Source organism: Lithobates pipiens, unplaced genomic scaffold (genome assembly GCF_037356315.1).
Source record: "Lithobates pipiens isolate NorthernLeopardFrog02 unplaced genomic scaffold, aLitPip1_a1.2 Scaffold_19, whole genome shotgun sequence".
Lineage (NCBI taxonomy): Eukaryota > Metazoa > Chordata > Amphibia > Anura > Ranidae > Lithobates > Lithobates pipiens.
This window is the reverse complement of record NW_027507764.1, coordinates 594,904,240-594,976,328: the sequence shown is the minus strand read 5'-3', so window position 1 is coordinate 594,976,328 and position 72,089 is coordinate 594,904,240. Positions and strand designations below refer to the sequence as shown.

General features: G+C 49.6%; 1 long non-coding RNA gene across 1 annotated transcript; it reads left to right on the top strand.

Moving 5' to 3' along the window:
- The first annotated feature begins 45,756 nt into the window (after nt 1–45,756).
- Nucleotides 45,757–49,805, top strand: LOC143998426 (uncharacterized). Its single transcript, XR_013277920.1, has 3 exons — nt 45,757–45,868; nt 45,992–46,055; nt 49,498–49,805. It is a non-coding gene; the product is annotated as an uncharacterized LOC143998426 (long non-coding RNA).
- The last annotated feature ends 22,284 nt before the right edge of the window (nt 49,806–72,089 follow it).

Sequence of the window (72,089 nt, the reverse complement as noted above, 5' to 3'; positions counted from 1 at the left end):
TGACAGTCGATGCTGATGGAAGTTTGGTTTTTATCCGAAATACGAAATTCCGTTGAAGAATTTCCTATCCGAAATACGAATTTTCATTAGATGAGGGGCTCCCACCATCCCTGTGTTGTGCTGACTTCCTCCTGGGGATTCGTAAACAAAAGTTCGTATTTCGTACAAAGTTCGGACGCATGGAAATTCGTATTTTGGATCCTCCCGAACATACGAATTTAGGGAAATTCGTACGAATTTGAGATTCGTACGAAACGAATCGCACTTGTCTAGAGAGAATCAACTTCTTTTAGAATCGAAATTGAGTGTAAAGTCTCTAGCAATTTCTATATACGTAGTGCCATCAGAAAGCAATCTCTTTGCTTCACACATGTAGTTGTCTTTGTTTTGTAGCACTATCCCTGTCTTTTGCCCCCATCAAAAATTGCAGTGACTTTATTTCAGGTGGGGAGAGATTATTCGTTTTAGAGAGATTAGATGACTGGCACAGTTTGAGAAAATGTGCATGTACTACTCTGTAAAAGTAAAAACTTTCCAGGTAGGGGCCCTTGGCAAGGGATGGGTTGAAAATAGACTTGGGCCCAAAGGATGTGTGTACTATAGGAGGTGAAGTAGCGTAATGTTGTGTAAAGAGGCTCAATGGGTCTTTGTCAAATATTGAAGTATCCAATGTATTTATAGAATATATATAGTGTCCAAAAGGAGCCGATCGTTGACCGTGAGAGATGGAGATGTAGGGAGTAGGGCAGTGGGCAACAGGTTCTTCTTATCTTTGAGGTAGTAATATCTTTTCAGTGTGAGGTTGCGTATGAATTTGTTGAGGGTTGGGTTGGGTTTATTTACATCAGGGTCCCCATCAAAGTCCCTCTTACACCAGGGTCTCCCTCAGAGTCCCCCCTTACATCAGGGTCCCCATCAAAGTCCCTCTTACACCAGGGTCTCCCTCAGAGTACCCCCTTACACCAGGGTCTCCCTCAGAGTCCCCCCTTACATCAGGGTCCCCATCAAAGTCCCTCTTACACCAGGGTCTCCCTCAGAGTACCCCCTTACACCAGGGTCTCCCTCAGAGTCCCCCCTTACATCAGGGTCCCCATCAAAGTCCCTCTTACACCAGGGTCTCCCTCAGAGTACCCCCTTACAACAGGGTCTCCCTCAGAGTTCCCCCCTTACATCAGGGTCCCCATCAAAGTCCCTCTTACACCAGGGTCTCCCTCAGAGTACCCCCTTACACCAGGGTCTCCCTCAGAGTTCCCCCTTACATCAGGGTCCCCATCAAAGTCCCCCCTTACATCAGAGTCCTTCTGTTACATCAGGGTCCCCATCAGAGTCCCACCTTACATTAGGCTCCTGATTAGAGTCCCCCCCGGAGCAGACAGAATCTGGAGCCACTCTGCATAGTGTTGTGGACATTTTTATTAATGTATATTATCAGATGTCCCCCGCTGTCAGTTTTGCTGTAATACGCTCATGTGAGGGTATTCGCACATACAGACGTTGGTGGAAGACCGTTGGCTGGGGAAACCTTCCCATGGACACGGCAGATCTGTTCACTCTTTCAGGGATGTTCGAATTATGCCTCACCAAGAGACCAGCTACCTCATGGTGATCGCATTAATGCTCCTAGCATGCAGATCTGCATACATGGGAACCATAGCATAACCATACAAAATTATGGCCCACTGAGCCTTGATAGAGCAAGGCTCATGTCAGTGGTAGTGGTGGGAATGTGTACACGATCGTGTTCAGAGCCATGTAAGTAGTGTTCAAATTGTGAGACACTTTGTGTCTCAACAGGAAGCTGCCCGCATGGCTCTGTACGTGACCGTCTGCACACATCACTACTGGAAGTCTATTTGAATATATACATGTGTGTGATTGGTTCTTTAGAAAGAATACAAGTGTCTGATTGGCTGATTCTGAAGCCACCACCTTCCTTTTGTTATTTATGTTTACAGTATAAATAAATGAAAGCAGTAGAGCATTCTATGGAGGATTCTGCTAAGTTCAATGAGATACCAACGTCCGTCTGTGTTACTTGGAGATATACAATCACGCTTTCCCAGCATTATACACGAGAGCTGCGATTGTGATTATCAGCGCACAGAATTATTAGCTTATAGGAGAAGCTTTATTTAATCCACAACAATAGTAACCAACCAGCCTTTAGCTTCAGCTTGTTCAGTTTAGCTTTAAAAATAAAAGCTAGACGTTGATTGGTTGTTCTGGATTCTTTGGCTGCTCCACTCTTAGTAGATTTCCCTCAATGTGTCCATTGCGCCCCCTGGAGGCGGGTACATGGGCCATACTGGAGGCGGGGTCTTGGCATAACGGTCATTACTTCCTATGACCCCGAGCCCTCCCGTCCTGTCATCAGACCCGCCCATGTGTGTGCGGTGATCTCTGTGCCATGCAGGTGACAGGAACATCATTCTATATAAAATAACGATCGACTATATGTATCCCTGGAGGGGGAGGGGATGGAGGTCTTGCTCTAATAAAATGCAGTTTTACTTTGAAAGTGTTGATTCCCATTGTAGAAGAAAAGCCGGTCCTGCCCGGTCCTTGTCATCACCGAATGATAAATCTGTGTTTTATTCTGTAGAAGTCGATGGATTCTGGAGATCTGACAGTCCCAGAAGAACCCAGCGAGAGGAACTTGAAACCACTCCCGTGCTGCGGATGGCCAAGAAGGGAGCCTTGCAAGGTACGGGAATGGAGGGGACACTTTGGGGTCTATTTATAAAAGAATCTCCAGAACTATTCGCCCAGCACTACTCCATGTACATTCGTTGTGTACGAGGGATCCAGCGGGTGTGAGGATGGGGGAAAATCGAATGTTCTTCAGGTGTTTTCTCTTTGGGACGAATGTTATTATGATTATTAATAATATAAGTCAGCGGGCGCCGCCTCTCACCTGCAGATGGAATGAGCGCTAATAGATTATGAAATGTATATAAAAGTATTATGCATGGAATAAAAGTACGGAGAATTCAGTGAAGAAACTGAAGGTGATTTTTCTGGAGAAGAAACACTTTGTGATGATCCAGAAGCAGCAGAAAGAGTGAGAACTCTGGAGCTCCGCCCACTTTTATGCCATAAAGTATTTTGTGGATGGAGGAATCTGTTCCTTTCTTTTTTTTTAATCAGCTGGTCGGCCGATCAAAAAAAAAAAACACGACCGATCTTTGGGCAACTATATTGGATTACAATTAGATAGATGAGCCCCAGGATAATAATCCCATAGACTGGTGATGGTGATAATAATCATATGGAATTATCATCATCAATCCATCAACAGTTGGTTAATTCTCCCAGAACGAATGTACATGAAGTCTCTCAGGACGAATATCTGTACACATTTTCTATAAATAGACCCGTCATGTCTGTGGGGTCGTCTGCCGCCATCTTCTGACAGATCCGTCACTTTACTAATACCGATCATCTCTTCCCTCTCCACAGAACTGTTCAGGAGGGGGTTCAGGAATAGGTTCAGTCGATCCTCTCGCCATTTATCAGGTACTTGGGGGTTCTATGTGTTATTCCCGGAGGGGGGGACATCAGCAAATTCTGCCCCTACCCCGCAGAGGGATATTTCATTGTCTAGTAGACTGACCCCTTCATACATCCCTACCTACTACTTCCTGTACAACACTGAGCGGGGTGTGACCCCTGGCAGGAGATTTCCCTTCACTTCCTGTCCCATATTGTAATATAATTTTCTATCTGATCCTTTTGTGTGCGGACATTTACTGACTCTTGTGGGTGTGAGTCGTCTTCTCCTGGTGTTTAAAGCTGATAATGTGACCCATCCATTGTTAAAAAACAACCACACTAAGCGTGTGTGTCCCGTGTGTCCAGACGGCGGTATTATGTGCAACTCAACCCCCGTACAGAGCAGCAAGTTCTAAACATCGGAGAGCTCTCAGACCACGGTGGATCACTCGCCCTCCAGCTCCTCCATTCAGTAAAACATCTTGGGTTATTTTCAGCAAAGGCAAGGCGTTCTGTGATTGGAGTAGGGGAGATTGTGTTGTGCGTCCACCCCCTCCTCCAATCACAGGGTGCCTTGCATGAAGTTGGGGGTAAGTTTCAATTGCCATACAAATTGATTGTAAGGTTTCTTCCACTGGAGGTATTCGGTGATGTTGGGAGATTGAAGGATTAATCGTGAATGGAAGGGTGAGGCATTTTTTGGGGGGATTTAAATTTGCCCAGATGGCAGCACAGACATCGCTCCCGAGGAAGTCATATTCAAATTCAATGTGTTGAGTCGGGAGGGTTTGTGATGTGATGCGACGGGGTTGCAGGGAAGAATTTTGCTCCGTCTATGGCCGGCCTTACTCTCCTAACTTGTCACCATTAGTGATTGGCCGAACCCCCCCTCCCCCTCCGGTTTGTTTCCCACCAGTACTCCCAAACGGGAAAAAGTTCAGCCCGAGCCGAAAACTCTATTAAAGTCTATGGGACCTGAACATGAAAAATCAAAAGTCCCCATTTTGAAGGCTATATGTAAGTAATTGCTCATAAAAGGGGGATAGGTGCCCGGGTACTGCCCGGGGGGACATGTATCAATGCAAACATTTTTTTAAAAAACAATTGTTTTTTTCAGGAGCAATGATTTTAATAAATAATACAGTAAAACAATGAAAATGAAAAAATCCTTTATGTATAGTGCCTGGAGAGTCCCCCTAGTCTGCCTGTAAAATGGAACATCTCTACCATGTATAGAACCTGCTGCAGCAAAACAGACATTTCTAAAGAAAAATAAAATTTTAATTGACTCGTGGTTGCAAGCCAATACAACAAAAACAAAACAAACAAACAAGCAGTGTGGGGATCCCCCTTCCCAGTTCATGCCAGGTACTTTTGGTCTGGTATGGATTTTAAGGGGAACCTCATACCAACATTAAAAAAAAATGGTGTGGGGTACCCATAAAATCCATACCAGACCAAAAGTGCCTGGCATGAACTGGGAAGGGGGACCCCCACACTGGTTTTTTTTTGTATTGGCTTGCAACCACGAGTCAATTAAAATTTAGTTTTTCTTTAGAAATGTCTGTTTTGCTGCAGCAGGTTCTATACATGGTAGAGATGTTCCACTTTACAGGCAGACTAAGGGGACTCCCCAGGCACTATAGATAAAGGATTTTTTCATTTTCATTGTTTTACTGTATTATTTATTAAAATCATTGCTCCTGAAAAAACAATTGTTTTTAAAAAAAATGTTTGCATTGATACATGTCCCCCCGGGCAGTACCCCATACCAACATTAAAAAAATGGTGTGGGGTACCCCTAAAATCGATACCAGACCCTTATCCGAGGATGCAGGTCAGGTAAGGGAGAGGACGAGCGAGCGTCCCTCCCCCATTCCTGAATCATACTAAGGTTACTTTCACACTGAAGCACTGCTAAAACAGCGCTGAAGCGCCGGTCGTTTTTGCGGCGACATTTTAGCAGTGCTTTTTGGGTGCTAGCGGGCCTTTTTTTAGGTCTTCTGACAACGGGACCTTAAGAAAAATGAACAAAGACCCATTTTGCGCGCGCTTTAAAAAAAGGCTTTTAATGCGCTTCTTGAAGTGTTGCCCATTTATTTCAATGGGCAGGGGCGTTTTGGGAGTGGTATAAATAGCCCCAAAGATGCTGCTTGCAGGACTTTTTCTACGTCCCGCATGCACACCGCCCCAGTGTGAAAGCACACATTGAAGTGAATGGAGAGGCAGTTTTCAGACGCTTTACGGGCGCTATTTCTAGCACTAAGACGCTTGAAAAACACTTTCCGTGTGAAAGGGGTCTTAGACTGCAGCAGACAGAATCCGGAGCCGCTCTGCATAGTAACCAATCAGCCTCTAACTTCAGCTTGTTCAGTTTAGCTTTAAAGATGAAAGCTAGAAGTTGATTGGTTGTTCCATATTTTGGCTGCTCCAGTCTTAGTAGATTTCCCTCAATGCGTCTATTGCGCCCCCTGGAGGCGGGTACATGGGCCATACTGGAGGCGGGGTCTTGGCATACCGGTCATTACTTCCTATGACCCTGAGCCCTCCCATCCTGTCATCAGACCCGCCCATGTGTGTGCGGTGATCACCGTGCCGTGCAGGTGATGGGAACATCATTCTATATAAAATAACGATCGACTATATGTATCCCTGGAGGGGGGGGGAGGGGATGGAGGTCTTGCTCTGTAATAAAATGCAGTTTTACTTTGAAGTGTTGATTCCCATTGTAGAAGAAAAGCCGGTCCTGCCCGGTCCTTGTCATCACCCAATGAGAAATCTGTGTTTTATTCTGTAGAAGAAGTCGATGGATTCCGGAGATCTGACTGTCCCAGAAGAACCCAGCGAGATCCCCATAATGGAGACCACCACAAAACTCCGGTGCTGCGGATGGCCAATAAAGCCCCCTTGCAAGGTACGGGAATGGAGGGGACACTTTGGGGTCTATTTATAAAAGAATCTCCAGAACTATTCGCCCAGCACTACTCCATGTACATTCGTTGTGTACGAGGGATCCAGCGGGTGTGAGGATGGGGGAAAATCGAATGTTCTTCAGGTGTTTTCTCTTTGGGACGAATGTTCTTCTGATTATTAATAATATAAGTCAGCGGGCGCCGCCTCTCACCTGCAGATGGAATGAGCGCTAATAGATTATGAAATGTATATAAAAGTATTATGCATGGAATAAAAGTACGGAGAATTCAGAGAAGAAACTGAAGGTGATTTCTCTGGAGAAGAAACACTTTGTGATGATCCAGAAGCAGCAGAAAGAGTGAGAACTCTGGAGCTCCGCCCACTTTTATTCCAAGTATTTTGTGGACGGCGGAATCTGTTCCTTTCTTTTTTTAATCAGCCGGTTGGCCGATCAAAAAAACCACGACCGATCTTTGGCCATCTTCATTGGATTACAATTAGATAGATGAGCCCCAGGGTAATAATCCCATAGACTGGGGATGATGATAATAATCATATGGAATTATCATCATCAATCCATCAACAGTTGGTTAATTCTCCCAGAACGAATGTACATGAAGTCTCTCAGGACGAATATCTGTACACATTTTCTATAAATAGACCCGTCATGTCTGTGGGGTCGTCTGCCGCCATTTTCTGACAGATTCGTCACTTTACTAATACCGATCATCTCTTCCCTCTCCACAGGTCTGTTCAGGTCCATTTCCCAGGCTTCCATCCCATGACATCACCGCTGATGATGAGGTAATCGGGGGTTCTATGTGTTATTCCCGGTGGGGACATCAGGAAATTCTGCCCCTCCCCCGCAGAGTGATATTTCATTGTCTAGTAGACTGACCCCTTCATACATCCCTACCTACTACTTCCTGTACAACACTGAGGGGGGTGTGACCCCTGGCAGGAGATTTCCCTTCACTTCCTGTCCCATATTCTAGTATTATTTTCTATCTGATCCTTTTGTGTGCGGTCATTTACTGACTCTTGTGGGTGTGAGCCGTCTTCTCCTGGTGTTTAAAGCTGATAATGTGACCCATATATTGTTAAAATACAACCACACTAAGCGAGTGTGTCCCGTGTGTCCAGACGGCGGTATTACAGTGCCTTGCGAAAGTATTCGGCCCCCTTGAACTTTTCAACCTTTTGCCACATTTCAGGTTTCAAACATAAAGATATAAAATGTTAATTTTTTGTGAAGAATCACCAACAAGTGGGACACAATTGTGAAGTGGAACGAAATCTATTGGATATTTTAAACTTTTTTAGCAAATAAAAAAACTGAAAAGTGGTGTGTGCAAAATGATTCGGCCCCTTTACTTTCAGTGCAGCAAACTCACTCCAGAAGTTCAGCGAGGATCTCTGAATGATCCAATGTTGTCCTAAATGACTGATGGTGATAAATAGAATCCACCTGTGTGTAATCAAGTCTCTGTATAAATGCACCTGCTCTGTGATAGTCTCAGGGTTCTGTTGAAAGTGCAGAGAGCATCATGAAGACCAAGGAACACACCAGGCAGGTCCATAATACTGTTGTGGAGAAGTTTAAAGCCGGATTTGGATACAAAAAGATTTCCGAAGCTTTAAACATCCCAAGGAGCACTGTGCAAGCCATCATTTTGAAATGGAAGGAGTATCAGACCACTGCAAATCTACCAAGACCTGGCCGTCCCTCTAAACTTTCAGCTCAGACAAGGAGAAGACTGATCAGAGATGCAGCCAAGAGGCCCATGATCACTCTGGATGAACTGCAGAGGACTACAGCTGAGGTGGGAGAGTCTGTCCATAGGACAACAATCAGTCGTACACTGCACAAATCTGCCCTTTATGGAAGAGTGGCAAGAAGAAAGCCATTTCTCAAAGATATCCATAAAAAGTCTCGTCTAAAGTTTGCCACAAGCCACCTGGGAGACACACCAAACATGTGGAAGAAGGTGCTCTGGTCACATGAAACCAAAATCCAACTTTTTGCCCACAATGCAAAACGATATGTTTGGCGTAAAAGCAACACAGCTCATCACCCTCAACACACCATCCCCACTGTCACACATGGTGGTGGCAGCATCATGGTTTGGGCCTGCTTTTCTTCAGCAGGGACAGGGAAGATGGTTAAAATTGAGGGGAAGATGGATGCAGCCAAATACAGCACCATTCTGGATGAAAACCTGTTGGAGTCTGCAAAAGACCTGAAACTGGGACGGAGATTTATCTTCCAACAAGACAATGATCCCAAACATACAGCAAAATCTACAAAGGAATGGTTCACAAATAAACGTATCCAGGTGTTAGAATGGCCAAGTCAAAGTCCAGACCTGAATCCAATCGAGAATCTGTGGAAAGAGCTGAAAACTGCTGTTCACAAACGCTCTCCATCCAACCTCACTGAGCTCCAGCTGTTTTGCAAGGAAGAATGGGCAAGAATTTCAGTCTCTGGATGTGCAAAACTGATAGAGACACCCCAAGCGACTTGCAGCTGTAATCGCAGCAAAAGGCGGCTCTACAAAGTATTAACACAAGGGGGCCCAATCATTTCGCACGCCCCACTTTACATTTTTTTATTAGTTAAAAAAGTTTTAAAAATCCAATAGATTTCGTTCCACTTCACAATTGTGTCCCACTTGTTGGTGATTCTTCACAAAAAATAAACATTTTATATCTTTATGTTTGAAGCCTGAAATGTGGCAAAAGGTTGAAAAGTTCAAGGGGGCCGAATACTTTCACAAGGCACTGTATGTGCAATTCACCCCCCGTACAGAGCAGCAAGTTCTAAACATCGGAGAGCACTCAGACCACGGTGGATCACTCGCCCTCCAGCTCCTCCATTCAGTAAAACATCTTGGGTTATTTTCAGCAAAGGCAAGGCGTTCTGTGATTGGAGTAGGGGAGATTGTGTTGTGCGTCCACCCCCTCCTCCAATCACAGGGTGCCTTGCATGAAGTTGGGGGTAAGTTGCAATTGCCATACAAATTGGTTGTAAGGTTTCTTCCACTGGAGGTATTCAGTGATGTTGGGAGATTGAAGAATAAATCGTGAATGGAAGGGTGGGGCATTTTTTGGGGGGGATATAAAGTTGCCCAGATGGCAGCACAGACATCGCTCCCGAGGAAGTCATATTCAAATTCAATGTGTTGAGTCAGGAGGGTTTGTGATGTGATGCGACGGGGTTGCGGGGAAGAAGTTTGCTCCGCCTATGGCCGGCCTTACTCTCCTAACTTGTCATCATTAGTGATTGGCCGAACCCCCCCCCCCCTCCCCAGTTCGGTTCTCACCAGAACTCCCAAACGGGAAAAAGTTCAGCCCGAGCCGCAAACCCTATTAAAGTCTATGGGACCTGAACATGAAAAATCAAAAGTCCCCATTTTGAAGGTTATATGTAAGTAATTGCCCATAAAAGGGGGATAGGTGCCCGGGTACTGCCCGGGGGGACATGTATAAATGCAATTTTTTAAAAAAAAACAATTGTCTTTTCAGCAGCAGCGATTTTAATAAATAATACAACAAAACAATGACAATGAAAAAATCCTTTATCTATAGTGCCTGGGGAGTCCCCTTATGCCGCGTACACACGATCAGACTATCCGGCGGACTTGGTCTGGTGGACAAATCGCCGCAAAGTCCGCCGGACTGTCCAAACGAGCGGACCTGCCCACACACGTGACTTTTCCAGCGGACTTTTGAAACGAACGGACTCGCCCACACACACGGAGGAAAGTCCGTTCATTTTGAGCGCGGCTCCAGGTAGCTGGGACCAGCGAAGGCGGTGTCGCTGGCCCTGTCACCTGGTATGGACTTAATGGGTAAGCCCTACGCCGAAAAAACGGTGTGGGGGTCCCCCCCTAGGTCCATATCAGACCCTTATCCGAACACGCAACCTGGCCGTTCAGGAAAGGGGGTGCAAGTGAGCAGCCGCCCTCCTGAGCCGAGCCGTGCTCTCAATATGGGGTAGGGGTACATTGCACCCCATACTCATTCACATAGGGTGGGGGCTGGGATATTAAAGGGGGCTCATGGATTCCGATAAGCCCCCCGCCCGCAGACCCCGACTACCAATGACCAGGGTTGTAGGGAAGAGGCCCTTGTCCTCATCAACATGGGGACAAGGTGCTTTGGGGCGTGGGGGCCGCGGATGCTCAGATTAGGCTTCATGCACACGAGACGCAGGTGCAAACTCTGCTGGACACATGTTTTTAAAAGCTGAAACCGGCGTTTAGAAACGCCCATTTCGCAGCGATTTTTACCGCGATTTAGCGGCGTTTTACTGCGTTTGCGTCTAGAAGCATTTAGTTAAGCTAACATCATAGACCCTCCCCAAGCTCAAAAAACTGTATTATTAACTATTTCAGCCATTTTGTGAGACCAGAGTGAGTAGCAGCAGCTGTGAGAGCAGCAGTGTACTTGTATTTAGCGTGCCACTTGCCACATCACCTGCCACAAGTTATGGATTGTCCACTTGCCACGTCACTTGCCACGTCACCTGCCACATCACTTGCCATGTCACCTGCCACAAGTTGTGGATTGTCCACTTGCCACATCACTTGCCAAGTCACCTGCCACATCACTTGCCACAAGTTGTGGATTGTCCACTTGCCATGTCACTTGCCAAGTCACTTGCCACATCACCTGCCACATCACTTGCCACGTCACCTGTCACAAGTTGTGGATTGTCCACTTGCCACATCACTTACCACATCACCTGCCATAAGTTGTGGATTGTCCACTTGCCACATCACTTGCCACAAGTTGTGGATTGTCCACTTGCCACGTCACTTGCCACGTCACCTGCCACATCACTTGCCACGTCACCTGCCACAAGTTGTGGATTGTCCCCTTGCAGTTGTGGATTGTCCACTTGCCACATCACTTGCCATGTCACTTGCCACATCACCTGCCACGTCACTTGCCACGTCACCTGCCACAAGTTGTGAATTGTCCCCTTGCCACATCACTTGCCACGTCACCTGCCACAAGTTGTGAATTGTCCCCTTGCCACATCACTTGCCACGTCACCTGCCACAAGTTGTGGATTGTCCACTTGCCACGTGACTTGCCACAAGTTACCTGGTTTAGCGGTGTTTTACCGCATTTGCGTCTAGAAGGATTTAGTTAAGCTAACATCATAGACCCTCCCCAAGCTCAAAAAACTGTATTATTAACTATTTCAGCCATTTTGTGAGACCAGAGTGAGTAGCAGCAGCTGTGACAGCAGCAGTGTACTTGTATTTAGCGTGTCACTTGCCACATCACCTGCTACAAGTTATGGATTGTCCACTTGCCACATCACTTGCCACGCCACTTGGCACGTCACTTGCTATGTCACCTGCCACAAGTTGTGGATTGTCCACTTGCCACGTCACCTGCCACATCACTTGCCACAAGTTGTGGATTGTCCACTTGCCACGTCACTTGCCACGTCACCTGCCACGTCACTTGCCACATCACCTGCCACAAGTTGTGGATTGTCCACTTACCACGTCACTTGCCACGTCACCTGCCACATCACTTGCCATGTCACCTGACACAAGTTGTGGATTGTCCACTTGCCACGTCACCTGCCACATCACTTGCCACAAGTTGTGGATTGTCCACTTGCCACGTCACTTGCCACGTCACCTGCCACGTCACTTGCCACATCACCTGCCACAAGTTGTGGATTGTCCACTTACCACGTCACTTGCACGTCACCTGCCACATCACTTGCCACGTCACCTGCCACAAGTTGTGGATTTCCACTTGCCATGTCACTTACCACATCACCTGCCACAAGTTGTGGATTGTCCACTTGACACATCACTTGCCACAAGTTGTGGATTGTCCACTTGCTATGTGACTTGCCACATCACCTGCTACAAGTTGCGGATTGTCCACTTGCCATGTCACTTGCCACGTCACTTGCCACGTCACTTGCCACATGACTTGCCACATCACCTGCCACATCACTTGCCACGTCACCTGTCACAAGCTGTGGATTGTCCACTTGCCACGTCACTTACCACGTCACCTGCCATGTCACTTGCCACAAGTTGTGGATTGTCCACTTGCCACATCACTTGCCACATTACCTGCCATAAGTTGTGGATTGTCCACTTGCCACATCACTTGCCACAAGTTGTGGATTGTCCACTTGCCACATCACTTGCCACGTCACTTGCCACATCACCTGCCACAAGTTGTGGATTGTCCCCTTGCCACGTAACTTGCCACTTCACCTGCCACAAGTTGTGGATTGTCCACTTGCCACGTGACTTGCCACATGACTTGCCACAAGTTGTGGATTGTCCACTTGCCACATCACTTGCCAAGTCACCTGCCATGTCACTTGCCATGTCACCTGCCACAAGTTGTGGATTGTCCACTTTCCATGTCACTTACCATGCCACCTGCCACATCACTTGCCACAAGTTGTGGATTGTCCACTTGCCACATCACTTGCCACATCACCTGCAACAAGTTGTGGATTGTCCACTTGCCACATCACTTGCCACGTCACCCGCCATGTCACTTGCCACAATTTGTGGATTGTCCACTTGTCACGTCACTTGCCATGTCACTTGCCACATCACCTGCCACAAGTTGTGGGTTGTCCACTTGCCACGTCACCTGCCACGTCACCTGCCACGTCACCTGCCACGTCACTTGCCAAGTCACCTGCCATGTCACCTGCCACAAGTTGTGGATTGTCCACTTGCCACATCACCTGCCATGTCACTTGCCACAAGTTGTGGATTTTCCACTTGCCACATCACCTGCCATGTCACTTGCCACGTCACCTGCCACATCACCTGCCACAAGTTGTGGATTGTCCACTTGCCATGTCACCTGCCATGTCACCTGCCATGTCACCTGCCACGTCACCTGCCATGTCACTTGCCATGTCACCTGCCATGTCACTTGCCACAAGTTGTGGATCATCCACTTGCCATGTCACCTGCCACATCACTTGCCAAGTCACCTGCCATGTCACCTGCCACAAGTTGTGAATTGTTCACTTGCCACATCACCTGCCACGTCACTTGCTACGTCACCTGCCACGTCACCTACCACAAGTTGTGGATTGTCCACTTGCCACATCACCTGCCACGTCACTTGCCACATCACCTGCCACAAGTTTTATATTGTCCACTTGCCACTTCACCTGCCACAAGCTGTATATTGTCCACTTGTCACATCACCTGCCACGTCACTTGCTATGTCACCTGCAACATCACCTGCCACAAGTTGTGGATTGTTCACTTGCCATGTCACCTGCCACGTCTCTTGCCACGTCACCTGCCACAACTTGTGGGTTGTCCACTTGACACGTCACCTGCCACGTCACCTGCCACGTCACCTGCCACGTCACCTGCCATGTCACCTGCCATGTCACCTGCCACAGGTTGTGGATTGTCACTTGCCACGTCACCTGCCCCAAGTTGTGGATTGTCCACTTGCCATGTCACTTGCCACATCACCTCCCACAAGTTGTGGATTGTCCACTTGCCACGTCACCTGCCACAAGTTATGGATTGTCCACTTGCCGTGTCACTTGCCATGTCACCTGCCACAAGTTGTGGATTGTCCACTTGCCACGTCACTTGCCATATCACCTGCCATGTCACCTGCCACAACTTGTGGATTGTCCAATTGCTATGTCACTTGCCACATCACCTGCCACAAGTTATGGATTGTCCACTTGCCACGTCACTTGTCACGTCACTTGCCATGTCACCTGCCATGTCACCTGCCACAAGTTGTGGATTGTCCACTTGCCACCTGCCATGTCACTTGCCACAAGTTGTGGATTGCCCACTTGCAATTGCAATTGTTTAAAATATTTTTTTATGGTTTTTCATTTTCCATAATTTTTGAGATTTTTAATGTAAAAAAGGTCACCTTTAAAAACGCTTATAAACGAAAACACGGCAAAATGCGGTACCGGCGTTTTGCCGCGTTTTGCGTTGGCAAGTGACATGGCAGGTGATAAGTGACGTGGCAAGTGGACAATCCACAACTTGTGGCAAGTGACATGGCAGGTGGCAAGTGATGCGGCAAGTGGACAATCCACAACTTGTGGCAAGTGACGTGGCAGGTGAAGTGGCAAGTGACGTGCAAGTGGACAATCCACAACTTGTGGCAAGTGACATGGCAAGTGGACAATCCACAACTTATGGAAGGTGATGTAGCAGGTGATGTGGCAAGTGGACAATCCACAATTCGTGGCAGGTGACGTGGCAAGTGGACAATCCACAACTTGTGGCAGGTGACATGGCAGGTGATGTGGCAAGTGGACAATCCACAACTTGTGGCAAGTGACATGGCAGGTGATAAGTGACGTGGCAAGTGGACAATCCACAACTTGTGGACAGTGACATGGCAGGTGGCAAGTGGTGTGACAAGTGGACAATCCACAACTTGTGGCAAGTGATGTGGCAGGTGACGTGGCAAGTGATGTGGCAAGTGGACAATCCACAACTTGTGGCAGGTGACGTGGCAGGCGAGGTGGCAAGTGACGTGGCAAGTGGACAATCCACAACTTGTGGCAGGTGATGTGGCAAGTGATGTAACAAGTGGACAACCCACAACTTGTGGCAGGTGACATGGCAAGTGGACAATCCGCAAGTTGTGGATTGTCCACTTGCCATGTCACTTGCCACTTCACCCGCAACATCACTTGCCACAAGTTGTGGATTGTCCACTTGCCACATCACTTGCCACGTCACTTGCCACGTCCCCTGCCACACGTTGTGTATTGTCCACTTGCCACGTCACCTACTAGGTCACCTGCCACAAGTTGTGGATTGTCCACTTGCCACATCACTTGCCACGTCACCTGCCACAAGTTGTGCATTGTCCACTTGCCATGTCACTTGCCTCGTCACCTGCCATGTCACTTGCCACAAGTTGTGGATTGTCCACTTGCCACGTCACTTGCCACAAGTTGTGGATTGTCCACTTGCCACATCACCTGCCATGTCACCTGCCATGTCACCTGCCATAAGTTGTGGATCGTCCACTTGCCATGTCACCTGCCATGTCACCTGCCATGTCACCTGCCATGTCACCTGCCACATCACCTGCCACGTCACTTGCCAAGTCACCTGCCATGTCATCTGCCACACGTTGTGTATTGTCCACCTGCCCCGTCACCTGCCACGTCACTTGCTACGTCACCTACCACAAGTTGTGGATTGTCCACTTGCCACGTCACCTGCAACGTCACTTGCCACATCACCTACCACAAGTTCTGGATTGTCCATTTTCCACATTACCTGCCACGTCACTTGCCATGTCACATGCCACAAGTTGTGTATTGTCCACTTGCCACATCACCTGCCATGTCACTTGCTATGTCACCTGCAACATCACCTGCCACAAGTTGTGGATTGTCCACTTGCCACGTCACCTGCCATGTCACTTGCCACATCGCCTGCCACAAGTTGTGGATTGTCCACTTGCCACGTCACCTGCAACGTCACTTGCCACATCACCTGCCACAAGTTTTGGATTGTCCATTTTCCACATCACCTGCCACGTCACTTGCCACGTCACATGCCACAAGTTGTGTATTGTCCACATGACACATCACCTGCCATGTCACTTGCTATGTCACCTGCAACATCACCTACCACAAGTTGTGGATTGTCCACTTGCCACGTCACCTGCCATGTCACTTGCCACATCACCTGCCACAAGTTGTGGATTGTCCACTTGCCACGTCTCTTGCCATGTCTCTTGCCACGTCACCTGCCACAAGTTGTGGGTTGTCCACTTGCCACATCACCTGCCACATCCCCTGCCACATCCCCTGCCACAAGTTGTGGATTGTCCACTTGTCACGTCACCTGCCATGTCACCTGTCACGTCACCTGCCACAAGTTGTGGATTGTCATTTGCCACGTCACTTGCCACGTCACCTGCCACATCACCTGACACAAGTTGTGGATTGTCCACTTGCCACATCACTTGCCACATCACCTGCCACAAGTTGTGGATTGTCCACTTGCCACATCACCTGCCACGTCACCTGCCATGTCACTTGCCACAAGTTATGGATTGTCCACTTGCCACATCACTTGACACGTCACCTGCCACAAGTTGTGGATTGTCCACTTGCCATGTCACCTGCCACAAGTTGTGGATTGTCCAGTTGCCACATCACCTGCCACAAGTTGTGGATTGTCCACGTGCCATGTCACTTGCCACTTCACTTACCACCTGCCATGTCACTTGCCACGTCACCTGCAACATCACCTACCACAAGTTGTGGATTGTCCACTTGCCACGTCACCTGCCATGTCACTTGCCACATCACCTGCCACAAGTTGTGGATTGTCCACTTGCCACGTCTCTTGCCATGTCTCTTGCCACGTCACCTGCCACAAGTTGTGGATTGTCCACTTGCCACGTCACCTGCCACGTCACCTGCCACGTCACCTGCCTCAAGCAGGAGATTTCCCTTCACTTCCTGTCCCAGATCCACAACAGGAAGTCACAGGATGCCGGGAATATTGCGGTTGTCGTAGGACACGCCCTCCCCTTACAAAAGTCTTCTACATACATCACCAATTCGACAATCAATTTATTTCTTTTGTATAATAAATTAATACGTAACCCATCAGCACCCAAACACTTTCCTCTGAGTTGTGACTCTCGCTTGTCATTTTGTATCTCTTTCATATTATTATTTTACAGTGCGATGACGAAAAAAGGAACCCCAGTCACTGTAATGCTGGCCCCACCCCCCTCTCTGATGTCACCATCTTTATATATTCTTTTAATATAATTGTGGGAGGGGGAGGAGCCAGGGGAAAATAACTCCTCCTATTGGGTGGAGGTCCGCTGTAGATAACCTTCTTTTTTTTCTTTTCCTGCCAAGAGTTGAAGCCGTGACTCCGCCCTCTCCAGGCCGCTGCCACCCTCTGATTGGCTCTTCATAAATCCGCAAAGCTCTTCAGGGACCGACATCCGGAAATGAGTTGGCTTATAAAGCTTTACTAATATTTATTTTATTATGTAATAAAATTTGTATCTGATGAATACAGATCGGCGTTCATTGTGTCCTTTATATTGGTCGTGGAATATTTTTAGGCTTCTCTTTATGAGCAGATAATTCTGTGCGCTGATAATAAGCGCGGTCGCAGCTCTCGTGTATAATGCCGGGGGAAGCGCGATTGTATATCTCCAAGTAACACAGACAGACGCTGGGACCACGTTGGGTTTAGTAGAATCCTCCCTAGCGGGATCGGCTCTCTTTATTTATACCGTAAAACACGAATAACAAAAAGAAGGTGGTGGCTTCAGAATCAGCCAATCAGACACTTGTATTCTTTCAAAAGAACCAATCACACACATGTATATACTCAAATAGAATTCCAGTAGTGACGTGTGCAGAGCCATGCGGCCGGCTTCCTGTTGGCGGGCGGCTCTCCTTTCCTCTCCTGTCCTGTGTCATGGCTCTGGCTGCATGGAGTGTCTGCTATCTACTACTCTACTGTGATGGGGGTGCCGCACACCACGGCTGAGCTCCAGGAGGAGGTCACATCACCTGAAGTCTGGTCAAGTAGGTTAGTGCATGTCAGTGTGGGTCAGTGTATGACAGGTATGACAGGTAGGTCAGTGCGCATCAGGTAGATCAGTGTGTGTCACGTAGGTCAGTGTGTGTCAGGTAGGTCAATGCGCATCAGGTAGGTCAGTGTATGTCAGGTAGGTCAGTGTGTGTCAGGTAGGTCAGGGCATGTCAGGTAGGTTAGTGCGCGTCAGGTAGGTCAGCGTGTGTTAGGCAGGTCAGTGTATGTCAGGTAGGTCAGTGTGTGTCATGTAGGTCAGTGTGTGTCAGGTAGGTCAGTGTGTGTCAGGTAGGTCAGTGTATGTCAGGTAGGTCAGTGTGTGTCAGGTAGGTCAGTGTATGTCATGTAGGTCAGTGTGTGTCAGGTAGGTCAGTGTGTGTCAGGTAGGTCAGTGTATGTCAGGTAGGTCAGTGTGTGTCAGGTAGGTCAGTGTATGTCAGGTAGGTCAGTGTGTGTCAGGTAGGTCAGTGTATGTCAGGTAGGTCAGTGTGTGTCAGGTAGGTCAGTGTATGTCAGGTAGGTCAGTGTGCGTCAGGTAAGTCAGTGCGCGTCAAGTAGGTCAGTGCGCATCAGATAGGTCAGTCTATGTCAGGTAGGTCAGTGCGCTTCAGTGACTACCACACATCGCTGACCACCACCATAAAGGGGCACACGTCATGGTCCACCACTATAAAGGAGCACACATAATTGACTACCACCATAAAGGGGCATACTTTATTGGCCACCCCCTAAGAGGGAACACATCACTGACCACCACCACAAATCGGCACACATCATTCACCACCACCATAAAAAGGTGTGTGTCAGGTAGGTCAGTGCACATCAGGTAGGTCAGGGCATGTCAGGTAGGTTAGTGCGTGTCAGGTAGGTCAGTGTATGTCAGGTAGGTCAGTGTGTGTCAGGTAGGTCAGTGTATGTCAGGTAGGTCAGTGCGCTTCAGTGACTACCACACATCACTGACCACCACCATAAAGGGGCACATGTCATTGTCCACCACTATAAAGGAGCACACATAATTGACTACCACCATAAGGGGGCACACATCATTCACCACCGCCATAAAAAGGCAAATTGCATTGACCACCACCATAAAAGGGCACACATCACTGACCACCACCACATAAGGGCACACATCACTGACCACCACCATAAAGGAGCACACATCATTGTCCACCACCATAAGGGGGCACACATTATTAACGACCATCATAAAGGGGCACACATCACTGACCCCCATCATAGGGGACACACATCAGTGATCACTGACCACCCCCATAAAGGGGACACATAACTGACCCCCAGCATAAAAGGGTACTCCGATTTCTGACCACTTATACCTGCAAGCTGTTCTGTGCATTACATAGTCCTGACCCCGGCACTCTGACCCCGGCACTCTGACCCCGGCACTCTGACCCCGGCACTCTGACCCCGGCACTCTGACCCCGGCACTCTGACCCTGGCACTCTGACCCCTGCACTCTGACCCCGGCACTCTTTATGTCACATCCTCAAAATTTTTGTGCATTTGTGTCCTGATATGTTGAGGCCTTGCGTAATGTGAAGGTCATTATGTCAAGTTTTTATTCCAAATTTCACTTTTGTCCTTTTATATAGTAAAAAAAAAAAAAAAAAAAACTCCAATAGCAATTAAATATCACCAAAAGTAAACTCTCTCTGTCGCAATAACAGATATAAAACAAATTTGGGTACAATGATGGATGACAGAGTCATTGTCAGTCCCACTATCACAGTGCTGAAAACTCAAAAAATTTCCTGGACAGGAAGGGGGTGGAGTTGCTGGGGGGGGGGGGGGGCAGGGGGGTGCGGCTGCACACTGTGTGTCCTCTCCAGCTGCCACCTGGGCATTCTGTGGGAAGATGAAGATGAAGAAGAACACCGAAGGAAGACCAGAAGAAAGAAGATGAAAGAAGGATTGCAAAGAAGAATTTATTAAAGGACTTGTCAAAAACTCTCTTGTCTTTTTTAACCTTTTTGTCACTTTTTTTGTGAAATGGCAGGGGTACATTTGTATCCGATTACCAATTCACACGGTAGGAGGGGCAGGATCTGGTGGTCCCCTTGTTAAAGGAGGCTTCCAGATTTCGATAAGCCCCCCGCCCGCAGACCCCCACAACCACCTGGCAAGGGTTGTGGGGATGAGGCCCTTCTCCCCATCAACATGGGGACATGGTGCTTTGAGGGGCTACCTCAAAGCACCCTCCCAATGTTGAGGGCATGTGGCCTGGTACGGTTCAGGGGGGGGAGGCGCTCTCTCGTCCCCCCCCTCTTTTCCTGCAGCCTGCCAGGTTGCGTGCTTGGATAAGGGTCTGGTATGGATTTTTGGGGGGACCCATGCCATTTTTAAAAACAAAATTGGTGCGGGGTTCCCCTTAAAATCCATACTAGACCTGAAGGGCCTGGTATGGAATTTAGGGGGACCCCCCACATATTTTTTTTTTATTTTGGTTCCCCTGTGGGGAAATCTCCATGCTGTTTTTATCAATGAACTTTAATGTGTATTGCGGACCCCACAATTCATTGTAGCCGTGAGTAGTTTTAAATGACTTTTTTCCTTTAGAAATGTCATTTTGCTCTCGTACTGTTCTAAACACGGGAAACATGCGCCCCTTTACAGGCATACTATAGACACCCCCCAGGTACAAAATTTAAAGGAATATTACACTTTTATTGTTTCACTTTAAGCATTATTAAAATCGCTGCTCCTGAAAAAACTGCTGTTTTAAAAAAAAATTTTTTGCATTGATACATGTCCCCTGGGGCAGGACCCGGGTTCCCAAACACTCCCCTGAGGCAGGACCCGGGTCCCCAAACACTCCCCTAGGGGAAGGACCCGGGTCCCCAAACACTCCCCTGGGGCAGGACTTGGGTCCCCAAACACTCCCCTGGGGGAAGGACCCGGGTCCCCAAACACTCCCCTGGGGCAGGACCCAGGTCCCCAAACACTCCCCTGGGGCAGGACCCGGGTCCCCAAAAACTGCCCTGAGGCAGGACCCGGGTCCCCAAACACTCCCCTGGGGGAGGACCTGGGTACCCAAACACTCCCCTGGGGCAGGACCTGGGTCCCCAAACACTCCCCTGGGGGGAGGACCTGGGTCCCCAAACACTCCCCTGGGGCAGGACCCGGGTCCCCAAACACTCCCCTGGGGCAGGACCTGGGTCCCCAAACACTCTCCTGGGGCAGGACCAGAGTCCCCAAACACTCTCCTGAGGCAGGACTTGGGTCCCGAAACACTCCCCTGGGGCAGGACCCGGGTCTCCAAACACTCCCCTGGGGCAGGACTAGGGTCTCCAAACACTCCCCTGGGGCAGGATCCGGGTCCCCAAACACTCCCCTGGGGCAGGACCTGGGTCCCCAAACACTCCCCTGGGGCAGGACTCGGGTCCCCAAACACTCCCCTGGGGCAGGACCCGGATCCCCAAACACTCCCCGGGGGCAGGATCCGGGTACGCAAACACTCCCCTGGGGCAGTACCTGTGTCCCCAAACTCTCCCCTGGGGCAGCGCCCGGGTCCCTACTTTTTATCACAATAACTTGCATATAAGCCTTTAAAATGAGCACTTTTGATTTCTCCCTCAGACTTTTACAGGGTTCACTGTTCGGCGAACTGGTGAACAGCCAATGTTCGATTCCAACTCATAAAGCTCATCCCTGATGCCAAGGATGCCAATGTCTGCTGTCCCCAGGGCAGTGTTTACCGCACCTAGTGACGCCACTGCAGGAAGTGGGTGTATACAGGGTGGTACTTACGTGGCTAAGAGTACTCCAGTGTGATATAATGCTCCTCCTCCTCGTTGCATGTTCTGGTGCCACCATACAGAGGCTTGAAAAAGGGCGGTGGGGGGGGCGCCATCCCCCGAACTGTGTTGCCCAACAACACAAAATGCTCAGAAATGGACCCTGACGTTTCTTTTCCCCAATGGAGCTGAGAAATGAGGAATGGCGCTGTTTACCAGCCGAGGGCAGGTCCTCTTCTCCATACACCCAGAGGATGGGTATTTTCCTCACACACAACCCCAACGCCGACCGTGAAGGGGTGAAGTAGGGAGCATCGCCCTGAGCCTTATGCCGTGTGCCATTACAAGTCCAAAGGGCCTGTAGAGGACCCCTTTGCCATACAGAGAGTTTGATGATGAAAAGCAAGCCTTGTCCGGCACGAGCCGTTCCACCAATCATCGGCTTTGGGTGGAGAACTTTGGTGGCCGTTTCCATTGGGTCATTGTGACCAGGACCTCAATAAAGCAATATTTCATCTCTTCTATTGTGAGCGGAATATTGACTTTTTGATTTGGAGTATACTGTGTGCGTGTGATATAATACACGAGGTCGCTGCGCCCTTTCTGTGCTCGTTATTACAGTGACCGGTTTTGTCTTGGCCTTGCGGACCAGCAACACCTCACATTGCCATCTGTATGAATTTTCAATCTGAAATATTATAATGCACTAGATTTTCAAAAGTATTGGGACGCCTGCCTTTACACACACATGACCTTTAATGGCCTCCCAGTCTTAGTCTGCAGGGTTCAATATTGAGTTGGCCCACCCTTTGCAGCTTATAACAGCTTCACCTCTTCTGGGAAGACCGTCCACAAAGTTTAAGAGGGTGTCTATGGGGATGTTTGACCATTCTTCCAGAAGGGCATTTGTGGAAGGCCTGGCTCGCAGTCTCCACTCTAGGTGTTCTATGGGGGTTGAGGTCAGGACTCTGTACAGCCCAGTCACGTTCCTCCACCCCAAACTCCCTCATCCATGTCTTTATGGACCTTGCTTTGTACACTGGTGGGCAGTCATGTTGGAACAGGAAGGGGGCCGCCCCCCAAACTGTTCCCACAAAGTTGGGAGCATGAAATTGTCCAAAATGTCTTGGTATGCTGGTGCCTTAAGCATTCCCTTCACTGGAACTTCCCTCCACCATATGACTGGCAACAGGGACCTCTGTGCTGTGATTGGCCATATCCGATCAGCAGGTACACTGGCAAAAAAATGATTGGCTGAAACCTGCTGACAAAGTCGTGCTGCGCGAGACCGCCGCACAGATCGGCAAGGGGTGTGCGCGCCTCTGAACCAGGAAGTACGGGCGCACCGCGGGGCCTAGGGGAGCCGCCCACCAGCAGTAAATGTACTGCTGGCGGTCGGCAAGTGGTTGAAGATTAGGCTGATGGGGCTTGTGTCTCCTTCTTCTGATTAACGAAATCCCCCCGAAGCAGCAATCCTCCACTGTCCCTGTCCTTCTCAGCTCCAAAAAGACCCCAGATGGATGGATAGAATCAGACTCACAAACCACGGGCCATTGGCTGCTCTCTTCCTAACCATCTCACAAAGCTCAGCAAGGCTTATAGTGATATCCTTCCAGCTCAGCAAGTAGGCTCCGCCACTACATGTTTCGTCCTGCGTGGTCTTTGTCAGGAGGATATACTTGAGGTGTGAGCGCTGTATTTGTGGGAGATAAATGGTTTTCACTTTTTTAAACATATTGATATCTTAGATGACAGCTATTGGTGCCACTCAGCGCCGGGACCAGGTCATACAGAGCCCGGGGCAAACATGCCCAATTGCCCCCCCCCTCCTCCCAGTACAAATCATCCCACCTGATCCCAGTGTAATCCCCCACCCCCCACCCCACATTCCCTCATTAAAAATCCCCCGCAAGAATAATTTCTCTCTCCTAGCATAAATCCTCTACCCCTCAAATTTCCCCTCTGAGCACAAATTTAAATTTCCCTCCCCAATCCCCCATCCTGGTACAAATTCCTCCAATTGAAGCATTCCCCTTCTAGCACAAATTTCCCCACTCATCACTACTAGCACTACCCCCTCCCCCACCCAAAAGAAAAATCCCCCTCCTAGCACAAACCCTCCATATCCCAGAATCCCCCCTCCTAGCAAAAGCCCTCTTCTTCCACCCCCCCCCCCCAACACAAATCTCCTCAAATCATCACTCCTCAAATTTCCCCTCCTAGAACAATTCTTACCCCCTGCCACCCCCCAAATTCCACCTTCCAACACAAATCTCCCCTCAATCTCCTTGTAGTGTCCCCCACCTCACATGATACCCCAGTGCAGTGGCGGCTGGTGGGCTTTTCTTCTGGATGGATGGCAAACAACCAGCACTATGCCCCCCGGTGGCGCGGCACTGATGCACCCCTCCTGCACCAGGGGTGGCCCCTGGGGCTGGCGGCACTGTCAGTCAGCACCCCCCAACCCCCCCCCCCCCGAGGTCCGGCACCTTCTAGCAGCAGGCTGTGTCCTCCTCTCCTCTTCTGCTGTGTCCTCCTCACCTCCTGTGTCCTCCTCTCCTCTTCTCATCCTCTCCTCTCCTGCTGTGTTCTCACCTCTCTTGCTGTGCCCTCCCTAACCCCCTGTGTCCTCCTCCTTTCCTGTCTCCTCCTCTTCTCCTCTCTCCTCATCCTCACCTCTCTTGCTGTGTCCTCCTCACCTCCTGTGTCCTCCTCTCCTCTAGTGTCCTTCTCTTCTCTCCTCTCCTGCCATGTCCTCCTCTCCTTCTGTGTCCTCCATTCCTCTCCTCCTCCTCTCCTCTCCTGCTGTGTCCTCCTCTAATCTCCTGTGTCCTCCTATCCTGTCCTGCTGTATCCTCCTTTCCTGCTGTGTCCTCCTCACCTCTCCTGCTGTGTCCTCCTTTCCTGCTGTGTCCTCCTCTCCTCTCCTGCTGTGTCCTCCTCTCCTGCTGTGTCCTCCTCTCCTCCTGTGTCCTCCTGTGCCCTCCTCTCCTCCTGTGTCTTCCTCTCCTCTCCTGCTGTGTCTTCCTGTGTCCTCCTCCCCTCTCCTGCTGTGTCCTCCTCTCCTCCTGAGTCTTCCTCTCCTGCTGTGTCCTCCTCTCCTCCTGTGTCCTCCTCTCCTCTCCTGCTGTGTCCTCCTGTGTCCTCCTCTCCTCCTGTGTCCTCCTTTCCTCTCCTGCTGTGTCCTCCTGTGTCCTCTTCATCTCTCCTGCTGTGTCCTCCTCTCCTCCTGTGTCCTCTTCACCTCTCCTGCTGTGTCCTCCTGTGTCCTCTTCACCTCTCCTGCTGTGTCCTCCTCTCCTCCTGTGTCCTCCTCTCCTGCTGTGTCCTCCTGTGTCCTGCTCTCCTCTTGTGTCCTCCTCTCCTCTCCTGCTGTGTCCTCCTGTGTCCTCTTCACCTCTCCTGCTGTGTCCTCCTCTCCTCTCCTGCTGTGTCCTCCTCTCCTCCTGTGTCTTCTTCATCTCTCCTGCTGTGTCCTACTCTCCTCCTGTGTCCTCCTCTCCTGCTGTGTCCTCCTGTGTCCTCCTCTCCTCCTGTGTCCTCCTCTCCTCTCCTGCTGTGTCCTCCTGTGTCCTCTTCACCTCTCCTGCTGTGTCCTCCTCTCCTCCTGTGTCCTCTTCACCTCTCCTGCTGTGTCCTCCTCTCCTCCTGTGTCCTCCTCTCCTGCTGTGTCCTCCTGTGTCCTCCTCTCCTCCTGTGTCCTCCTCTACTCTCCTGCTGTGTCCTCCTGTGTCCTCTTCACCTCTCCTGCTGTGTCCTCCTCTCCTCTCCTGCTGTGTCCTCCTCTCCTGCTGTGTCCTCTTCACCTCTCCTGCTGTGTCCTCCTCTCCTCCTGTGTCCTCCTCTCCTGCTGTGTCCTCCTCTCCTCCTGTGTTCTCCTTTCCTGCTGTGTCCTCCTCTCCTCCTGTGTCCTCCTCTCCTCTCCTCCTGAGTCTTCCTCTCCTCTCATCCTGTGACCTCCTCTCCTCCTGTGTCCACCGTGCAACGGCAGGTCCGGCTCCAGAGTGTCTTCTCTTCCACAGTGCTAGGCATCCAATGGGATCACCTGGTGCTTTAGCCGATCGGTAAACAGGTCTCACTGACCTGTCTCCTGAGTGGCGGGGAGTAATTGTAGTGTCAAAATAGTGAAAATGCATTTGCTATGGTCACACGATTGGGTGGGATCGGGGGGCAGAGAGTGCACCCTATTTTGAAGTCTATTAGAGCCCCCGCCCCAACGCTTCCATAGGAATTCATGTGCCTGGCGTCCTGAAAGGGGCACATGGATAGGGGGAGCGGTGGAGGTGTTGGGGGTGTGGGGTCCTGAAAGGGGCCGGGCACATGGATAAGGAGGGCGGAGGTGTTGGGGGTGTGGGGTCCTGAAAGGGTCCGGGCACATTGATAAGGAGGGCGGAGGTGTTGGGGTTGTGGGGTCCTGAAAGGGGCCGGGCACATTGATAAGGAGGGCGGAGGTGTTGGGGTTGTGGGGTCCTGAAAGGGGCCGGGCACATTGATAAGGAGGGCGGAGGTGTTGGGGGGTGGTGTCTGTGTACCCACAGTGCATGGGCCGCCACTTCCCTAGTACAGCCACCCCTCCTGCCCACCCCTTGCCCTGGCCTTGGTGCCACTTCACCTCTCACCTGGAGCTGTAAAAAAGAGTTACGCTATAACCCCCCCTCCCCCCCCCCGGTCCGGAGGTCTGAGCTCCACTTTATCAAAGCTCTTTGCACCCCCTCCCCCCCATATAATCCAGTAGAAGGTCCATTGAGATCCATATTCCTCCATTGTATCCGGTATTCACAGACATTGTTGGGGGGCCCTGAACCAGGAACCCCAGACAAGCCAGACCTGCAAATGGTCCAGAATGGGGGATGGGCCCAGGGAGCGTCGTACATCGGGGTGTTTCATACATCCAATCTCCATCTTATATAATCCAATAAAATAAAAGTACTCCTAATCATCCATCAATTTCTGCCTCTACCATCCCCCCCCCCCCACCATTGTGATAAAAAAAAAGTATTCTTCACAATGCGGTAATAATTCTTATCAGAGACAAATGTCCATAGAAATAAAACACAAAAGTCAAGGTAGAATAGGGGAGGATTTGGGAAATGGGCGGGGGAGGGGGAGTATTAGGGAAATGGGCGGGGGGAGGGGGAAGGTGGTATATAAGAAGTGCTCTCAGCACTGAGAGGTATACGGAGGGTGGGGGTCACACATTGGACGTCTTTCTGTCTTGTTGCTGTAGTGAGGATCAGGGTGCGGTGCAGTGATGAGGACTCTGCTGATCTTGGGGGGTCTCGTGGTCTGCGTTCTGCTGGTGACCCCATCTAATGGTGACCCAGAGGAGGAAGTGGTGAGTTCCCAGGACAGAGTAAGGGGGGAGGGGCTGTATGTATCAATATGTATCTCTCGTATATATATAATAAATACAATGTTACAGGTTTATATAATATAATGATTCTAAATATCAGAGCCCGGCGGGGGCAGTCAGTGTGTGAATGAGAGACGGCGGATGATGGGAGTGATGGTTCTCCTTCTGAGGAAGTCCATTCAATTCAATCTAAACATAAAAAAAAGTTTTATTTATTAAAAATATTAAACCAGTTACAAATATTAGTCAGTTATATTACTCTATGTATTTAGAAACTTGTGCAGATCTTTGTTTAGCGATGAAATTGGTCCTTGTTTTTTTACAATGACTTTAAAATGCGAAATTCTATACAATGTTCACTATATCCCCCCCCCCCACTGTATGTATTTATACATGGAGATCATATCCCCCCCCCCCCCCACTGTATGTGATCATATCACCCCTTATGTATTTATACATGGAGATCATATCCCCCTTATGTATTTATACATGGACATCATATCCCCCCTTATGTATTTATACATGGAGATCATATCCCTCCTTATGTATTTATACATGGAGATCATATCCCCCTTATGTATTTATACATGGAGATCATATCCCCCTTATGTATTTATACATGGAGATCATATCCCCCTTATGTATTTATACATGGAGATCATATCCCCCCTTATATATTTATACATGGTGATCATATCCCCCCCTTATGTATTTATACATGGAGATCATATCCCCCTTATGTATTTATGCATGGAGATCATATCCCCCCTTATGTATTGATACATGGAGATCGTATCCCCCTTATGTATTTATACATGGAGATCATATCCCCCCTTATGTATTTATACATGGAGATCATATCCCCCTTATGTATTTATACATGGAGATCATATCCCCCTTATGTATTTATACATGGAGATCATATCCCGCCTTATGTATTTATACATGGAGATCATATCCCCCCTTATGTATTTATACATGGAGATCATATCCCCCCTTATATATTTATACATGGAGATCATATCCCCCCTTATGTATTTATACATGGAGATCATATCCCCCCTTATGTATTTATACATGGTGATCATATCCCCCCCTTATGTATTTATACATGGTGATCATATCCCCCCTTATGTATTTATACATGGAGATCATATCCCCCCTTATATATTTATACATGGAGATCATATCCCCCCTTATGTATTTAAACATGGAGATCATATCCCCCCTTATGTATTTATAAATAGAGATCATATCCCCCCTTATGTATTTATACATGGTGATCATACCCCCTTATGTATTTATACATGGTGATCATATCCCCCCTTATGTATTTATACATGGAGATCATATCCCCCCTTATGTATTTATACATGGAGATCATATCCCCCCTTATGTATTTATACATGATGATCATATCCCCCTTATGTATTTATACATGGAGATCATATCCCCCCTTATGTATTTATACATGGTGATCATATCCCCCCCTTATGTATTTATACATGGAGATCATATCCCCCCCTTATGTATTTAAACATGGAGATCATATCCCCCCTTATGTATTTATAAATGGAGATCATATCCCCCCTTATGTATTTATACATGGAGATCATATCCCCCCTTATGTATTTATACATGGAGATCATATCCCCCCTTATGTATTTATACATGGAGATCATACCCCCTTATGTATTTATACATGGTGATCATATCCCCCCCTTATGTATTTATACATGGAGATCATATCCCCCCTTATGTATTTATACATGGAGATCATATCCCCCCTTATGTATTTATACATGGAGATCATATCCCCCCTTATATATTTATACATGGAGATCATATCCCCCCTTATGTATTTAAACATGGAGATCATATCCCCCCTTATATATTTATACATGGAGATCATATCCCCCCTTATGTATTTATACATGGAGATCATATCCCCCCTTATGTATTTATACATGGTGATCATATCCCCCCCTTATGTATTTATACATGGTGATCATATCCCCCCTTATGTATTTATACATGGAGATCATATCCCCCCTTATATATTTATACATGGAGATCATATCCCCCCTTATGTATTTAAACATGGAGATCATATCCCCCCTTATGTATTTATAAATAGAGATCATATCCCCCCTTATGTATTTATACATGGTGATCATACCCCCTTATGTATTTATACATGGTGATCATATCCCCCCTTATGTATTTATACATGGAGATCATATCCCCCCTTATGTATTTATACATGGAGATCATATCCCCCCTTATGTATTTATACATGATGATCATATCCCCCTTATGTATTTATACATGGAGATCATATCCCCCCTTATGTATTTATACATGGTGATCATATCCCCCCCTTATGTATTTATACATGGAGATCATATCCCCCCTTATATATTTATACATGGAGATCATATCCCCCCCTTATGTATTTAAACATGGAGATCATATCCCCCCTTATGTATTTATAAATGGAGATCATATCCCCCCTTATGTATTTATACATGGAGATCATATCCCCCTTATATATTTATACATGGAGATCATATCCCCCCTTATGTATTTATACATGGAGATCATATCCCCCCTTATGTATTTATACATGGAGATCATATCCCCCCTTATGTATTTATACATGGTGATCATATCCCCCCTTATGTATTTATAAATGGAGATCATATCCCCCCTTATGTATTTTTCTTGATCATACATCACGGGACACAGGAGCTTCATTACATAGTGGGTTATATAGGCACCTCTGGTGATTGGACACTGGTTGACCCTAATTAAGGAGAATTCCTCCCCTATATAACCCCTCCCATCCGGGAGGCACCTCAGTTTTTTCGCCAGTGTCTGGTCGATGGTCACGTAAAACTTAGCTCTATGCGGGTCCCGGCGAGGGCCGAAGGGCTACAACAAACCGGATCCATACCTCGGGCCGATATTTGACTCCCAAGATGGTATGGTACCCGGGCCTCGTTTCCCGAAGACACGAGGTTTTGCCTGTAAGTCCTCTCCATTGGAAGACTGGACTCTGGGACAACCAGACTTGGGGTACTGTTGACTCAGGGCGCCCGTAAGTTTCTGGCAGAGTTTTTTACAAGGCCCAGGTAGGAGGATCTTTTCGTAAGAACCCCAGATACGCCTGAAGGTTGGCTAACAATACCCGCCGTGATGGGTGAAGGCTGGAATTGGTCTGAACACAGCAATTCCTGCGGCGGGGAACAGGTATGGGAAGTCATCCTATATATTTAATATATGAATGGATTTCTTCACTGTGAGTAGTTGTATGTCTTACCTGGTTTCCTCCACTAGATGGAGTAAGAGCAGCCTGATGCATACTTACATGCCTTTCAATACTAACACGCTCAGTGAAGTGCCTGGTTCTCCAGCTCTCACGTCTCCTTGCAGTCCCTGCCACAATAAAGGTAAAAAAGGGGTCCCACGCAGATCAGGGGGTCCCAGGTCACTCCTTTTGGGTTCTCCTCCCCCCCCCCGGATCCCGCGGTCCTCGTGCATGCGCGCGGGCGCGTGCACGCGCGCCGGGCGCGCTCCCGGCCTAATGGGGAAAGGGGGGGGGTGTGGTTGCCAGCTGTGCACAATCAGGTGCTCTATGCTGTAATGCAGGCGCCAAAACGGCCGATTTAAAAGCCCAGAGCGTCAGGGGACTGTAAGGTGAGACACAGGAGCTGTGGGCTGTAAGCATCCGTGGGATTGGATCCAGGCAAACCCTAAGACACCTACTCGGCATCATATTGTGCAGTTAAGCTAATATTGATTTATTGTGAGACTTTAAGCACAAACAAGTGATTGCATTTTACATTAGTAACTCTGCTTTGTAGCTCAGTACTATGTCTCCTCGTAAGAGGGTTTCAGGGGCAGGTAACAAAAGCACTGGCAGGTCACCGCCTGGGTCCAGGGGTTCTAAAGGTGCATGCAGATTACCATCCCCCTCTGCAAGAGTGGAGCCTGCATCTCAAGACGAGTCAGTGCCCCTTTCAGGCTTTGCAGCCTCTCCTAATGTCACAGCCCCGGTATATGTCACTGAGGACTCCCTTAGGGCTTCATTGGAGAGTTTTGAAGGGAGGATAATGAATTTTATTTCTGCTTCCCTAAAAGATAGCAGAAAAAGGGGTAGATCCCCTCCCTCTGCTGAAATCCCTCTCTCAGACAGTTGTTCTGAAAATGAGGAGAGATCCCTATCTTTGGATAGGGATCATGAGCAGTCGGATCAGTCAGAGGATGAGGAGTTAGTCCCCTCCTCCCAGGCACTCAGAAAGCAGGTGCAGTATTATACTGAATTGGTGCGTACCACATTCAGAATGCCTGCTACTGAAGTCGCTACATCCTCTGTCTCTTCCCTGGGAGTCAGGAAAGCCCCACAGACTGCCTGTTCCTTTCCAATTCATCCTTTAATGGCTGACTTGATGTATGAGGATTGGGGACATCCCGATAAACTGTTTTCTCCTCCCAAGAGGTTTTCTATGTATTATCCCGTGGAGGAAAGTTTCACCAAGAAATGGGGGGCCCCATCTGTTGATGCGGCTATCTCTTGTGTGAATAAAAACCTAACTTGTCCTTTGGATAATGCGCAGGTATTTAAGGATCCAGCTGACAAAAGGCTGGAAACCTTGTTAAAAGCCTCCTTTTCCATGGCCGGCGCTGTGGTGCAACCTACAGTCGCAGCCGTGGGGTTGTGTCAGTTCCTTAAGGAACAGGTTAAACAGATGTTTGAACTCCTTCCTAATGAGGAAGTAGAGAAATATGCAGAAATGCCTCACATCTTATGTTTCATAATTGATGCGATTTTGGATTCTGTCCAACAAGCATCACGTTTGTCCCTCATGTTGGTACACATGCGTAGGGCTCTATGGCTAAAGAATTGGGCTGCTGAGATGTCATGCAAAAGCATTTGGCTGGGTTCCCGTTTAAAGGGGAACGGTTGTTTGGAGAGGAATTAGATAAATTCGTCCAAAATATTTCGGGAGGTAAATCTACTCTCCTTCCAGTCAAGAAGAGTAAACGTCCTTCATTCAGGCGTACTCTTTCTCCCGAAGCATCAAGCTCTAAACAGTGGCGACGGCCTTCTCAGCCCTCCGCTGCTAGAAAGCCTCAGGGCCGAGCCCAGGGACAGAAAAAGACTTGGGGGCGGAAGCCTGCCAAGCAAACCTCCAAGACCTCCTTGTGAAGGGGCGCCCCCGCTCGGCCGAGTGGGGGGAAGGCTCCTGCAGTTTGCAGGCGCCTGGCGGGAGGAGATTCAGGACAAATGGGTGATCTCTTCAGTATCTCTGGGCTACAGGCTAGAGTTTCAGGAGATTCCACCTTCTCGTTTTCTAAGGTCAAGGATCCCCAGGGATCCGATAAAGCAGAAACCGCTATTTGTGGCCTTAGATCAGTTACTATCCCAGGGTGTGATAGTAGAGGTGAGCCCGAAAGATCAGGGTTCAGGTTTTTATTCGAATCTCTTCACCGTTCCAAAACCAAACTGAAGTGTCAGACCTATCTTGGATCTGAGAGACTTAAACCGGTTTCTACACATCCAGACCTTCCGGATGCAGTCAATACGCACTGTGCTCTCCTCCCTACAAGGAGGAGAATTCATGGCATCAATAGATATCAGAGACGCATATCTTCATGTGCCAATATTTCCCGCACACCAGAAGTTTCTGAGGTTCGCGGTAGAGCAGCGCCATTTTCAATTTGTGGCCCTGCCGTTTGGCCTAGCCACGGCCCCCCGAGTCTTCACGAAGATTCTAGACCCTCTCTTAGCAATCTTAAGAGTTCAGGGCATAGCCGTCATGGCTTACCTAGACGACTTACTTCTCGTAGAGAGAACTGCAACATGCCTAAGTCGCAGCGTCACCAAAACGCTAGAACATCTGGGCCGCCTAGGTTGGATTATAAACCTAGAAAAGTCGTCTTTACAACCGACCACCAGGTTGGATTACCTGGGTCTGATTATCGACACCGCTCAAGGCAGGGTGTTCCTTCCAAAGCCAAAGGCCTTGGCCATTGGAGATCTGGTGCACCTGATTCTGGGCAGAAGATCTTCCTCCATTCGGTTGTGCATGAGACTGTTGGGAAAAATGGTCGCCTCTTTCGAGGCCGTTCCATTCGCCCAGTTCCACTCAAGGCCCTGCAAGGATGCATCCTTGCGATTTGGAACAGGAAGCCCCAATCCCTGGATCTTCCTATGCGTTTATCCCCTCGGGCACGCAAAAGTCTTGTCTGGTGGTTACAGACCGAAAATTTGCTGAAGGGCAAAACCTTTCTTCCCCTCTCGTGGAAGATTGTCACCACGGATGCCAGCCTGACAGGCTGGAGAGCCGTGTTACAGGGAACATGCTCGCAGGGAAAATGGTCTGCGACCGAAAGTCTGCTGCCCATAAATATCTTGGAGATTCGGGCAGTTTACATGGCACTCAGAGAGTGGTCTCACAGACTGCGAGGTTTCCCGGTTCGGATTCAGTCCGACAATGCCACCGCAGTGGCTTATATCAATCACCAGGGCGGTACCAGAAGTCTGGTGGCCCAAAAGGAGGTGAATCGCATACTTGTCTGGGCAGAAGAGCATGTGCCGTGCCTCTCTGCAGTCTTCATCCCAGGAGTGGACAATTGGCAGGCGGATTATTTCAGCCGCCAGCAGTTGTGCCCAGGAGAATGGGCTCTGCACCCCGATGTGTTTCAGGACATATGTCACAAGTGGGGCACTCCAGACGTGGATCTGTTTGCGTCCAGATTCAACAGGAAACTGGACAGCTTTGTATCAAGGACAAGAGATGCACTTGCTCAGGGGTCAGATGCTCTGACGGTTCCCTGGGATCAGTACAATCTGATCTATGCCTTCCCCCCGAGCCCGCTGCTATCGAGGTTCCTGGGAAGGGCCAAGAGGGAGACGAAGCCGGTCCTTCTAGTGGCCTCGGCTTGGCCCAGGCGACCATGGTTCGCAGAAATCATGAAGTTGGCAGTGGGCAGGCCATGGACCCTCCCTCTCCGGCCAGATCTGCTCTCACAGGGCCCAATTTACCATCCTGCTTTACGCAGTCTGAATTTGACGGTCTGGCTGCTGAGACCCACATTTTGAGAGGCCGTGGTCTTTCGGGGCCAGTCCTTTCCACTCTGGTCAATGCCAGAAAACCGGCCTCCAGGCGTATCTATTACATGATCTGGAGGACATATGTTTCCTGGTGTGAACCCAGGAGATGGCATCCTAGAAGGTATGTCATTGGCAGAATCTTGGCCTTTCTCCAGTCAGGCCTTGAAATGAATTTGGCCATAAGCACCATCAAGGTGCAGATTTCGGCCCTATCGGTCTTTTTTCAAAGATCGCTTGCATCGCATTCCCTAGTACGGGCTTTTATCCAGGGGGCTATGCGGATGAGACCGCCAGTCAAACCTCCGGTATGCCCTTGGGATCTGAATTTGGTTCTCTCGGCCTTAGAAGCCCAACCATTTGAACCTTTGCATCTGGCTTCTTTGACTCCCCTGACAAAGAAGCTGGTTTTCCTAGTAGCCATATCCACGGCTAGAAGGGTATCAGAATTGGCAGCTCTTTCCTGTAAAGAGCCCTATTTAATTATCCATAAGGACCGAGTGGTCATGCGTCCCAACAGGTCCTTTCTACCTAAGGTAGTTTCAGGTTTTCACCTGAATCAGGATATAATCCTACCATCCTTTTTTCCAAATCCTCAGTCCACAGAGGAAGAATCCTTACACACTTTAGATGTGGTTAGAGCAATCAGTCTTTATCTTCAAGCAACTGCTCAGATAAGGAAAACTGACTGTTTATTTATTCTGCCAGAAGGCCCTAAAAGGGGGTCAGGCAGCGTCAAAGTCCACTCTCTCAAGGTGGATCAGACAGGTTATTTCTCAGGCCTATGACTTAAAGGGGAAGATTCCTCCTTTTCAGGTGAAAGCGCACTCTACTGGGGCTGTCAGTGCTTCTTGGGCAGTGCATCACCAGGCCTCCCTGGCTCAGATCTGTAAGGCTGCGACTTGGTCATCAGTCCACACATTCACCAGATTCTATCAGGTGGATGTCAGAGGGCAGGAGGATATCGCCTTCGGGCGCAGTGTACTGCAGGCTGCAGTTTAGGTCCTCAGGTCCCTGGCGGTCTATGTTTATGATCTGTGTCTCCCTCCCCTCAACCTGAGCATTGCTTTGGGACATCCCACTATGTAATGAAGCTCCTGTGTCCCGTGATGTATGATCAAGAAAATGGGATTTTTATATACAGCTTACCTGTAAAATCCTTTTCTTGAGAGTACATCACGGGACACAGGGCTCCCGCCCCTCTTGGGTTTTACGTGGTTCTTATTGCTTTGCTACAAAACTGAGGTGCCTCCCGGATGGGAGGGGTTATATAGGGGAGGAATTCTCCTTAATTAGGGTCAACCAGTGTCCAATCACCAGAGGTGCCTATATAACCACTATGTAATGAAGCTCCTGTGTCCCGTGATGTACTCTCAAGAAAAGGATTTTACAGGTAAGCTGTATATAAAAATCCCATTATACATGGTGATCATATCCCCCCTTATGTATTTATACATGGAGATCATATCCCCCCTTATATATTTATACATGGAGATCATATCCCCCCTTATGTATTTAAACATGGAGATCATATCCCCCCTTATGTATTTATAAATGGAGATCATATCCCCCCTTATGTATTTATACATGGAGATCATATCCCCCTTATGTATTTATACATGGAGATCATATCCCCCCTTATGTATTTATACATGGAGATCATATCCCCCCCTTATGTATTTATACATGGAGATCATACCCCCTTATGTATTTATACATGGTGATCATATCCCCCCCTTATGTATTTATACATGGAGATCATATCCCCCCTTATGTATTTATACATGGAGATCATATCCCCCCTTATGTATTTATACATGGAGATCATATCCCCCTTATGTATTTATACATGGAGATCATATCCCCCCCTTATGTATTTATACATGGAGATCATATCCCCCCTTATGTATTTATACATGATGATCATATCCCCCCCTTATGTATTTATACACGATGATCATATCCCCCTGACGTGGACATTTCTCTATACGTTACAAATAATAAGTAATAAAGCTCCCTTTCACCTTTTGGTGTAATGGATTTTAGTACATTCCTATTCCCGTGTAAATCAGACATAACCACCGTCCTCACATCCTCGGCTCCACCGACAGCCAGACTTGTTCCTGCAGAGCCTGTGTTGTCTATTTATAATAGTAATCACAATAGAGATCGATGGCTTTGCAATCGGCCAATCAAGCACAGGCATTCCTTCAAACAGGAGGAGTCATACAAATCTCAGCCAATGCACAATGACTAGGGGAGTGTATGGGCGTGTCTGGACATGGGTATAAGTGAAGGCGGGCCCACATGGTGGCGTACCCAGTCGACCCTGCCCCCCTCTGACACAAAGGGACTTCCAAATGGTTTCCCTGTGGCGTCAGAGGCGGCAGGGCCACCCAGGTATGTAAATGGATGGCCCCGCCCCCTCTGACACCACAAGTAAGTGTTGTAGGGATGAGGATCATATCCCCCTCATGTACTGTACAATATGTGCAAAAATGCAGGATAAACTGGAGTTGAAGGGACCAGATGGGAAGAGGGAACCAGGACTGGGATCAGGTAGAAGGGGAGCAGAAAAGGCAGCAGGGTACAGAATGCAAGGAAAGAGCAAGATCAGGAGCAGAATAAACAGCACAGAGTATCTGGCTCGCAAAGCAAAGCACTGATGCAAAAGGCACTAGTATGGGAGAAACTAAATACCCTCCCAGCAGCCAGCATCGGGTGGACACTGATTACTAGAAACTGCTGGGAGACACCTGCTGGTAGACACCAGAACTGCAACCTCCAGCGCTGGGAAGCACCGTGCTCCAGGTCCTGACAGGTATGTAATATTTTTATATTGTGATCTTCTACATCAGGGGTCTCCAAACGGTGGCCCAGGGGGGGCAGATGCAGGCTCTTTACCTGTCTTTATCTGGCCCTTGGGGCACTATTCATCCCATTGATATGAGGCACTATTCTGCAGACTGAAATCGACCACGGGGCACTATTTCTCCCACTGACACCAAAAATTGGGAACTATTCCTTTCCCACCGGCTACAGTCCGGCCCCTCCTAAAGTCTGAACTGGACAGTAAACTGGCCCTTTGTTTAGAAAGATTGGAGATTCTCCTTTTCCATATGAAACTTCCATCCCTCAATGATACGATTCCTAAAGAAGCCACCAAAATGCCCATGGAGGTACATCAAACCATCAACAAGTTATACAGAAAAAACAAACAAACATACTCTTGACAAAAATATTTCTTGCTGGTTGCCAAGTAGTACATGACTATTGAAAAGAAATTCTATTTAGGATAAGCTCAGACAAAGTGTTGGCTCTACAATCTGTGTGCAGAAAAGCAAGTGATAGAAAAGTTTCTTATTTTGAGTTATTGTGCTGAGATTTATGTGTGTCTGCGGCTCAGTATTGAAGCACATTATGTGGCTGTGAGGACTCTGGCATATGTGTGCAGTGTATAAAGCAAAAAGTTTACGCTTCGATTTAACCATGACCTCTAATGCCGCGTAATTTCCGACAGCAAAAGTCAGACGGGAGCTTTTCATCATCTATTTCGATCGTGTTGTAGGCCCCATCTGACTTTTTACTTAGAAAATTCTGACGGACCTAGAAAGAGAACATGTTCTAAATTTTTTCCGACAGAACCAATTTCTATCGGGGTAAAACCGCTCGTCTGAATGCATTTCCGACGAACCAAAAACGACGCATGTTTTGAAGCAAATACGAGGCGGGAGCTATTGGCTGCTGGCTATTGAACTTCCTTTTTCTAGTCCCAACGTACGTGCTGTACGTCACCGCTAGGGATGAGCTTCGTGTTCGAGTCGAACGTACGTTCGACTCGAACATTTGCTGTTCGTCCGTTCGGCGAAATCCGAACTCTTGGTCCGTTCGCGCCAAAATTCGTGTGGCGCGCACGGCCCACAATGCACTGCCATGGCGCAGTGCATTGCTGGCTCATGATTGGCCAAGCATGCACTGTGACCCCGCATGCTTGGCCAATCGCAGCGCCAGCAGCGAGGAGAGCCATGATTGGCAACTGGCATCCTGCCTGTGGCCAATCATAGCTCAAGCTGTGTAGTGCACGCCCCACACTATATAAGGCCGCCTTTGAGGCGGCCTCGTGTAGTGTGTTGGCATCTGAAGCAGTGGGTGTTCTGTGTACCTTCAACACAGTTACACACCAATCGTTTTTGGCTGATTTCCTATCTTGCTGTTGTGTAGTGGTTGTTGTCTGTGCCCTGACCGCAGTATACACCACTATATTCACTATTCACTTCACTATATTTATATATCTTTAATAATAGAGCTTGCAGTCAGTAGTGTTAGGAGATAGTGCGTGCTGTCTGCGTGCTCTGTACCCAGTACATACCGCTATATCCACCTACATAGCTGTTCTCTATTTGAGCCCACTTGCCATCTGCAGGAGTTATTGAAAGTTGTGTGTGCTTCCAGCACAGCACAGTATACATCTGTATATACCCCTTTATCTCTGCTGTTTTATAAAAAAGGCATCTGCAGGAGTTAGTGGGTGTTGTGTGCCTCCAGCACAATATAAACTACCCAACTACTGTTTTACCCAACTCCCTTCAGGCCATTACCATGTCTGGAAGGCCAGCAAGGAGAGGCAGACAGGCGCGAGCCAATAAAAGAGGGCAAGCAGGCTCTGTGTCTAGAGACAACAGTGCTGGTCGTGGACGCGGTGCATTGTCATCAGCACGTGGCCATGGGACACGCTTGTCCTTCTTTTCGGCAGCTGGACATGTTGAACCGCAACATGCTGAAGACTTGGTAGAGTGGATGACCAAGCCCTCTTCATCCTCCTCATCCTCTCTCACCCAGTCTCAGGGTACTAGCAAAGCAGCTGCCAACGCATCGTCTTCCCTCCTCTCAATGTCATCATCAGTGACTCCTTCCCTAGACCCACCACGTCCTCCTGAGGAGTCTCCTGAACTCTTTGAGCACAGTGTTGGGTACATGCTCCAGGAGGATGCCCAGTGTTTTGTAGGCTCTGATGATGACACTCAGCTAGAGGAAGGCAGTAGCGTGAGCGCAGAGAGAGGGGATGCTAAAGAAGGACAGCAATCTGGCAGTCATGTTCCACAAGCTGCAGCATACTGCCAGGTTTGCTACAGCGATGAAGAGGGAGGGGATGATGAGGGCACTGACTCCACATGGGTGCCTGGAAGGAGAGAGGAGGAGGAGGAGGAGGAGGAGGCACATGTCCAACGAGGCAGGATGCCCTCCGGGGGCCAGCTTAGGGGCAGCACACCGACTGAATCACACCGCAGAGCTCCGCCTGTGCAGGGCACTGCCTCTGCGCGTTATTCTAAAAGTTCTTTGGTGTGGGCCTTTTTTGAGACGAGTGCATCAGATCGCACCGCTGCTATTTGCAACATATGTCTCAAGCGTATCTCACGTGGCCAAAACATCAGCCGCTTGGGCACCACATGCTTGACCAGACATATGTTGACCTGCCATGCAGCTCGTTGGCAAGCGTACCTCAAAGACCCACACCAAAGAACAAAGCGGACCTCTCCTTGCTCCTCATCAGCTGGCATCTCCAACCCCACTAGACCTTCAGTCCTCTCTGAAACCTGCTCTGAGAGGAATGAAGGTGTAGAATGAGGTGTGTCACAGCCAAGTGCTTCCGGGAACTCTGCTAGCGGTACACCCACGTCCGATTATAGCAGGCAAATGTCCCTGCCCCAGCTGCTGGACCGGCGGAAGAAGTTTACTCCCAGCCATCCACATGCCCAGCGGTTGAATGCTAGCTTGGCTAAATTGCTAGCACTTCAACTGCTGCCTTTTCAGTTGGTAGACTCGGCCCCCTTCCGTGAGTTTGTACAATGTGCGGTCCCTCAGTGGCAGGTCCCCAAACGCCACTTTTTCTCACGGAAGGCGATTCCGGCTCTCTACCGGCATGTGGAAGGCAATGTCCTTGCCTCGCTGGACAGGGCGGTCAGCGGTAAGGTGCATATTACCGCTGACTCATGGTCCAGCAGGCATGGACAGGGACGTTACCTGTCTTTCACGGCCCATTGGGTCACTCTTCTGGCTGCTGGGAAGGATGCAGGACAAGGTGCAGTAGTGTTGGAGGTTGTTCCGCCACCACGCCTCCAAAATGCTACTATTGGTTGTGACACACCTCTCTCCTCCACCCCCTTCTCTTCTTCTTCCTCCATGGCCTCTTCCAGTGCTCTGTCCTCAGAACCAGCGGTGCTCCGTAGGCGTTCCAGGGGCTACGCAAGTACGCAGGCAAAACAATGCCATGCCGTGCTTGCGCTGGTTTGTTTGGGGGACAGGAGCCACACTGGGGCGGATGTTTTGTCAGCTCTGCAGGGGCAGGCCGAGAGGTGGATGACGCCACGCCAGCTTAAGCCAGGAATGGTGGTTTGCGACAATGGCACCAACCTCCTCTCCGCCCTCCGACAGGGACAACTGACCCATGTGCCCTGTGTAGCTCACGTCCTTAACCTGGTGGTGCAGCGGTTCTTGGGCAGGTACCCCGGCTTACAGGATGTCCTGAAGCAGGCCAGGAAAGTCTGTGTGCATTTCCGCCGATCATTTAATGCCTGTGCTCTGCTGGCTGAGTTCCAAAAGGAGTTGAACCTGCCCAAGAACCGCCTTATATGTGACATGCCCACCAGATGGAACTCAACATTGGCCATGCTGCAGCGGCTGCACACGCAGCAGAGGGCCATCAATGAGTACCTGTGCGACTACGGCACCAGGACAGGGTCAGGGGAGCTTGGTTTTTTCTCACCACGCCAGTGGGGCATGATCAGGGATGCATGCACTGTCCTGTCACCGTTTGAGGAGGCCACAAGGATGGTGAGCAGTGACAGTGCATGCATCAGTGACACTGTACCTCTTGTCCACCTCTTGGAGCATACGCTGCGTGGAATAATGGACAGGGCACTTGAGGCAGAACAGAGGCAGGAAGAGGAGGACTTCCTTGCCTCTCAAGGCCCCCTTTATCCAGACAGTGTTCCTGCTGTGCCACCCATCACACAGGAAGAGGGTGAGGAGGAGGAAGAGGAGGAGGAGGATGATTGTGTCAGCATGGAGGTGGAGGCTGGCACTCAGCATCAGCATCAGCAGCAGCAGTCTTATAGGGATGATTTACAGTCCCAAGAAACACGTGGACTTGTACGTGGCTGGGAGGAGGTAGCTGCGGATCATGTTGTCCTTAGTGACCCAGAAGACTCCGGACCGAATGCCTCAGCTAACCTACGCTGCATGGCCTCCCTGATCCTGCAAAGCCTGCGGAAGGATCCTCGTATTCTTCGGATCAAGGAGAGGGACCATTACTGGCTGGCCACTCACCTTGATCCACGGTACAAGGGTAAGGTTGCCGACCTTATCTTGCCATCGCAGAGGGAGCAGAGGATGAGACATCTCCGGGAGGCCTTGCAGAAAGGTCTGTGCAACGCGTTCCCAGAGACTGGGAGGTCACAAACTCCTGGTCCTGGACAATGTGTTGCTGAGGCATCGGTCAGAAGGAGCGGTGGAGAAGGTGGCCGTCTGACTGATGCTTTCAGACAATTTTTTAGTCCGCAGCCCCAAGGTTTGATTGGTTCCAGCAACCATCGCCAGCGTCTGATTTACATGGTGCAGGAATACCTAGGGGCAAGGTCAGACTTGGACACCTTTCCCACCGAAAATCCTCTGGCTTACTGGGTCTTGAGGATGGATCACTGGCCAGAGCTTGCACAGTATGAAATTGAGCTACTGGCCTGTCCTGCATCCAGCGTTCTTTCGGAACGCACCTTCAGTGCTGCTGGTGGCTTTGTTACCGATCACAGGGTGCGCCTGTCCACCGAATCAGTTGATCGACTGACCTTCATCAAGATGAATCAGTCTTGGATCACCCACAGCTACCAAGCACCTGAAGCTGATGTAACCGAATATTTTTTTTTGAAATACCACATCCCTTCAAGACTGCCTATGCTGATGCTGAGTGACTGTCCTGTTATGTTGATTGTCTATCCTCTTCCTCCTCCGCTGATATGTTGGAAGAACATTTTTGGTTCTGGGTGGTGCCAGCAGCCTAATTTTTCTGCCCCTGTTTAACAGGGGCGTTTAATTACAATTTTTGATGCAATGCTTTGCAGCAGGGCTCATTCCTGCAATAAAACTAGAGTATATGGCAGAGGTTGCAGTGTGGTGGCACCAGCACCAGTGCCTAAGGCCCAATTTTTCTGCCCCTGTTTAACAGGGGCGTTTTAGTACAATTTTTGATGCAATGCTTTGCAGCAGGGCTAATTCCTACAATAAAACTAGAGTATATGGCAGAGGTTGCAGTGTGGTGGCACCAGCAGCAGTGCCTAAGGCCAAATTTTTCTGCCCCTGTTTAACAGGGACTAGTAATTACAATTCTTGATATAATATTTCACAGCAGGGCCCCTTCCTGTGCCCACCCAGAGTAACGGTGAGGACTTATAGTGTTGTGGCCCCAGCACCACAACCACCAAAGGTCAATTTTTCTACCACTGTTCAACAATGGCATGTAATTACAATTCTTGATATAATCGCTCACAGCAGGGCGCTCCAGCGCCCACCAAGAGTCACTTTGAGGGCTTACAATGTTGTGGCAAAACCAACACCTTGTTCCGCCATTTCTGCAGAGCATATAGGGCAGGCCCCTACTTTCAAACATCCAACTTACAAACATCTCCTACTTGCAAACGGAAGGAGACAACAGCAAGTGAGATGAAAAAAGATGGACGACAAAACAAATTATACAGGGGTGATAACCCTTCCCTATGTTTTCCAAAAAGCTTAAAAATAGTTTTTTTGACTGGAGCTACACTTTAAAAATGTACCAGTTGAAAATTACAAACAGATTCAACTTAACACAACAAACCTACACAGTCCCTGTCTTGTTTGCACCGCCTGTATACTGCTGTTCTGAGTATATAGGGCCTGGGGGCCACACGCATTTCCTTTTTTTAATATGGGTACGGGGTTCCCCTTAATATGCGTACAAGACCCAAAGGGGCTGGTAATGGGCAGGGGGGCTACCCATGCCATGTTTCTCAATGATTTTCAACCATATTGCAGGAACCAGATATAACATTAAAACCGCAAGCAGTTTGAAATGGTGTTATTTCTGTTACATTTCATTTTGTGCAGGGACTGTTCTAAACACGGGAAACACGTGGCACTTCACAGGCATACTACAAGCACCCCCCAGGCACCATATTTAAAGGAATAGTTCACTTTTTTTTTCACTTTAATCGTCATTAAAATCAGTGCTCCCGCCAAAACGGCCGTTTTTAAAACTTTTTTTTGCATTGACCCATGTCCCCTGAGGCAGGAGTCATGTCCCCAAACCCTTTTTAGGACACTATCTTGCATATTAGCTGTTAAAATTAGCACTTTCCATTTCGAACGTTCGAGTCCCATAGACTTCAATGGGGTTCTAACGTTTGTAACGAACGTGGGGTCCGTTCGAAAGCTCTGGTGCGAACCGAACCGGGGGGTGTTCGGCTCATCCCTAGTCACCGCGTTCTTGACGGTCGGACTTTGGTGTGACCACGTGTATGCAAGACAGCTTGAGCGGAATTCCGTCGGAGAAACCTTCAGAACTTTTTCCGACGGAAACGCGGCATTAGTCCCTCCCACTGCTAGTGCAATGTAGCCACGCCCACCATTTTCCACAGCATTTCACTTCTCTGGGTGTCCAAGGGTGACCCCAAATTTTTCTCCATCCTAGCAACGACTTTGCTTACCTCAAAACAACTGTATGAATGGACCCTAACCCTTTCCTGGCTTCATCCAAAACCAAAAGTCTAAACATAGATATAACGGTGGGGTGCCATTTTACTTCAGAGATCCCCATTGTCTCCCGCCGGCCCATCTCTCTGACCTATGCAGTCCCGTCCTCACTTCTGTGTGTGGCAATTACTGTGCTAGGGAGTCCAGGTAGGAAACAAAACCAGGCATGTACTGGCCATCGGGACTACCGGGAGTTTCCCGGTAGGCCGATGGCTCAGTGGGCCACTCTAAAGTAAGGGGGCTGCTGATGGGACACTCTGATGTAAGGGGGCTGCTGATGGGACACTCTGATGTAAGGGGGGTGGTGATGGAAAACTCTGATGTAAGGGGCTGCTGATGGGACACTCTGATGTAAGGGAGGTGCTGATGGGACACTTTGATGTAAGGGGGTGCTGATGGGACACTCTAATATAAGGGGGTGCTGATAGAACACTCTGATGTAAGAGGGCTGCTGATGGGACACTCTGATGTAAGGGGCTGCTGATGGGACACTCTGATGTAAGGGAGCTGGTGATGGGACACTCTGATGTAAGGGAGCTGGTGATGGGACACTCTGATGTAAGGGGGTTGGTGATGGGACACTCTGATGTAAGGGGGCTGGCGATGGAACACTCTGATGTAAGGGGGTTGGTGATGGGACACTCTGATGTAAGGGGGCTGCTGATTAGACACTCTGATGTAAGGGGGTGCTGATGGGACACTCTGATGTAAGGGGGCTGGTAATGGGACACTCTGATGTAAGGGGGCTGGTGATGGGACACTCTGATGTAAGGGGGCTGGTGATGGGACACTCTGATGTAAGGGGGTGGTGATGGGACACTCTGATGTAAGGGGGTGCTGATGGGACACTCTGATGTAAGGGGGTTGGTGATGGGACACTCTGATGTAAGGGGGTTGGTGATGGGACACTCTGATGTTAGGGGGCTGGTGATGGGACACTCTGATGTAAGGGGGTTGGTGATGGGACACTCTGATGTAAGGGGCTGCTGATGGGACACTCTGATGTAAGGGGGTGCTGATGGGACACTCTGATGTAAGGGGGTTGGTGATGGGACACTCTGATGTAAGGGGGTGCTGATGGGACACTCTGATGTAAGGGGCTGGTGATGGGACACTCTGATGTAAGGGGGCTGGTGATGGGACACTCTGATGTAAGGGGGTGCTGATGGGACACTCTGATGTAAGGGGGTGCTGATGGGACACTCTGATGTAAGGGGGCTGGTGATGGGACACTCTGATGTAAGGGGGCTGGTGATGGGACACTCTGATGTAAGGGGCTGGTGATGGGACACTCTGATGTAAGGGGGTTGGTGATGGGACACTCTGATGTAAGGGGCTGGTGATGGGACACTCTGATGTTAGGGGGCTGGTGATGGGACACTCTGATGTAAGGGGATGCTGATGGGACACTCAAAATGTAAGTGGGCCGGTTTGGATGAAGTCCAGGGCCAAATTTCGGTCCCAGTCCAGCCCTGAACAAAACCATAATTTGAACTAAATTATTATAGGAAGGACCTTCAAAAAGTTTTCACACTTTTATATATATATAAAATACAGTTAAAAAAAAGGTGTGGAAAGGTTTGAAGAACCCTTGTATATATTATATATACTGTATATGGCCGTGGAAGCTGTAGGGGGAGGGTTTGTTGGAAGAGCAAATACATTTTTTTATATAAAACTGGAGTTGTGTTTCCCGTTGTGAGTTGTTATGTATCATCGCCGGTAAACAATTCTGTGTTCGATTCTGTAGAAGCGGGGGGCATCTGGACACCGAAGTCTGCCGCTCCGAAGACTTGCTAAGAGGGAAAGCCTCGACAAACCTTGTTGCCCATGCTGGGGCAGATGGCCAAAGGGCTGCAAGGTATGGTATTGGAGCTTACACTTTATTTGTGTCTTATAGCTGCAAAGTCTGAAGGCCAACTTCCGACAGGTCGACTTAATCCAACCGAATCATCTATAAACCCGATCTCTTCTCTCTCCTCAGAGCTGCCCTTCCATATGTCCTTGAATAATAGCCCATCAGCCACGAAGACGTCACATATCAATAGGTAATCCGGATATCACAAATATATTCTTATTCCCAGGAAATCAGGACGTTTTTACCAATGCTCCACCTCACAATGCTCCATATTTTGGTGGACGCCAGACTGTTAGACCCCCCTAACCGCAGATAAACGCTTCTTTGTCTGATTGGTGAACCTCGGCTTGCCCAAGGGCTCTCACTTTGGGATAGTTTTTCCATATATTACCAGCTGATGGATATTTCCGATCCTGGCACATTCTGCCTGAATTCCTGGTTTTAGCCGGCTCTTCTATTCCCTCTCAACACTGTCTGTGCCGGTGCTGGGCCAAGTGGTAGGCATAAGATGTGGCCACCTTGGGCATTTCAGTAAGCACAAAAATGGCAGGACCTTTGTACACCCCCCATAACGGCTCATGGGGGGGGCACTTCTGCCTTTTTGCCCTGAGTGCTAAAGGACCTTGGAATTGATTCACACCCTTCACCATGCAGCCCTCTCCGCTACTGCCTTCCCACTACCCGTGGATGATTTTCCGCAGTTCATCAAAGAACTGTCACGTGGAGAAACATATTGAGCACTGAGGTCCTCCGTGATACACGGTGGGTCCCTCAGGTAGCACAAGTCACAGCCAACTAGCTTGCCAAACCCCTGCCGGTCTCCTAGTTGTTGCCAGCTACTATATCGCCAATCTTCCAGTCTGCAGCTACCAACCAGCACTGTACAGCCTTTGGCGCAACCGGTTGAGATGCTCAGAGTTCTCTGCAAAGAGAAGCTACACTTACCAACCAGAGAGATGGAGCTGTGAAAGCTCTTGGGAGCCCAGAGGACCACAAGAAGGGCCAGTGCAATGGACCTGCCTTGTTCAGGGCTCCTCTATGACTTGCACTGCCCTTATGGCTGCTACTGTAGGGTGGGGCATATATTTGACCCATTGTAATTCCCTCTTAGGCCACTAGATGTCCCCATAGTCATAAGTCAGAGGAGGCTCAGAAACTATTAGGGTAAATGCCAGCCTGCCCCATGAAAGACGGGGGGCACCATGGGAAGTCCACCTTAGATATAGTGCTGACGAGAAGATGCTAGAAAGATTTGTAATTGACAAAGTGTTCCCGAGTTTTCTCTGCAGGTGGACCAAACTGGAAGAACGTGAAGGCAATATATTCTTTGTATCTGCAAAAGGGAACAGTTCATGTGCATCCCTTCCATGTGAATGGGGCAGAAAATGTAATGTTGTTCTGTTATTTCCTGGGGCTTGTTGAATTTTTTCATTGATTTAAAATGGAAAACTAACAGCATTTGGCCAATAGATGGTACTAAGCATCTTAGGAAATTTCTGAGATACTTACTACATTTGGCCACTAGATGGCTCTACGTTTACTAGGAAATTCCTGTGGTACTTAGCACCATCTAGTGGCCAAATGCGGTATTATACTTTTTAAATGAATGAAAAACATTCACCCAGCAGAGGAAAAAGCCTAATAACATTTGTTTTTTGCCTCACTCTCACAGAACAAATGTACCTTACATTAGGATTCACCATCAGATTCACTCCTTACATCAGGGTCCCCATCAGAGCCCCCCTTACATCAGGGTCCCCATAAGATTCCACCTTACATCAGGGTCCCCATCATAGCCCCACTTACATAAAGATCCCCATCAGACTCCTCCTAACATCAGGGTCCTCATCATTTCCATATTACACCAGGAAACCATCAGAGCCCCCCTTAAATAAGGGTCCCAATAAGAGCCCCCCCTTACATAATGATCTCCATCAGACTTCTCTTTACATTGAGGTCCCCGTCAGTCCCCATTACATCAGGGGCCCCATCAAATTCCCCCTTCTATCAGGGTCCAATCAGAGTCCTCCCTTACAACAGGGTCCCTTTTAGAGTCCTCCCTTACATCAGGGTCCCCGTCAGAGCCCCCCTTACATTAGCATACCCATCAGACTCCTCCTTACATCAGGGTCCCCCATCATTCCCACATTACATCAGGGGCCCCATCAAAGTCCTTCTTCCATCAGGGTCCAATCAGAGTCCTCCCTTACATCAGGGTCCCTGCCAGAGCCTCCCTTACATCAGCATCCCCATCAGACTCCTCCTTACATCAGGTTCCCCATCATTCCCATATTACATCATGGGCCTCGTCAAAGTTTCCTTCACACTAGGTTCCCAATCAGAGCCCATTGGGGTCCCCTTTAGAGCCCATATAAGGATCTCCATCAGACTCCTCCTTACATCAGGGTCCTCATCAATCCCCCATTACATCATGGGCCCCATCAGTCCCCCATTACATCATGGGCCCCATCAGTGCCCCCCTTACATCACGGTCACCATCAGAGCCCCCTTACATTAGGGTCCCCATCAGAGCCCCCCTTACATTAGGGTCCCCATCAGAGCCCCCCTTACATAAGGATCTCCATCACAGTACCTCCTTCATCAAGGTCCCCATTAGTCCCCCATTAAATCAGGATCACCATCAGAGTCTCCCCTTACATCTGGGTCCCCATAAGAGTCTCTCCTTACATCAGGGTCCCATCAGAATTCCTATAACAATCAGAGTCCCCATCAGAGTTTTCCCCTATGTCTCCCTTACACCAGACTCTCTATTAGAGTCCCCCGTATGTCCTAGCCCCCCTTACATCAGCGTCCCTCCTTGTGTCAAGGTCCCCATCAGAGTCCCCCCTTATGTGAAGGTCCCCATCAGAGACCCCCTTACATCCGACTCCCCATCAGAATTCCCCTTACATCAGTGTCCCCATCAGAGTCCCACCTACATCAGACTCCCATCAATGACCCCCTGATATCAGAGTCCAACTTATATCACCAGACTGCCCCCTGGGAAACCCGTACTGTGGGGGAGGGGGGGAGATTGTGGATGTTGGGGAGAAATTTAGACCCTGTGATGACCTGAAGACCCCTGTGAGCAGGCACAGCCAGTCTTGCAGTGGGCCGTAGGTTAGATACCCTTGGTCATGTGTCCATTGAGAAGGACCACCTAATCTGCCCCCCTAGAGGGGCTGTTTTTATTTTTGAATGAAGTGCTCCTAAACTGAATATCTCTGGGAATCTCCGAGGTCCCTGATCCACACAAAGCAGCCTCACATATCACCGGTCCAATAATAGGTGTAAGAACCCGAACGTAACCAGACATCAGCACCTTGCGTACAGCAGGGCTGGAGTGTGGGAGGAAGAAGCCGCGTAAGAAGCCAATCCGTTCTTGTGCTCACAGGAAGCATCAGTGGCGGTTGGTGGTATTTTTTTTGGGGGGGGGGGGGGGGCGGCAGCCCGAGACACTCTGCTAGAGAACATTTCAGGGTTTGCGGTAGACCTGATTGGCGCCATCATGGTGTCCTGACATACAGTATGGAGCTCAGTATCCCTGGTGACTCTCTCTATGACATTTTGTATCTCCTAATCAGTTCCATTGATGACACAAAGTAACCTTCTTCTTCTTTCCTTCCTACCAGGTGTTCATGTCGTCACTCATCAGGTACGATCGCTATTGACTGACAACTACATGGACGTCTCAGGATACTTTATATAAAAGGTCCTTCACCCCTCACACCGGCCCTCCCCTCCCGTGGCCCCCATCTATCCACCTGAATATTCCGCCATCATTTTGCCATTACTTACTGTATAGTACTGAAGTAAGACATCGATTGTTCTTCTTTTTGGCAACATTGTCTTGTAGAATTATTTTTCAGTTCTATGTAAATTACAGCTAAAATTATTTTAAATAATTTTTGTTTCCCGTTGAAGTTTCTGGCACAAAAGCGTGGGGGGCGGAGTTATGTACAAATAAAAAAAAGGCAATTAAAAAAATTGTTTGTGTGTGTTTTTTTTTTAATGTAATCCCACAAATACAAAGAAAGAAAAGCTGAAAATATTTTACATATGAGCAGTAAAAGATGAGCATAAAATAAATCAGATATCCTATCCAATTCTTCCTATCCTATTACTATTATTATTATTATTATTACTATTATTATTATTATTATTATTACTATTATTATTATTATTATTATTACTATTATTATTATTATTATATATTTTTTCAATTTATTTTTATTTACGAAATATGAGATATTACAATTCAAGAAAACATATAAGTGGTGTTTGCGACAAACAGTCATATATGTAATATTATAATAAACACAACATGACTTGTGAGTACACAAGGAACAATGAAGTAATATAATAACATAAATAAACATAAATGGACGGGGTCATGTATTGTAAGATCTTGGATGAGAACCTTCTTCCCTCATCCGGAACACTGAAGATGGGTCATGGATGGGTCTTCCAGCATGACAATGACCCAAAACATACCACCAGGGCAACAAAGGAGTGGCTCAAGAAGAAGCACATTAAGGTCATGGAGTTAATGCCAAAGAGCTCAATTTTGGTCTCATCTGGCCACAGCACTTTCTCCCAATTTTTCTCTGAATCGTTTAGATGTTCATTGGCATCTTGAGGAGGGGGACTCGCTGTGTTTGGTGATAGAAAAATGTTGACTATGACCCTAAGAAACCCCCATCCCTACAGCTTTGGGGCTGTTTCTCTGCTAAAGGCCAACTTTGCCGCATTCAGGGGCCATGTATTGTAAGATCTTGGAGGAGAACATTCGTCCCTCATTCAGAACACTGAAGATGGGTCATGGATGGGTCTTCCAGCATGACAATGACCCAAAACACACCGCCAAGGCAACAAAGGAGTGGCTCAAGAAGAAGCAAATTAAGTTCTCGGAGTGGCCTAGCCAGTCTCCAGGCCTTAATCCTATAGAAAATTTATGGAGGGAGCTGAAATTTCGAGTTGCCAAGAGGAAGCCAAGAAACCTCAATGCAGTGAAGAATTTTGGTCTCGTCTGACCACAGAACTTTCTCCCAATTTTTCTCTGAATCGTTTAGATGTTCATTGGCATCTTGAGGAGGGGAACTCGCTGTGTTTGGAGATAGAAAAATGTTGACTATGACCCTAAGAACCCCCATCCCTACAGCTTTGGGGCTGTTTCTCTGCTAAAGGCCAACTTTGCCGCATTCAGGGGCCGTGTATTGTAAGATCTTGGAGGAGAACCTTCTTCCCTCATCCAGAACACTGAAGATGGGTCATGGATGGGTCTTCCAGCATGACAATGACCCAAAACATACCGCCAAGGCAACAAAGGAGTGGCCCAAGAAGGAGCAGATTAAGGTCATGGAGTTAATGCCAAAGAGCTCAATTTTGGTCTCGTCTGACCACAGCTCTTTCTCCCAATTTTTCTCTGAATCATTTAGATGTTCATTGGCATCTTGAAGAGCGAGACTCACTGTGTTTGGAGATAGAAAAATGTTGACTATGACCCTAAGAACCCCCATCCCTACAGCTTTGGGGCTGTTTCTCTGCTAAAGGTACAGGCCAACTTTGCCGAATTCTTGGATGAGAACCTTCTTCCTTCAGCCAGAACACTGAAGATGGGTCATGGATGGGTCTTCCAGCATGACAATCACCCAAAACATACCGTCAAGGCAACAAAGGAGTAGCTCAAGAAGAAGTAAATTAAGTTCTCGGAGTGGCCTAGCCAGTCTCCAGGTCTTAATCCTATAGAAAATTTATGGAAGGAGCTGAAATTTCGAGTTGCCAAGAGGAAGCCAAGAAACCTCAATGCAGTGTACACACGGCTGGACTTTTCGACAGCAAACGGAACGAATCGGAGGGACAATTCGACCGTGTGTGGGCTTCATCGGACCTTTGCTGCCGAAAAATCTGACGGACTTTAGATTTAGAACATGTTTTATATCTTTCCGACAGACTCGAGCCCGGTCGAAAAATCAGTTCGTCTGTATGCTAGTCCGCCGGACGAAAACCGATGCGAGGGCAGCTATTGGCTACCGGCTATGAACTTCCTTATTCCAGTCCGGTCGTATGTCATCACAGTTGAATATGTTTGGTGTGATTGTGTGTGGCCAAGTCCGTTCATTCGGAAAGTCAGTCGGGAAGACCATCGGACCTAGTCTGCCGGAAAGTCTGGTCGGGTGTACGCAGCATAAGAGTTTAGAGAAGATCTGTAGAGAAGAGAGGACCAAAATCCCTCCTGAGATGTTTCGTTAAGGGCTCCCCGAATAGGTGGAGGAAAAGTTGGCCAGGATTTGAATGTAATCTTCAGAACGGGAGAAGTCCTTCCAGTTGGACCATATATTATGAGATTTAATGAATGCACCTTTTATGAAACCAGTAAGATTTTCCATCTGTTCTATATCATGAACTTGACTGAACCATTGTCTTATCGTGGGGGGTGAAGAGGATTTAAAAAGAGATGGGATGCAGGATCGGGCTGTGATAACCAAATTAATAATGATCAAATTTTTGTATTTTTTTGAGAGGATTGTTATTAAGGTGTCAAAGGAAAAAAAAAAACTGGGATCTTTGGATGATCACTAAACCTTTGAGTAATTATATGAACTTGAGTCCAAAAATCACGAAGGCATGGACAAGTCCAGAAAACTAGACATGTGCAATTCGTTTCATTCCGAATTTGTTTTTCAACAAAATTTGTTAGTTCGCAAATATTTGAATTAACGAAAAAACCCGTTTGGTGAATTTTTCTGAAAATGTGTCAATTCGGAAATTCGATAATCCAAAAAGTAAAAAATCCAAAGATTTGAAAATAAGAGTGAAAATCCGAAAACTCAAAAGGACGAAAATCCAAAAATTCGAAAACCCGAAATCATAACTAACTAGCTAACAATAATAACTATTACTAACTATTAAATTATAGGTATAGGAATTTTCTTTGAAATTTGGCTGTTAGTGAACGTAACAAATATGAATTTTTACAAAATAACGAACGCTGCATCTAAATGAAATTAAAGTAATGAATTAATAATAATTATTATTATTATTATTAATAATAATAATAATAAAAAGTTTTATTATTATTAAATTCACTAATTCAGAAATATTTAAATTAAAGGAAAAACCCGTTTAGCAAATTTTTCTGAAAATGTGTCAATTCGAAAATCCAAAAATTCGAAAATCCAATTATTCGAAAATCCGAAAATAAGAATGAAAACTCAAAAGACCGAAAATCCAAAAATTTGAAAACCCGAAAAAATAACTAACTAGCTAACAATAATAACTATTACTAACTATTAAATTACAGGTATTGGAATTTTCTTTGAAATTTGGCTGTTAGTGAACGTAACAAATTTTTACAAAATAACGAACGCCGCATCTAAATGAAATTAAAGGAAAGGAAAAACACGTTTAGCAAACTTTTCTGAAAATGTGTCAATTTGAAAATTCGAAAATCCAATTATTCGAAAATCCAAAAATAAGAATGAAAACCTGAAAACTCAAAAGACCGAAAATCCAAAAATTTGAAAGCCCGAAAAATAATAACTAACTCGCTAACAATAATAACTATTACTAACTATTAAATTACAGGTATAGGAATTTTCTTTGAAATTTGGCTGTTAGTGAACGTAACGAATACGAATTTTTCCAAAATAACGAACGACGCATCTAAATGGAATTAAAGTCATGAATTAATAATAATTATTAATTATAATAATAAAATTTTTTTATTATTATTAATTATTATTAACTTCATTAATTCAGAAATATTTAAATTAAGGAAAAACCCGTTTAGCAAATTTTTCAGAAAATGTGTCAATTCGAAAATCGGAAAATAAGAATGAAAACCTGAAAACTCAAAAGACCGAAAATCCAAAAATTTGAAAACCCGAAAAATAATAACTAACTGGCTAACAATAATAACTATTACTAACTATTAAATTACAGGTATAGGAATTTTCTTTGAAATTTGGCTGTTAGTGAACGTAACGAATACGAATTTATCCAAAGTTACGAATTATCTGAAATAACGAATGCTGCATCTAAATGAAATGAAAGTAATGAATTAATAATAATTATTAATAATAATAATAAAAAACTTTTTATTATTATTAATTTGTTACATTCCATTCATTTAGATGCAGCATTCGTTATTTCGGATAATTCGTATTCGTTACGTTCATAAACAGTCAAATTTGAAAGGATATTTCAATACCTATAATTTAATAGTTAGTTATAATTAGTTGGTTAGTTATTATTTTCGGATTTCCAAATTTTCCAACTTTCAAATTTCGAAAATGAGAAAATTCCAAAATAATAGCTAACTAATTATAATTAACTTTAATTTAATAATTAAATTATAGGTATTGAAATTTCCTTTCAAATTTGTCTGTTTATGAACGTAACGAATACGAATTTTACGAATTTACAAATTTACGAATACCGCATCTAATCGAATGGAGCATAACAAATCTGAATTTTTCTGAAGTTACTAATTTATTCGAAATACATTTCAATCATAATGAAAGACCTGAAAAAAAAAAAAGAAAAAAAAAAGAAACTAATGGAATGAAAAGGAAACAAACACATTTTTCGGCGGTGCACGTCTACAGAAAACATAATAAATCCGCCTGAGGATTGTAAAATGAAAGTAATGAATTAATAATAATTAATAATAAAAACCTTTTTATTATTATTAATTTGTTACGTCCCATTCATTTAGATGCGCCATTCGTTATTTCGGATAATTCGTATTTGTTACGTTCATAACAGTCAAATTTGAAAGGAAATTTCAATACCTATAATTTAATAGTTATAATTAGTTGGTTAGTTATTATTTTCAGATTTCCAAATTTTCCAACTTTCAAATTTCGAAAATGACAAAATCCGAAAATAATAACTAACTAATTATAACTAACTTTAATTTAATAATTAAATTATAGGTATTGAAATTTCTTTACAAATTTGTCTGTTTATGAACGTAACGAATACGAATTTTACGAATTTACAAATTTACAAATACCGCATCTAAACGTATGGAGCATAACAAATCTGAATTTTTCCGAAGTTACTAATTTATAATTATATATTATATATTCATAATGAAAGACCTGAAAAAAAAAAAAGAAAAAAAAAGAAACGAATGGAATGAAAAGGAAACAAACACATTTTTCGGCGGTGCACGTCTACAGAAAACATAATAAATCCGCCTGAGGATTGTCTCATCGCCAACAGGAATGGGAAATAAGAGGATAAATTGAGTGTAATAATTTCGGGGTACGATACCGGCGAGGACGTCATTTCTATCCAGATTCCTGGTGACGATCACTTAGAGGAACGAGCTGATAATAAGAATTATTTTAGAAACACCTTGAGGCGTAATTTCAATATTCAGATTGTGTTGCCATTTATTTATAAATCCTGGAACTTGTATTCCATCGGAAAGTCCGAGTTTATAGGAGGTCGGAAGGACAAACCCTTTTCATAGGTTGGAAGAGAACATGGAAATGAGTTGGCAGATGGCAGGGGCATAACTAGAAATCAAAACACTGGGCATCCTCCTGGAGCATGTACCCAACACTGTGCTCAAAGAGTTCAGGGGACTCCTCAGGAGGACGTGGTGGGTCTAGGGAAGGAGTCACTGATGATGACATTGAGAGGAGGGAAGACGATGCCTTGGCAGCTGCTTTGCCAGTACTTTTCACTTTAATCGTCATTAAAATCAGTGCTCCCGAAATAAAGGATTGTTTTTAAAACTTTGTTTTGCATTGACCCATGTCCCCTGGGGCAGGACCCGGGTCCCCAAACACTTTTTAGGACGATATCTTGCATATTAGCCTTTAAAATTAGCACTTTTAATTTTCTCACGTTCGAGTCCCATAGACTTCAATGGGGTTCTAAAGTTTGCACAAACTATCTGTCCATCCGCAAGTTCTGGTGCGAACCGAACCGGGGGGTGTTTGGCTCATCCCTACTCATCACCTCCTCCCATTCTCACCTCCAGGACTTTTCCAGAGCCTCTCCCATCCTATGGATCTCCTTACCCCAATCTGTTCGATTATCTCCTACTCTATTAGCTTTAAGATGATCCCTGAAAACCCTTTTCTTCAGAGAAGCCTACCCTCCCCCACCTAACAACTGTATGTCTATTTTCTCTAACAGCTCAGCCTCCACAGCTATTGCCTTTTGTATCACTTGACCCTCCCGTCTAGATTGTAAGCTCTCAGGATCAGGGCACTTTGATCCCTCCTGTATTAAATTGTATTGTAACTGCACTGTCTGCCCTCATGTTGTAAAGCGCTGGGTAAACTGTTGGCGCTATATAAATCCTGTATAATAATAATAATAATGTAAGTGAATGGAGTCGGATGATGTCATTGGGCTGCTAAGGATTCAGCAGTGCCTGTACCCGCTGTCACCCCTAGCAACCCTCAACTCAGCAGTGCCTGCACCCGCTGTCACCCCTAGCAACCCTCAACTCAGCAGTGCCTGTACCCGCTGTCACCCCTAGCAACCCTCAACTCAGCAGTGCCTGCACCCGCTGTCACCCCTAGCAACCCTCAGCTCAGCAGTGCCTGCACCCGCTGTCACCCCTAGCAACCCTCAGCTCAGCAGTGCCTGCACCCACTGTCACCCCTAGCAACCCTCAACAGTGGGAATCTGTCATGTATAATAGTGGAAGTCATCCTGCTACTATACACGGCATTCGGCTCCCACCAAACGGGTAAATGTTCAGGTGTTCAGACTGAACCTTAAAGTGGAGCTCCACCCATTCCTGTGTTCATTGAAAGTCAGCCGCTACAAAAAGTGTACCTTCTGACCCTTACTAAACAGCTCCGCAGCCGAGTGAGACCTGCGCATGCGCAAGCCGCGCTGCACATTCTGAACGGCCAGGGCAATCTTCTGGGAGCTGTGATGTGTCCCAGAAGATTGCAGGGGGGGGGGGGCAGGAGAACTTTAGCTCAGTACTGAGCGGAGGTAGGAGCTGGGTACCTGTCAAAACTAGATACCTGCTCTCCCCCCCCCCCCCCCCAAAAAAATAAAAATAATAAAGACATGTCAAATGTGGCATGTCATTGGGTCAGGAGTGCTTAAAGCGGAAGTGACACTTTTGGGTGGAATTCCGCTTTATGGCGGACTTTCAGTTAAAAGGGTTATTTGTATAGGACCTGTCTCCCCCCCTCCGGGCCCTTCTGGGTTGTATGATGATGTCAATGTGTCTCCGCCCACTCAATGCACTCCACGGCAGTTGACTTCTTCAGGAGGGAGGTACATGCTCCCGTCGTCCTCGCCAATACAAGCCCATAGCAAACCCTGGCCTAACAATATAATATCGCAGTACCCTAATTTGTCCACTAGATGTCATGTTACACTAAAACAATTCCAGCAATAGCCTAAAAAATAAAAAAATGATTATTTATTGATATTATAAAGGATTTATATTGCATCAACAGTGTGCGTAGTGCTTTACAACATACCATACAATTCTATACATGAGGAATCAGAGGGCCCTGATCCTGAGAGCTTACAATCTAAAAGGGAGGGTCGAGTGATACAGTATTCAACTTAAAGCTCAACTCCACATTTAATGTCCTTTTAAATAGTTTATTTGGCCAGTTCTTATTGGAGGGACATTAAACGTGGAAATTGGGCTTTAATGTCACATACACAAGACTATCACATCCTCTACATCTTTTTGAAGGTACACATACAGCAGGGGCCCCCCACCGCGAATTGTCCGGCCTGCGCACATGTTCTCCGCTGTCCTCTTCATTGGACGTCGGCGAGCGGCTGGTATCACAGGGCTGGATGGGGGCGGGAACTGCCGAAGTTAAAGTCAAAGTGGACCCAAAAAACAATTTTTTCATTAATGTGCATGAAATAAATAAAATAAAAAAAACATTTGGAGAATTTTTTTTCTTTTTTTACTCACCTCTTAATGCCTGTTGCTAGGGGGTCCCTCGTTATCTGCCCCCTTACTCACCTTGGCTCCTGACGTCTCTTCCCTCGGTGTCGGAAGGGAGATCAGCTCCGCCCCCTCCCTCTAGGCAATCACCTGGGATACGTCACTGGCCCCAGATGATTGCATGGCCAGTCACGGGGCGTGACACTGCTTGTTGCATGTGCAGTGCGTGCCCGGCTGTGGAGCCACAGCCGGGCGCCCACAGTGTCAATGCCTGTGCCGCTGAGCAGATGGAGAGATGAGCGGGGCTTTGACCTCCCCCACACTATGGGGGCAGAGGACAGGGGACACTATGGGGGGCAGAGGACACTATGGGAGCAGAGGTCAGGGGACACTATGGGGACAGGGGGCACTACAGGAGCAGAGGGCAGGGGACACTATGGGGGTAGAGGACAGGGGACACTATGAGGACAGGGGACACTATGGGGGCAGAGGACCGAGGACACTATGGGGGCAGAGGACAGGGGACACTATGGGAGCAGAGGACAGGGGACACTATGGGGGCAGATGACAGAGGACACTATGGGGGCAGAGGGCAGGGGACACTATGGGGGAAGAGGACAGAGAACATTATGGGGGGCAGAGGACACTATAGGAGCAGAGGACAGGGGACACTATGGGGACAGAGGAAACTATGGGAGTAGAGGGCAGGGGACACTATGGGGACAGGGGACACTATGGGGGTAGAGAAATGGGGACACTATGGGGACAGAGGACACTATGGGAGCAGGGGACACTATGGCGACAGAGGAAAGAGGACACTATGGGGGCAGAGGACAGGGGACACTATGGGGGTAGAGGACAGGGGACACTATGGTGGCAGAGGACAGGGGACACTATGGGGACAGGGGACACTATGGAGGTAGAGAAATGGGGACACTATGGGGACAGAGGACACTATGGGAGCAGAGGACAGGGGACACTATGGGGTAGAGGAAAGAGGACACTATGGGGGCAGAGGACTGGGGACACTATGGGGACAGGGGACACTATGGGGGCATAGGACAGGGGACACTATGGGGACAGGGGACACTATGGGGGCAGAGGAAAGAGGACACTATGGGAGCAGAGGACAGGGGACATTATGGGGGTAGAGGACAGGGGACACCATGGGGGCAGAGGACAAAGAACACTATGGGGGCAGAGGACAGGGGACACTATGGGGGTAGAGGACAGGGGACACTATGGGGGCATAGGACAGGGCACACTATGGGGGTAGAGGACAGGGGACACTATGGGGGCAGAGGACAGGCGGCACTATGGGGACAGAGGACAGGCGGCACTATGGGGGCAGAGGACAGAGGGCACTATGGGGGCAGAGGAAAGAAGACACTATGGGAGCAGAAGACAGGGGACACTATGGGGGCAGAGGACAGGGGACACTATGGGGGCAGAGGACAGGCAGCACTATGGGGGCAGAGGACAGAGGGCACTATGGGGCAGAGGAAAGAGGACACTATGGGAGCAGAGGACAGGGGACACTATGGGGGCAGAGGACAGGGGACACTATGGGGGTAGAGGACAGGGGACACTATGGGGGCAGAGGACAGGGGACACTATGGGGACAGAGGACACTATGGGGGCAGAGGAAAGAGGACACTATGGGAGCAGAGGACAGGGGACACTATGGGGGCAGAGGACAGGGGACACTATGGGGGACAGGGAACACTATGGGGGTAGAAAAATGGGGACACTATGGGGAAAGAGGACACTATGGGAGCAGAGGACAGAGGACACTATAGGGGCAAAGGACAGGGGACACTATGGGGGCAGAGGAAAGAGGACACTATGGGAGCAGAGGACAGGGAACACTATGGGGGCAGAGGACAGGGGACACTATCGGGGCAAAGGAAAGAGGACACTATGGGAGCAGAGGAAAGAGGACACTATGGGAGCAGAGGAAAGAGGACACTATGGGAGCAGAGGACAGGGGACACTATGGGGGTAGAGGACAGGGGACACTATGGGGGTAGAGGACAGGGGAAACTATCGGGGCAAAGGAAAGAGGACACTATGGGAGCAGAGGAAAGAGGACACTATGGGAGCAGAGGAAAGAGGACACTATGGGAGCAGAGGACAGGGGACACTATGGGGGTAGAGGACAGGGGACACTATGGGGGTAGAGGACAGGGGACACTATGGGGGCAGAGGACACTATGGGAGCACAGGACAGGGGACACTATGGGGACAGGGGACACTATGGGAGCAAAGGACAGGGGACACTATGGGGACAGGGGACACTATGGGAGCAGAGGAAAGAGGACACTATGGGAGCAGAGGACAGGGGACACTATGGGGGCAGAGGACAGGGGACACTATGGGGGCAGAGGACAGGGGACACTATGGGGGCAGAGGACCGGGGACACTATGGGGGCAGAGGACCGAGGACACTATGGGGGCTGAGGGCAGGGGACACTATGGGAAAAGAGGACAGAGAACACTATGGGGGGCAGAGGACACTATGGGAGCAGAGGACAGGGGACACTATGGGGACAGAGGAAACTATGGGAGTAGAGGACAGGGGACATGGGACACTATGGGGGTAGAGAAATGGGGAAACTATGGGGACAGGGGACACTATGGGAGCAGAGGACAGGCGGCACTATGGGGGCAGAGGACAGAGGGCACTATGGGGGCAGAGGAAAGAAGACACTATGGGAGCAGAGGACAGGGGACACTATGGGGGCAGAGGACAGGGGACACTATGGGGGCAGAGGACAGGCAGCACTATGGGGGCAGAGGACAGAGGGCACTATGGGGCAGAGGAAAGAGGACACTATGGGAGCAGAGGACAGGGGACACTATGGGGGCAGAGGACAGGGGACACTATGGGGGTAGAGGACAGGGGACACTATGGGGGCAGAGGACAGGGGACACTATGGGGACAGAGGACACTATGGGGGCAGAGGAAAGAGGACACTATGGGAGCAGAGGACAGGGGACACTATGGGGGCAGAGGACAGGGGACACTATGGGGGACAGGGAACACTATGGGGGTAGAGAAATGGGGACACTATGGGGAAAGAGGACACTATGGGAGCAGAGGACAGAGGACACTATAGGGGCAAAGGACAGGGGACACTATGGGGGCAGAGGAAAGAGGACACTATGGGAGCAGAGGACAGGGGACACTATGGGGGCAGAGGACAGGGGACACTATCGGTGCAAAGGACAGGGGACACTATGGGGGCAGAGGAAAGAGGACACTATGGGAGCAGAGGAAAGAGGACACTATGGGAGCAGAGGACAGGGGACACTATGGGGGTAGAGGACAGGGGACACTATGGGGGTAGAGGACAGGGGACACTATGGGGGCAGAGGACACTATGGGAGCACAGGACAGGGGACACTATGGGGACAGGGGACACTATGGGAGCAAAGGACAGGGGACACTATGGGGACAGGGGACACTATGGGAGCAGAGGACAGGGGACACTATGGGGGCAGAGGACAGGGGACACTATGGGGGCAGAGGACCGAGGACACTATGGGGGCAGAGGGCAGGGGACACTATGGGAGAAGAGGACAGAGAACACTATGGGGGGCAGAGGACACTATGGGAGCAGAGGACAGGGGACACTATGGGGACAGAGGAAACTATGGGAGTAGAGGACAGGGGACACTATGGGGGTAGAGAAATGGGGAAACTATGGGGACAGGGGACACTATGGGAGCAGAGGACAGGGGACACTATGGGGGTAGAGGACAGGGGACACTATGGTGGCAGAGGACAGGGGACACTATGGGGGTAGAGAAATGGGGACACTATGGGGACAGAGGACACTATGGGAGCAGAGGAAAGAGGACACTATGGGGGCAGAGGACAGTGGACACTATGGGGGCAGAGGAAAGAGGACACTATGGGAGCAGAGGACAGGGGACACTATGGGAGCAGAGGACAGGGGACACCATGGGGGCAGAGGACAAAGAACACTATGGGGGCAGAGGACAGGGGACACTATGGGGGCAGAGGACAGGGGACACTATGGGGGCAGAGGACAGGGGACACTATGGGGGCAGAGGACAGAGGACACTATAGGGACAGAGGTCACTATATGGACAGAAGACACTATGGGGGCAGAGGACAGAGGACACTATGGGGGCAGAGGAAAGAGGGCACTATGGGGGCAGAGGACAGGGGACACTATGGGGGTAGAGGACAGGGGACACTATGGGGGTAGAGGACAGGGGACACTATGGGGGCAGAGGACAGAGGACACTATAGGGACAGAGGTCACTATATGGACAGAAGACACTATGGGGGCAGAGGACAGAGGACACTATGGGGGCAGAGGACTGGGGACACTATGGGGACAGGGGACACTATGAGGGCAGAGGACAGGGGACACTATGGGGACAGGGGACACTATGGGGGCAGAGGAAAGAGGACACTATGGGAGCAGAGGACAGGGGACATTATGGGGGTAGAGGACAGGGGACACCATGGGGGCAGAGGACAAAGAACACTATGGGGGCAGAGGACAGGGGACACTATGGGGGTAGAGGACAGGGGACACTATGGGGGCATAGGACAGGGCACACTATGGGGGCAGAGGACAGGGGACACTATGGGGGCAGAGGACAGGGGACACTATGGGGGCAGAGGACAGGCGGCACTATGGGGGCAGAGGACAGGCGGCACTATGGGGGCAGAGGACAGAGGGCACTATGGGGGCAGAGGAAAGAAGACACTATGGGAGCAGAAGACAGGGGACACTATGGGGGCAGAGGACAGGGGACACTATGGGGGCAGAGGACAGGCAGCACTATGGGGGCAGAGGACAGAGGGCACTATGGGGCAGAGGAAAGAGGACACTATGGGAGCAGAGGACAGGGGACACTATGGGGGCAGAGGACAGGGGACACTATGGGGGTAGAGGACAGGGGACACTATGGGGGCAGAGGACAGGGGACACTATGGGGACAGAGGACACTATGGGGGCAGAGGACCGAGGACACTATGGGGGCAGAGGACCGAGGACACTATGGGGGCAGAGGACCGAGGACACTATGGGAGAAGAGGACAGAGAACACTATGGGAGCAGAGGACAGGGGACACTATGGGGACAGAGGAAACTATGGGAGTAGAGGACAGGGGACACTATGGGGACATGGGACACTATGGGGGTAGAGAAATGGGGAAACTATGGGGACAGGGGACACTATGGGAGCAGAGGACAGGCGGCACTATGGGGGCAGAGGACAGAGGGCACTATGGGGGCAGAGGAAAGAAGACACTATGGGAGCAGAGGACAGGGGACACTATGGGGGCAGAGGACAGGGGACACTATGGGGGCAGAGGACAGGCAGCACTATGGGGGCAGAGGACAGAGGGCACTATGGGGCAGAGGAAAGAGGACACTATGGGAGCAGAGGACAGGGGACACTATGGGGGCAGAGGACAGGGGACACTATGTTGGTAGAGGACAGGGGACACTATGGGGGCAGAGGACAGGGGACACTATGGGGACAGAGGACACTATGGGGGCAGAGGAAAGAGGACACTATGGGAGCAGAGGACAGGGGACACTATGGGGGCAGAGGACAGGGGACACTATGGGGGACAGGGAACACTATGGGGGTAGAGAAATGGGGACACTATGGGGAAAGAGGACACTATGGGAGCAGAGGACAGAGGACACTATAGGGGCAAAGGACAGGGGACACTATGGGGGCAGAGGAAAGAGGACACTATGGGAGCAGAGCACAGGGGACACTATGGGGGCAGAGGACAGGGGACACTATCGGTGCAAAGGACAGGGGACACTATGGGGGCAGAGGAAAGAGGACACTATGGGAGCAGAGGAAAGAGGACACTATGGGAGCAGAGGACAGGGGACACTATGGGGGTAGAGGACAGGGGACACTATGGGGGTAGAGGACAGGGGACACTATGGGGGCAGAGGACACTACGGGAGCACAGGACAGGGGACACTATGGGGACAGGGGACACTATGGGAGCAAAGGACAGGGGACACTATGGGGACAGGGGACACTATGGGAGCAGAGGACAGGGGACACTATGGGGGCAGAGGACAGGGGACACTATGGGGGCAGAGGACCGAGGACACTATGGGGGCAGAGGGCAGGGGACACTATGGGAGAAGAGGACAGAGAACACTATGGGGGGCAGAGGACACTATGGGAGCAGAGGACAGGGGACACTATGGGGACAGAGGAAACTATGGGAGTAGAGGACAGGGGACACTATGGGGGTAGAGAAATGGGGAAACTATGGGGACAGGGGACACTATGGGAGCAGAGGACAGGGGACACTATGGGGGTAGAGGACAGGGGACACTATGGTGGCAGAGGACAGGGGACACTATGGGGACAGGGGACACTATGGGGGTAGAGAAATGGGGACACTATGGGGACAGAGGACACTATGGGAGCAGAGGAAAGAGGACACTATGGGAGCAGAGGACAGGGGACACTATGGGAGCAGAGGACAGGGGACACCATGGGGGCAGAGGACAAAGAACACTATGGGGGCAGAGGACAGGGGACACTATGGGGGCAGAGGAAAGAGGACACTATGGGAGCAGAGGACAGGGGACACTATGGGAGCAGAGGACAGGGGACACCATGGGGGCAGAGGACAAAGAACACTATGGGGGCAGAGGACAGGGGACACTATGGGGGCAGAGGACAGGGGACACTATGGGGGCAGAGGACAGGGGACACTATGGGGGCAGAGGACAGGGGACACTATGGGGGCAGAGGACAGAGGACACTATAGGGACAGAGGTCACTATATGGACAGAAGACACTATGGGGGCAGAGGACAGAGGACACTATGGGGGCAGAGGAAAGAGGGCACTATGGGGGCAGAGGACAGGGGACGCTATGGGGGTAGAGGACAGGGGACACTATGGGGGCAGAGGACAGAGGACACTATAGGGACAGAGGTCACTATATGGACAGAAGACACTATGGGGGCAGAGGACAGAGGACACTATGGGGGCAGAGGACTGGGGACACTATGGGGACAGGGGACACTATGGGGGCAGAGGACAGGGGACACTATGGGGACAGGGGACACTATGGGGGCAGAGGAAAGAGGACACTATGGGAGCAGAGGACAGCGGACATTATGGGGGTAGAGGACAGGGGACACCATGGGGGCAGAGGACAAAGAACACTATGGGGGCAGAGGACAGGGGACACTATGGGGGTAGAGGACAGGGGACACTATGGGGGCATAGGACAGGGCACACTATGGGGGCAGAGGACAGGGGACACTATGGGGGCAGAGGACAGGGGACACTATGGGGGCAGAGGACAGGCGGCACTATGGGGGCAGAGGACAGGCGGCACTATGGGGGCAGAGGACAGAGGGCACTATGGGGGCAGAGGAAAGAAGACACTATGGGAGCAGAAGACAGGGGACACTATGGGGGCAGAGGACAGGGGACACTATGGGGGCAGAGGACAGGCAGCACTATGGGGGCAGAGGACAGAGGGCACTATGGGGCAGAGGAAAGAGGACACTATGGGAGCAGAGGACAGGGGACACTATGGGAGCAGAGGACAGGGGACACTATGGGGGCAGAGGACAGGGGACACTATGGGGGTAGAGGACAGGGGACACTATGGGGGCAGAGGACAGGGGACACTATGTGGACAGAGGACACTATGGGGGCAGAGGAAAGAGGACACTATGGGAGCAGAGGACAGGGGACACTATGGGGGCAGAGGACAGGGGACACTATGGGGGAAAGGGAACACTATGGGGGTAGAAAAATGGGGACACTATGGGGAAAGAGGACACTATGGGAGCAGAGGACAGAGGACACTATAGGGGCAAAGGACAGGGGACACTATGGGGGCAGAGGAAAGAGGACACTATGGGAGCAGAGGACAGGGAACACTATGGGGGCAGAGGACAGGGGACACTATCGGGGCAAAGGAAAGAGGACACTATGGGAGCAGAGGAAAGAGGACACTATGGGAGCAGAGGAAAGAGGACACTATGGGAGCAGAGGACAGGGGACACTATGGGGGTAGAGGACAGGGGACACTATGGGGGTAGAGGACAGGGGACACTATCGGGGCAAAGGAAAGAGGACACTATGGGAGCAGAGGAAAGAGGACACTATGGGAGCAGAGGAAAGAGGACACTATGGGAGCAGAGGAAAGAGGACACTATGGGAGCAGAGGACAGGGGACACTATGGGGGTAGAGGACAGGGGAAACTATGGGGGTAGAGGACAGGGGACACTATGGGGGCAGAGGACACTATGGGAGCACAGGACAGGGGACACTATGGGGACAGGGGACACTATGGGAGCAAAGGACAGGGGACACTATGGGGACAGGGGACACTATGGGAGCAGAGGAAAGAGGACACTATGGGAGCAGAGGACAGGGGACACTATGGGGGCAGAGGACAGGGGACACTATGGGGGCAGAGGACAGGGGACACTATGGGGGCAGAGGACAGGGGACACTATGGGGGCAGAGGACCGAGGACACTATGGGGGCAGAGGACCGAGGACACTATGGGGGCTGAGGGCAGGGGACACTATGGGAGAAGAGGACAGAGAACACTATGGGGGGCAGAGGACACTATGGGAGCAGAGGACAGGGGACACTATGGGGACAGAGGAAACTATGGGAGTAGAGGACAGGGGACACTATGGGGACATGGGACACTATGGGGGTAGAGAAATGGGGAAACTATGGGGACAGGGGACACTATGGGAGCAGAGGACAGGCGGCACTATGGGGGCAGAGGACAGAGGGCACTATGGGGGCAGAGGAAAGAAGACACTATGGGAGCAGAGGACAGGGGACACTATAGGGGCAGAGGACAGGGGACACTATGGGGGCAGAGGACAGGCAGCACTATGGGGGCAGAGGACAGAGGGCACTATGGGAGCAGAGGACAGGGGACACTATGGGGGCAGAGGACAGGGGACACTATGGGGGTAGAGGACAGGGGACACTATGGGGGCAGAGGACAGGGGACACTATGGGGACAGAGGACAGGGGACACTATGGGGACAGAGGACACTATGGGGGCAGAGGAAAGAGGACACTATGGGAGCAGAGGACAGGGGACACTATGGGGGCAGAGGACAGGGGACACTATGGGGGACAGGGAACACTATGGGGGTAGAGAAATGGGGACACTATGGGGAAAGAGGACACTATGGGAGCAGAGGACAGAGGACACTATAGGGGCAAAGGACAGGGGACACTATGGGGGCAGAGGACAGGGGACACTATGGGGGCAGAGGACAGGGGACACTATCGGTGCAAAGGACAGGGGACACTATGGGGGCAGAGGAAAGAGGACACTATGGGAGCAGAGGAAAGAGGACACTATGGGAGCAGAGGAAAGAGGACACTATGGGAGCAGAGGACAGGGGACACTATGGGGGTAGAGGACAGGGGACACTATGGGGGTAGAGGACAGGGGACACTATCGGGGCAAAGGAAAGAGGACACTATGGGAGCAGAGGAAAGAGGACACTATGGGAGCAGAGGAAAGAGGACACTATGGGAGCAGAGGAAAGAGGACACTATGGGAGCAGAGGACAGGGGACACTATGGGGGTAGAGGACAGGGGAAACTATGGGGGTAGAGGACAGGGGACACTATGGGGGCAGAGGACACTATGGGAGCACAGGACAGGGGACACTATGGGGACAGGGGACACTATGGGAGCAAAGGACAGGGGACACTATGGGGACAGGGGACACTATGGGAGCAGAGGAAAGAGGACACTATGGGAGCAGAGGACAGGGGACACTATGGGGGCAGAGGACAGGGGACACTATGGGGGCAGAGGACAGGGGACACTATGGGGGCAGAGGACAGGGGACACTATGGGGGCAGAGGACCGAGGACACTATGGGGGCAGAGGACCGAGGACACTATGGGGGCTGAGGGCAGGGGACACTATGGGAGAAGAGGACAGAGAACACTATGGGGGGCAGAGGACACTATGGGAGCAGAGGACAGGGGACACTATGGGGACAGAGGAAACTATGGGAGTAGAGGACAGGGGACACTATGGGGACATGGGACACTATGGGGGTAGAGAAATGGGGAAACTATGGGGACAGGGGACACTATGGGAGCAGAGGACAGGCGGCACTATGGGGGCAGAGGACAGAGGGCACTATGGGGGCAGAGGAAAGAAGACACTATGGGAGCAGAGGACAGGGGACACTATGGGGGCAGAGGACAGGGGACACTATGGGGGCAGAGGACAGGCAGCACTATGGGGGCAGAGGACAGAGGGCACTATGGGAGCAGAGGACAGGGGACACTATGGGGGCAGAGGACAGGGGACACTATGGGGGTAGAGGACAGGGGACACTATGGGGGCAGAGGACAGGGGACACTATGGGGACAGAGGACAGGGTACACTATGGGGACAGAGGACACTATGGGGGCAGAGGAAAGAGGACACTATGGGAGCAGAGGACAGGGGACACTATGGGGGCAGAGGACAGGGGACACTATGGGGGACAGGGAACACTATGGGGGTAGAGAAATGGGGACACTATGGGGAAAGAGGACACTATGGGAGCAGAGGACAGAGGACACTATAGGGGCAAAGGACAGGGGACACTATGGGGGCAGAGGAAAGAGGACACTATGGGAGCAGAGGACAGGGGACACTATGGGGGCAGAGGACAGGGGACACTATCGGTGCAAAGGACAGGGGACACTATGGGGGCAGAGGAAAGAGGACACTATGGGAGCAGAGGAAAGAGGACACTATGGGAGCAGAGGACAGGGGACACTATGGGGGTAGAGGACAGGGGACACTATGGGGGTAGAGGACAGGGGACACTATGGGGGCAGAGGACACTATGGGAGCACAGGACAGGGGACACTATGGGAGCAAAGGACAGGGGACACTATGGGGACAGGGGACACTATGGGAGCAGAGGACAGGGGACACTATGGGGGCAGAGGAAAGAGGACACTATGGGAGCAGAGGACAGGGGACACTATGGGGGCAGAGGACAGGGGACACTATCGGTGCAAAGGACAGGGGACACTATGGGGGCAGAGGAAAGAGGACACTATGGGAGCAGAGGAAAGAGGACACTATGGGAGCAGAGGAAAGAGGACACTATGGGAGCAGAGGACAGGGGACACTATGGGGGTAGAGGACAGGGGACACTATGGGGGTAGAGGACAGGGGACACTATCGGGGCAAAGGAAAGAGGACACTATGGGAGCAGAGGAAAGAGGACACTATGGGAGCAGAGGAAAGAGGACACTATGGGAGCAGAGGAAAGAGGACACTATGGGAGCAGAGGACAGGGGACACTATGGGGGTAGAGGACAGGGGAAACTATGGGGGTAGAGGACAGGGGACACTATGGGGGCAGAGGACACTATGGGAGCACAGGACAGGGGACACTATGGGGACAGGGGACACTATGGGAGCAAAGGACAGGGGACACTATGGGGACAGGGGACACTATGGGAGCAGAGGAAAGAGGACACTATGGGAGCAGAGGACAGGGGACACTATGGGGGCAGAGGACAGGGGACACTATGGGGGCAGAGGACAGGGGACACTATGGGGGCAGAGGACAGGGGACACTATGGGGGCAGAGGACCGAGGACACTATGGGGGCAGAGGACCGAGGACACTATGGGGGCTGAGGGCAGGGGACACTATGGGAGAAGAGGACAGAGAACACTATGGGGGGCAGAGGACACTATGGGAGCAGAGGACAGGGGACACTATGGGGACAGAGGAAACTATGGGAGTAGAGGACAGGGGACACTATGGGGACATGGGACACTATGGGGGTAGAGAAATGGGGAAACTATGGGGACAGGGGACACTATGGGAGCAGAGGACAGGCGGCACTATGGGGGCAGAGGACAGAGGGCACTATGGGGGCAGAGGAAAGAAGACACTATGGGAGCAGAGGACAGGGGACACTATGGGGGCAGAGGACAGGGGACACTATGGGGGCAGAGGACAGGCAGCACTATGGGGGCAGAGGACAGAGGGCACTATGGGAGCAGAGGACAGGGGACACTATGGGGGCAGAGGACAGGGGACACTATGGGGGTAGAGGACAGGGGACACTATGGGGGTAGAGGACAGGGGACACTATGGGGGCAGAGGACAGGGGACACTATGGGGACAGAGGACACTATGGGGGCAGAGGACCGAGGACACTATGGGGGCAGAGGACCGAGGACACTATGGGGGCAGAGGACCGAGGACACTATGGGAGAAGAGGACAGAGAACACTATGGGAGCAGAGGACAGGGGACACTATGGGGACAGAGGAAACTATGGGAGTAGAGGACAGGGGACACTATGGGGACATGGGACACTATGGGGGTAGAGAAATGGGGAAACTATAGGGACAGGGGACACTATGGGAGCAGAGGACAGGCGGCACTATGGGGGCAGAGGACAGAGGGCACTATGGGGGCAGAGGAAAGAAGACACTATGGGAGCAGAGGACAGGGGACACTATGGGGGCAGAGGACAGGGGACACTATGGGGGCAGAGGACAGGCAGCACTATGGGGGCAGAGGACAGAGGGCACTATGGGGCAGAGGAAAGAGGACACTATGGGAGCAGAGGACAGGGGACACTATGGGGGCAGAGGACAGGGGACACTATGGGGGTAGAGGACAGGGGACACTATGGGGGCAGAGGACAGGGGACACTATGGGGACAGAGGACACTATGGGGGCAGAGGAAAGAGGACACTATGGGAGCAGAGGACAGGGGACACTATGGGGGCAGAGGACAGGGGACACTATGGGGGACAGGGAACACTATGGGGGTAGAGAAATGGGGACACTATGGGGAAAGAGGACACTATGGGAGCAGAGGACAGAGGACACTATAGGGGCAAAGGACAGGGGACACTATGGGGGCAGAGGAAAGAGGACACTATGGGAGCAGAGCACAGGGGACACTATGGGGGCAGAGGACAGGGGACACTATCGGTGCAAAGGACAGGGGACACTATGGGGGCAGAGGAAAGAGGACACTATGGGAGCAGAGGAAAGAGGACACTATGGGAGCAGAGGACAGGGGACACTATGGGGGTAGAGGACAGGGGACACTATGGGGGTAGAGGACAGGGGACACTATGGGGGCAGAGGACACTACGGGAGCACAGGACAGGGGACACTATGGGGACAGGGGACACTATGGGAGCAAAGGACAGGGGACACTATGGGGACAGGGGACACTATGGGAGCAGAGGACAGGGGACACTATGGGGGCAGAGGACAGGGGACACTATGGGGGCAGAGGACCGAGGACACTATGGGGGCAGAGGGCAGGGGACACTATGGGAGAAGAGGACAGAGAACACTATGGGGGGCAGAGGACACTATGGGTGCAGAGGACAGGGGACACTATGGGGACAGAGGAAACTATGGGAGTAGAGGACAGGGGACACTATGGGGGTAGAGAAATGGGGAAACTATGGGGACAGGGGACACTATGGGAGCAGAGGACAGGGGACACTATGGGGGTAGAGGACAGGGGACACTATGGTGGCAGAGGACAGGGGACACTATGGGGACAGGGGACACTATGGGGGTAGAGAAATGGGGACACTATGGGGACAGAGGACACTATGGGAGCAGAGGAAAGAGGACACTATGGGAGCAGAGGACAGGGGACACTATGGGAGCAGAGGACAGGGGACACCATGGGGGCAGAGGACAAAGAACACTATGGGGGCAGAGGACAGGGGACACTATGGGGGCAGAGGACAGGGGACACTATGGGGGCAGAGGACAGGGGACACTATGGGGGCAGAGGACAGGGGACACTATGGGGGCAGAGGACAGAGGACACTATAGGGACAGAGGTCACTATATGGACAGAAGACACTATGGGGGCAGAGGACAGAGGACACTATGGGGGCAGAGGAAAGAGGGCACTATGGGGGCAGAGGACAGGGGACGCTATGGGGGTAGAGGACAGGGGACACTATGGGGGCAGAGGACAGAGGACACTATAGGGACAGAGGTCACTATATGGACAGAAGACACTATGGGGGCAGAGGACAGAGGACACTATGGGGGCAGAGGACTGGGGACACTATGGGGACAGGGGACACTATGGGGGCAGAGGACAGGGGACACTATGGGGACAGGGGACACTATGGGGGCAGAGGAAAGAGGACACTATGGGAGCAGAGGACAGGGGACATTATGGGGGTAGAGGACAGGGGACACCATGGGGGCAGAGGACAAAGAACACTATGGGGGCAGAGGACAGGGGACACTATGGGGGTA